At 45.7% G+C, this 57854-nt stretch overlaps 1 protein-coding gene across 1 annotated transcript; it reads right to left on the bottom strand.

The window, feature by feature from the left end:
• Positions 1-2623: 2623 nt before the first annotated feature.
• On the bottom strand, positions 2624-10740 carry LOC124693624 (DExH-box ATP-dependent RNA helicase DExH12-like). The gene is given in 4 exon segments (XM_047227106.1): positions 2624-5979; positions 6090-6479; positions 7652-9901; positions 10012-10740. Coding segments are annotated over 4 exon segments (6549 nt in total). The 3' UTR covers positions 2624-2799.
• Positions 10741-57854: the final 47114 nt, after the last annotated feature.

Here is a 57854-nt window from a genome sequence, read left to right as displayed (position 1 = left end):
TCCTGCACCACATTTGGTTAAGCGCAAAATCAGCTCGTCGTAACAAATACCCCCTTGTTCTCTGAAGAAAGCCGAATTAACAGGGATAGGTCACCTGCGGCATCAATTATATAGCCCCCACCTCCTATGCACTACAGATCTACTTTATCAAAATTAATTTCTCATTTTATTCTCTGGGAACTGTTAGTTGAATATTTTAGAGCTATCAGTACGAAGTTCAGTGATAAATACACGGCTAATAATTTAGCAGTGCACAACAGGGCTTGCCTGGAGCTTGCATTTCAAATTTCAGCACAATACTATTTTGCGAAAGGGTCATAAACATACTAATGGTCAAAATCGAGATGCTTTCATGATGTATACACAGTAGGATGCAAACGAAACATACCATTCCAGCAGGCATTACATCCGGCAGATTCCCAGGCTTCACATTCATGATAAAGACAACACGGCGATTCTTCAAAACTGAAGGGCAAATATTTATAACAGAAAACATCATAATGGATAAGAGAGCAAAATGAACAAGAATCATACAAGTTCCTTCTATAGTTTACTACTTACAACAAGTTCGTCGGGGCTGAAGAATTATCAAGGCGGCATGTCGGTTATCTCTCGGAGAAACAACTAAGATGTCACACACTTTCTTGAGGAGGCCGCAACAGCTTTGATGATCTTGGTCCCGCTCCTTCATCTCCCTGCTGTCTGCCACCGCTCAAAGTCAGCAAGCGGACTGCTGCACACACAAATGTAAAAAAAATCATTACAAAGAAGAGAGATGCATATTCTCATATGGACATGGCTCTTGTTTATTTTCCTCTCATATACATGATTTGATTTTGGTAGTGCTCTAAAAATTAGAGAAGGAACGCTGAGCAGGAGTGGCCTAGTACCAAATAAAGGGGATATTGGCATATAGTGGTCAACGGAGTAGCTGCACTGCTTTTTTAGTGCGCCAATGAAACCCATAAACAAACAAGAAGTTACCTAGCATACCTAGCAACATACCAAACCTGCAAGACCAGGCAAAGAGCAAGCCTATCTCACCAATGGAAAGCGATAAACAAGACAGAATCCTACCTAACAACCCTAGCAACCCAACAAAATTATGTTTTCTCAAGGCCCAGACCTGAACCTGAATCTATCTTGTTTACAAACGAATCCTGACACTAAAACATGAAGTAGAAGCACTCATACAAGATCAGATATAATTAAGCGCAGAGAGAGAGATGAGATTGGGGTGTCTGTGTCTCCCACCACCCTTGACATGGCTGCTGCACGTCCTCCTCCAGAAAGAGAGGGAGTGGGAGGGAAGGAGGGCGCAGGATGGGAATTTACCGGCGGATGAAGCTGCTCGAGCGCAGATCCGGTGGATGGGCCGGAGCAGGAGCAGGCAGCGCAGGGGAACTTTGATTTCTGGGAGAGTACCTTCACAAAATGGCAAATACCTCCACTGACTGCTTGAAGTACTGATTAGGATTTACTTTGGCCTCTCCATATAAAATAAGTACATGTACATATAGTTTACAACAATGGTGCAACAACAACACTACTTTACAGAGGCTAAACTCCACGCCTCCAGCCCATTGTGTACCCTTTTTTTTCTTTCGCTATGTTGCAAGAATGAGTCCCCCCATCGGAAAAATTGATGATAACCCCCCCCCCCCAGTTGGCGCGCCTTTGATCATAACCCCCCCTTGTGTCACTGACATGTGGGTCCCCCCCCCCAGTTGGCGCGCCTTTGATCATAACCCCCCCTTTGTGTCGCTGACATGTGGGGTCCGGACCCACATGTCAGTGACACAAGGGGGGGTTATGATCAAAGGCGCCCCAACTTGGGGGGGGGTTATCATCAAATCTCCCCCACCCATCATAGCAAAGGCTGGAGAGCACTTATAACAAAATAAAAAGCAGGGTGACACACCTGTAGCTACAACCTAGGTAACACATGTCACATGATCTCTTGGGGACTCGCATTTTATATGCAAGTATAATTATATGTCAACATATCTTCCAATTTAAAAAAAGTAAGCTACCAGGACATAAAATCTCATATTACAATTTACACAGAATATAGTTAAGGTAGAAACAAAATAATAAAATGTTTGAATTATCTATAACAATATATGCAACAAAACATATCTTAATAGTTGATCCGTGTGTGCCACTACATGCATATTTACAACTCCATAAGTTACAAGTGAGTGCATGCACACTGAGAGTCCGAGACATTGATAACTGACCTGCACTTCAGATTTATCTTCATGTAATGCTTTCATATCCGGTGCAATTTGTTTCAGCTGCAGAGCATATATTATTATATAACAGAGGTCAAGAAATATGTAGGCAGCTCCACTTATCTGCTAGTTATGAATTGTAGAGTTCAAACCTGTGCTTCAGGTATCATCCTTCTCATTACACTGGAGTGTCTGTCAGCCTTTTTCACCATCAAACTTCTTATGGCTTTTCTCACTGAAAGATCCACATAATCACATGGAAATGTATGTATAAAAACTACCAAATTAAAGCACTCAAACCAGAATAGCAACAGCACAATTTATCCAGCAGTCTGATTTTCTTCGACATGAATGACACTCATCAACAGAAAAAGTAAAACTCAGGCAAATGTCTTAAACGGATGCATACAAAAACACAAGCACGAAGAGCTCATAGTCCGTCAAGCACACGTGCACATCCGTTACATTGAATTAAGCTAAACTTCAGTTATTACACACAGGCAATCGTAAATAGTTTCTGCATCAAGATCAAAACGCTGCAAAGAAAAGTTCCCTGTCTTCAGAATCAATCTGCTCCAGCATCCTTCACGTCAACGGTGAACTCGTACTCCTGGTCGCAGCCCAGGTAGGAGTCGGACATCAGGTAGATCATGTAGTCCTTCCTCCCTGGCTCCGCGGCAGCGGTGAACTCAAGCTTCACACGTGCCCTCTTCTGGAGGGCGACCCTCTTAATCGCCAGCAGCTGCTTGGTGGAGCCAGAGGCGTCGCCGACCACCAGCCACCAGCCTTCCTCCTTGGGCTTCGGGAATCTCGGGGCATGGACCGGGCCAACCTCAGAAGATGGCAGGTTCGACATGTCGCGCTCCAGAGTGACCTGCAAAGTTACGTTGTCACCAGCCCTGATGTCGTCGCCCTCGCGGACCTCATAAGCCATGTCGACGTTGGGGAACCGTTTGAAGAATTCACCGATGTCCTGCAGCTGAGAGTTTGATAGCTGCAGCAGATCCCGCATCTCATCAGCACTCATCTCAGCCAGATCAAAGATGCTCTCGATGGGCTTCTCTTTATTTTCCATGCATCTCCGGGCAAGGTCCTTGGTGAAGTGTGGAAGCTGGAGCAGCACAGAGTCACGATCCCACATGCCTTGGGTAACCATCTGACTCAACTCCATTGCATTCAGAGCAAGAGTGAGCCATCCACTGCTGGAGATAACATCAACCATTGCCTGGAGCAGTCTATGGGCAGAAAGGAGGATCTCCCGCTGGTCAGCTGCCAGGTTCCCTACCACCGTGTGCCTTGCAAAGTGGGATTGCAGTAGAGCGTTGGCCTTCACATGTGGATCACCATACTTGGGCTTGTCAATAGAAAATCTCTGGTGACGAACTAGCCTCTCAATGTATTCTTCTTCACCTGGGCGAGTTGGAAGCTCTGCGTACTCTGATGCAGAAGCTAGAATTTCCAGGAGGCCTTTCATCTTCGTCTTCTGAGTGAGCATCGAACTGAACCGTTCAATAGTCGTGTAGCTAATGTAGTAGTATGCAGCAATGAGACCAAGGTTGAGCGGCTTCAGGTACATATCCTCCTCTACAGATACACACTTGCTTGATTCTAGGTCATTCAACACTGTCTCGATTAGCTCAGAAAGATGATCTGACAGATGCCTGTGACTTACACCCTGCAGATTGTAGTAGTTAGGGTTCTTGTTCAGCCGCCGGTACATGAAAGTCCAGGTAAGATAGTCCACGGCATCTTGCTTGTTTTCTACAACGCCGACAACAACCTCAGCATTCATATGGTCATGCAAGAAATGGTGAAGATGACTCTCCACAGGGAAGGCCTCAAAGAGGAACTTCTTGTAGTATTCCTTCCGAGGTGCATGGCACAATATAACACACTTCCCCGAGCTATCCTGAAGAGGCCTGCTAGCGTGACCCATCATCTGTAGCAGATCAGTGATTGGATAATCGGTATGAGCACTCTCCCTGCCATCATAATATTGGGTTCCCATCACAACAACTAGATGAGCAGGCAACGATCTCCCCCAGCACATTGTGCTACTCGCAACACACACTTGGATCCTCCCACCAAGGAAGAGCTGGGTTACAAGTTCCTGGTCAAGGTCACTAAGGCCCTCATGCAAGTATCCCACACCGCATCTCAGTGTATTTTGAAGTGTTTCTTCATTGACACCTCCAATAAAAGTATCCATCTCATCTGTCGACCCAAGAAGGAATGGCGTTCCACCAGCCTCAGCACTTGAGTATGCGCACAGGTCCAATGCAGTCAACCGTGCATGCTTACGTGTCGGTACAAACACCAGGGCAGGCTTACCACTCTTTGCATGTTGTGTGATAGCAGTGTATGTAGGCTTTGCCATGGCTTGCATTCTTGCCTCGAAATTTGCTATATCCACACCCTGAATGTGTATTTCTAATGGAACTGGCCGCACTGCTGGAGGGAAGTTGAAAAGACCATGAGAGGTGGCGCCGATCCATTCTCCAAGATCTTTAGCATTTCCAAGTGATGCTGAAAGCGCCACAATCCGAATGTTACTGCCAATATGGCTTGAAATACGCCTCATCCGAGAAACAACGACTTCCAGGACATGCCCCTTTTCAGATCCAATTAGATGAAGCTCGTCAACAATAAATAAGCTGACTTGTTGGATGTGCTTTCGCTGCTTCCAACGTCGAGAAAGTGCATCCCACTTCTCAGGAGTACTAATAATGATCTCCCCTTTGTCAAGAAGCTTCAAATCAGCTGCAGTTTCACCAGTTAGCTCCACTACACGGGCAAATTCTCCAAATTTCTTTGACCAGTCCCTGAATCTTTCTTTCGCAAGAGCCTCAATAGGAGCTATATACACAACCCGCATGTTAGTTTCCCCAGATACTGCCTTCTGATGGTTCCTTAGTATAGCAAATTCTGCGCATATTGTCTTGCCACTGCCTGTTGGCGCAGCAACCAACACGCTGTCGTCACTGTTATACAGGACAGTGAACACTTGAGTCTGGATGGGGTTGAAATGTTTAAAAGCACTATAAAGACCTTCATATCGTGCATTCCTCAATGCAGTAACAGGTAGTGGTTGCAGATCAAGCAATTCAGTTGGAGGAGCATATTTTTCTGGAAGAATCAAGTGCCTAAAACAGACAGGAAGAATTGTCTGTGAACCAAGCCACTTGTCAGACACGACACGTATAAAATACTGAGGAGGCAATGGCTCATATATCGGCACTGTAAAGTGAAGTGTGTGATCTTCATCCACATACTGCTTCTTAAGCATGAAGTACTCATGGTGAAGAATGTACTCGCCATCATTGTCCTCAACTATAACCCAAAAGGCCTCAACATATCCATGTACCTTATCATCCCACTGGAAATCAGGTGTTATAGTCAATTCAAAACCCAAAACTGTGCGAGTAATAGGTTGAACATGGGCAGACAGGTTCAACTTTGGTAGCTGGTGGATGCACCTGTGCAGCTGCTTCCCCATCTTTGGGAAACGAATTAGCTCACCGATTTCCTGTGATGATAGGTCATAGTACCTCTCCCAAGCCAATTCTTTTTTCTCCAGTTTCATCAGGATTTCCTTTGGAATACCAGGAAACTGGCGCAAGGGTGTTTGGACACTCCACATCTGCTTATCAATCATCTTACAAAGATTGAGAGCCTTCTCCGCTAATTGAGCCCATCCTCTCTTCAAAACTATCTCAAATAGTGCTCGTAAGAGGCGGCCAGCACTCTGCGACATAGAGAACAAGAACATATAAGGATAAAAAATATATAGGAATACTAGGCAAATAAACAAGCCGTTCAAACATTGTATTAAGCTTTAAATAGAGAATATGTTACCTGTCTGATGTAGACCATATCAGAACCAAGGGAGAGGCCCTCCAATTTCAGCCTAGATATATATGCTTGCAGCAGAACATTAATCTTTGCACTGGGCTCCTCCAGACTCTCTTTTACAGGAATTGGCACACGATCCAAAAGTTTTGCCAGCTCCATTTTCTCATCTTGCCTGACACTAACATACTTGAACTCTTCACTCAGGGAGAACAGGCGACACAGCTCAATATCACCCATTGTGGGCTTCAGATACTCATTATATGTCGAAATAGTCCCATGACTAATATAGTAATAACTGGCAATCCTTCCAAGGTCAGTAACCTGAAAGTATCCTGTTTTCCTGTCATACTTCACCAAATTATTCTTATCCAACAAATTTGCAGCAGAGTGTACCTGCAGCAGCACACAAGAACAAGAATCAGCACCAGAACAGGCACACAACATCAAGAGCGCATCTAAAGAACCATATTAACAATCCAAGCATAAGAAAATTGCCAACTATATTGCTCGGATACTTCTCTAAGATTTTAGACCAGTATCAAGATGCTCAACAAGTTATCAAAATAAATCAATATATGGAACTCATCAAACAAAACGAAAATAGCAGCGAGTTCCTTTCTTTTCATATTACCATAAAACACTCCACATCCCATTAACTGGTAAAAGGATGATACCTCATCCACCTTTAGTTTTTCCAAAACTAATAGCAAGCAGATGCCTGCTGTCAATGGATTATCCATGTTACATTTTTGTATCTATCTAGATGCCTACCCATAACACGCTGTTAAAAATTCCACAAAATAAATTTCCAGCACAAGTGCTACATTGATATGGTTAATGCTGTTACTAAACATTGATAAAAGAGGATGTTTGATTTATGTGAGCATTCTACAAAACGTGCAACTGCACACATATGGCAACAACATTATGCTGCAACGGGACTAACAAAAAATACATAACCATACGAGCAGAGAACAATTTTGCCAGATCTCAAGGTAATCCTCAAATGTTCATTCAAAAATCGATTTTATTACTCCCTCCAATCCATATTAGTTGCAACTAATATAGATGTATCTAGACATATTTTAGTTCTAGCTACATCCATACTAGTGTCAAGCAATATGAATCAGAGGGAGTATTATAATGATATCAGGTCCGCCCTCCAATGAAATTAACTTAAAAGTGTTTTAGTATGTTGTAATGTCCCAATGATGTCATTGCTCATAGTAACATGCCACTTATTCTATTTTCACATTTCATGATGAACATACCAACAGACACCCATAAAATTTAATAATTATTTATTTACGAAAGATTATATGCCCATGAAACTGTAGAACACTAAAGATTCAGAACCCTCCCCCCAATCTATGAAGTTGTGGGAACGGATTAGATGAAACCTAGGAAATATGTTGTTCAACAAACAAATGAGCCTAAGAGAACTTGGTTATAGTCAAGTACAAACAATGAAACAACAGCTAAAGTAATGCTAGAAAGTAAATCACCAGGATGATGGGATTACGTTTCTTCAAAAACAAACAGGCATGGGTATAGAATGTACTTACCAAGTCAGCTCTCCTTTCATCTAGTGTTTTGTCGGTCTCCATGATATCTGCTGGTAAACCATACAGTGTTGGATTCCGAAGCATCCGTATGTAGAGGTAAGTGTAGCCAAGCCACGAGCATGCTTACCGAGCATTCTGAATAGTTCCCAAAACGATCTCTGCATTTAATTGATCTGCCAATTTGGATATGAACTGACTCTCAATAGGCAGCTGTTGGTTCATAAGGGAGAGGTAGTATTGCAATTCACTGTGGCCAGTCAAGATTATTCCCTCTCCATGTGTGTCATACTGAGGTCTACCTGCACGACCAAGCATCTGCATGACATCCAGAGGACTTAATTCTGTCCAAGCACCTTTTTCCGGATTATAAATCTGAGTACCCTTTATAATAACAGTGTGAGCAGGCAAGTTGACACCCCATGCAAGGGTAGCTGTCGAAACAAGGACCTGTATATGCTTATCAGCAAAGAGTTCTTCAACCATTTCACGGTCTACCCTTCCCATCCCAGCATGATGAATAGCAAACCCATACGGCAGAAGGTCTTTAAGATCACTGCTTTTGACAAGCTCTGCCTGACTGCCAAGGATCTCCTGGCTTGCACTCTCGTCCTTCAGAAAGCGAGTCAACGTGTCATTAGCCAAGGCAGTATCTCTGATGGCACGAGCAGTTTTCGCTGTCTCCTTCCTAGAGTGCACAAATATAAGCACTTGATGCTTACCAGCAGCAGCCATTACTTTCTCATAACAAATCTCATTCATCAACTGAAACCTCTGCAGTGGCTTCCTTACAGTGATCCCAATGTACTGCTGCGCAAGAGGACAAGGTCTGTAACTGTTATCAAAATGGAAGAGACCTTCAGAGCGTACACGCAAGAATACAGCAACATCTTCATAGTTAGGGAGGGTTGCAGAGAGACCAACTAAGCGTATATGTTCCTTGGTTGTCTCAATCTGCCGAACTGTTCTAGAAACAATACTCTCCAGGACTGGCCCTCTGTTATCATGAAGTAGATGGATCTCATCAATGATCAGAAGCTTTACCATTTGAGTATAGGTTCGGTCACCCGATTTCCTCGTGACAATATCCCATTTCTCAGGTGTTGTAACAATGACCTGTGTTTCATCAATCTGTTGTTTCGTCAGGTTCTGGTCTCCACTGAGCTCCCTAACAGTAAGACCGAAATCTTGCAGCCGCTTGGACAAATTTCCAACAACTTCGGCAACTAAAGCTTTCATTGGGGCCACATAGACGATTTTGTACTTGGTATTGTCGAACTCACCATCCTTCATATGCAGACCAATTTGGTGAAGGATTGTAAGCACAGCCACATTTGTTTTACCAGCACCAGTTGGAGCGCAGAGAAGGATGTTATCTGGTTTGAAGAGGGCAGTATCATAAACCTTGCTCTGAACCCTGTTTAGTTGTTGCATGCCAGCAAAAGCCGGTTGAGCCCACGCTGGGATATCAGATATCTTCACAATCTTCTCGTTAGTTCCATATGGCCTAGGTTTCAATGCTGGCACATGCACTTCCTCATACCCCTTATGAGGGGTTCTAAACGATCCATCAGGAAGTTCACATTTCTTGTTGGCCATCAGGAGACCACCTTGGTGGAAAGAGAGGTTGTCAAGATCAAGCAACTGTCTCTGGCCCTTCAACCAGCCACTCTCCATATCCCGGTCAACTGCCCGACGCTCCCTAGGACCATCAGCACCAGCACTGTCATTGTTTAGAAGCCTCTTTGCCTCATCCCTGATGCTCTTCTCCAGATTCTTCTGCCTCTCCTTTGCAGAGGCTCTGGTTGCATGTAGCTGCTCCAATATCGGAACTAAGCTTGGGTTACCCATCATCTCTTCCTCTATCTTCTTGCGCTCCTCCTGATCTTCAGCTCTTGCCAGGCGGGTACACCAGACTATCTTGAAGCGGTTGCGTAGTACGAGCTTAATGAGATCGAATTTCTCATAGTCCAACTCCATGACAAGGCGATTCTCGACATCCCTGTCATCACCCTCTGCGATTATCTTCAAGATCTCCTCGGCAAGCTTCTGGCTCTGCTGGGGGTCGATATCAGCATATGCTTGCGTTATCTTTCTCTGAAGCCAGTAAGCATCAATGTCTTGCACGTTTACGTTGAGCCCCTCATTGGAGTTCTGCATATCATCGTCATCCAACTCACCCCCCATTTGCATGCCTCCAGGACGGTTCAACTCAGCGACGTCATCATCATCCTCATCCAACTCGTCTTGCACCTGATAAAGACAAACACTGGGGGTTATACATACGACAACTTCGAGTCAGGCATAGCAAAAGGAACAAAGAGAGCTTATGGACATAGCAAGGTTTGAATACGTGTGCATACCTGATCAAAATCACTTTCCTCGTCGTCGTCATCCTCTTCGAACTCGACAGCAACTCCAATGTCATCGTCCATGGTCGCGTCAACACCGTCACCAGAGGGCGCGGAGGCAGGATCACTGGCATCATGGAAATCCGTGATGAGCTTCCCGATGGAGACGAACTGCTCAAACATCTGGGTGGGGATGGGGTTGAGGAGCTTGTCGATCTCCTTCTTCTTGTCGGGGTTCTTGATCTTGTCGTTCTTGAGGATGGTGAGCACCTCGTCGGCAGCCCCGCCGAGCACGTCCATGGGCTGGCCCCCAAACTGCTGCTGGATGACGCTGAGCATGGCCTCGTAGGCGGCGCGGGTCTCCTTGGTCTGGGGCTTGTAGACGACGTCGTCCGCGAGAGAGAGCACGCTCTCCTCGCGGGCGGCGGCGGAGCGGCGCCTGCGCTTGCGGGGCAGGTTGTCAGCGTCGCCGTCCGCGGCGCCTGGGGCGGAGGCGGAGTCGCGCTCCTTCTTCTTGCGCGACCTGGTGAGCCGCTCCTCGAGCTCGGGGGGCTTGGCCTGCACGGCGCGGTCCCCGAAGGTCTTCTTGTCGATCCTGCCCCAGAGCGTCTCGGGCTCGCCCGTGGGCTCGTGCGTGTCCCGCGGGCGCGAGTCGGTGGTGAGCACCAGGCTCGAGTTCGCGCGGTACTCGTACTGCTTGAACCGCGCGTGCGCCTCCGCGCCCCCTCCGAGGTTCGCCATCGCCGCGCCGCGCGCTGCAGCAAGCAAGGTGAGCACCGAATCGGGTCGGGAGTTGGTCGGGCTCGAATCGAAGCAGACGCAGCAGCAGCAGCAGCTAGGGTTTGAGAAGGGGAGGGAGGGCTCGCTGGTTGGTACCTGCGGTTCAGCGGGTGGGTGGCGCGGCTCGTGGCGCGGCGTCCGCCGCCTCGGGTGGTGGCGGCGCTCCTTCGTTCGCCAAGCGGCGAGTCGTCGACGTCGGAGATTGGGGGGAAGGCGGCGGTGCGAGATTTTTGGAACAAAAGGAGCAGTGGCTAATAATCTAGGTCAGGTCAGGTCGGCTGGAGACGATGAACCGACCATGCTAAGCTTGGGGGCTCGGCCCATGTGTGAGTCGGTATGTATATGTTGCCTGGCCACTATGGTGATATAGGAGCCAGCCCACTATGTACTATACAGTACTTTTTTTAATTCATCTCGAAAATATTTAGCTAAGAAATTCTAAATAATCAGTTTAATCAGTACCAATTTTTCATGAAAAAAACACGAAATAATGTTCATATATAACAATAAAGTTTTTTTTCTAGTGCAAAAAATCATGTGTTCTTAAATAATGTCCGTGTACATTAAAAACAATGGTCATGTTACTCCTTCCATACCGGTTTATTGGGGTATCACGTATTTCCAAAAAAGGCTTTGAATATTAGTTTTTGTTGACAAAATACTCCCTCCTTCCCAAAATAAGATGTCTAAAATATTTTGATAAAGTCAAAAAAAATTAAAGTTTGACCAACTAATATACTCCTTCTGATCATAATTAATTGACTCCATTTTATCCAGATACATATTGATAAAGTCAAATTATAGATCGGAGTGAGTAAAAAAGTGTCAACATTTATAATTCCAAATCAATATTTTTAGAACCGTCATGAAATATATGTTTATGTTATGTGCATTTAAAAATGTACATGTTGCTACTTTTTGTATATAGTTGCTTAAACTTTAAATTGTTTAACTTTGACCAAAAACTACATGCATCCTAATTTGGGAAGGAGGGAGAATAAGATATATATATATAATGAAAATTATATATTGGGAACTTCTTTTGAATATGAATCGAGCGATATGATTTTCGTGGCATATATCTCATATTTTTCTGATCAAATTTGTAGTCAAAGTTCTTTCTCGAAATGTGTAATATCCCTATAAACAGGTATGAAGAAATGTTCACCTATATTGAAATTAATGTTCACGTGGTTTCAAATAAATGTTTATGGCTTCCAGAAAATAGAAAATCAAGGAAAAAACAGAACTATAGTTACTAATAAAACAAAATGATTGAAAGAACAAAGAAAAGAAACCGATAAAATATGACCAGGATGCTACTAGGTCGTCCCGTACATGGTGGGACACGGGCTATAGTTTGCATTGGGCGGCATATAATCCCGGGTTGTTTGGGAGGGTTTGATTGAACAAGGAGCTCATTTCATGCTTGTATAAGATGCTCTACCTCGAGTCCAACTCCTTGGTGGCCCCGAAGAGGAGACCCTTATTGAGTTTACTAGATGATACCCCGCGCGTTGCTGCGGAAACATGTTAAAAAAATACTCCCTCCGTTCCTAAATATAAGCCATATAGTTTTTGGCACGGAAATTAAAGAAAGCATATTGAGAGAAAATTACACCTGGTTTGGGCGGGATTAGCGCTAAACATTTAACATGAGGACTTTTCAAAAAATAATAAAATCAAATCAAATCCCTAAAAAAAATTACATACAAGTGGTGTGTTGCACTAAAGCCTATATTCTGGAATATTTCACGAAAAACTATTTGGCTTGTATTCAGGAACGGAGGGAGTACATAAATAGGAGCTACAAAATGGATATGATAATGCAAATGAAATGTAAGAGTGTTAGGATCTACTCTTCAAAACAGCAAAAATAAAGCATGTAGAAAAAGATGTATAAAATGTGAAAAACTTCTCGATATTTTATTTAACTTCCCTTTCGGATAACTTTTGTCAATGTTGCTAATTCAAGTTAGCACAATTGTACACCCAAGCAATAGTATGAAGACAACATCCAAGAAAAATCAGTGTCCTCATATTGATCTAGTTTCCTTTAACCTATTCTATTGTATTATCAATCTGGTAAGGCATTGCCCCCAAAATGTTCCTCTGAAAAAAGGAGACCCCACGATAAGTGTTAGTATCAATGTAAGCTTGTCTATGAACAATATGAATTACCATTGTAACTTACAAAATCTGCAGTGCATCCATAATCCAAAATATAAGATATGTAACCAATACGTCATAGTCGGGAGACATGTTCCTTTTATGATTAGAAAGTTGATTGCTCTTGCTCAAGCATATATTTAATCTGGAAAAAGGACAGTTATTCTTTCAGAAGTGTTCAGTAAATTTCGGCAAAAGAGTGGACTCAAAATGTATGTACAATAAATCCACCATGAAATGGGATGGAGCACATGGCTATGTTCCAATGATATTTAACTAACCTCTGTTTGCTATCTGCATCCATCAGCTGTGTGAATTCCTGCAGTCGGAAGCAGCACATGGCTATGTTTCAACGGTTAGATTAAGAAGAAGTGACCATAAAGTGAATTAAGGAATTGGGGAACACACATAAACAATACCGAGTACATATCAAATTTTCCAGGATGGCTGCTTCACAATTCTAGCGAAAGGATCCTGCATCTCCTTGCCATCGGCCTAGCGGAATCCAAGAAAGTCTGATGGAAAACTAGAAGGTAGAGAAGATGCAAGGATTACTCGCGGGCCATCAGATTTGAGGTCTCCGGTCATCAGAATTGGGATCACCCCCGCATGGAAGGTAATCTAACTTTCCATGTGGATGTCGGGTGGAGTGGTGGCTCCTAGCAGAGCGAGTCAATTTAAAGGGTGACGATGAGCTGTTTGGCTGCCTCCATCGGTTTCTTCCGCGCAGTTTTCAGCCTCCGTCGGTTTCTTGTGTTTTACTCCGTATTATGGTGGAGGATTATGGAGTTGAGCAGACAGAGAAGACAATGTGGTGGTATATTGTTGGACCAGGGTCCGTCGAGATATTGCTGCTCTCGGGTGGAGACGTGGGATACAATAATCAGTAATCCATCAATGCCTTATGATTATTTGGGTTAGTGAAAGTGGCGAAGATTAATTGTGATAATGAATGGAGAAGATGAAGAACGTGCAATGCCTATATGACTTGCTTGGAAAAAATACTGGATGGAACGGTGGCTGACCTGGCTTCTATTGTAACGTTTCATTAATTTTAGGTGAAATGCATGAAACTGAAGACAGTTTTTCCTTTCCGATGACATGGCATATTTGCTTAGGTGGCAGTCTAGGATTGCTTGGTGGTGATTGATGAGGTGGATAGGTTGCATGTGAAGAGAAATAGGATCACCTATTAAGAATAGAAAGATATACACCAAGGTGTGTGTTCTGCTTATACTTGTTCTCAAAAGATGTTTTATATATCTTTAGACTCGGAAATTATGAAGATATATCATGATACATGCACATACTAATTTACGCACACATACAATGGTTCATAATTTTATATATCAAAAAAATTAGATTAGTCTAGCCGCCCTTCGTTGAGATTAGCGGTGGGGAGAAGGTATGATGAGTAGGAAGGACAAGAGGAGGATGACGAGGGAGGATGTATGTCCTCTATAATGGCAAAAATGAAGCAATGATGATTGCATGTGGTAGACAAACTAGGAGAAGGATTGTAGAATAGCTTGCATGAGAGTTGGGGTGGTGGGGCGCTATATATGTGTGGCTTCTCTATAGGGCGTGCTTGGTTTGGGGACCAAGTAGAATGTACTATCAGGCAGGTTGATTCCATCCTTGTATTTAGTTTGAGACGAACAATAGAATGAGTTGGTTTTATTCATGTGTTTCATTGGAGAGTAGAATGTGGAAGATTCAAGAAATAGAAGATGTGAGCAAGCATGGAATGAGTTTAGCACAAATAGTCACAAGAGAATCAAGGAGGTGTGTGAATATGGAGTGATTTTGGCATAGAGGAACGCATATACCACCAATTTATTGGAATGGATGAATTTCAGATTTATAGGAAATATTATTTTTTGAGTAACCATCTCGTTCCACTCCATTTGTCAGCCAAACGCTAGAATGGACTTTAGGTGTTGAATAGTTCCATTGCATTCCCTTCATGACCTTAATCAACCACACCCTAAGGGACACCACGGTGGTTTCAGGCACAGCATCATGTAGATATCGGAATATCCACACCAAGATGGTTACACGAACACCACTTCATGTCCAAGTGAAAATCAACGAGTTGGCCTTAATTGGGAATATACGAGCAATGTGTTTGATTTCCCTAGTTTAGATAAGGTGGGGTCAGTTCAAGTAATTAAGTGACCATGTTTTTTTAAGTAACCATATGTTTCATTACACGATTTGTTTATAGAGATTACATATATGATCACCACCCAAGACAAACATGCTTGCCAACTAAACTTGCACAAAGAAACCCATAAGAAGTAAAATTAAAATTCCACCCTTGAAGAAACTTGTGCCTCGCCAAACTAACGTCCTCCGTCGCCACCAAGGAAGCTTCGGAAAAAGAGGCGAACAACCTCCATATCTTGATCTAGGAGAGCACATTCGCATACAAGGATGCTTTCCGAGCCGATGAACCAGACCGTCGCAACCGACGAGACCGAGACTTTGTGGCACATCAGCTAGGGATCTTCCTTGTAGGGATCATAGCATAAAAAACAAAAAATTCTACCGCAAGAATGAATAAAACCAAGATCCAATCTATGGAAAAGCCAAGATCCAATCTATGAGATCTATGCAATGAGAGGGATCAGATCTACATACCCTTGAAGATCCAAAATTTTAACGAGATCAGATCTTGTGGTTGATGGAGATGTACACTTGACGAACCCTGGTTCGTGTTGCAGGCCTTACCAGTGTTGCGATTGGGCAGCACATCCGTACTCGGTCACACGTACGGTGTCGATGATGATGCCCTCTCCCCGCAGCGGGGAAGAGGATGTAGTAGATCCTCCTCGAAATCTCAGCAGCACGATGGTGTGGTGGTGGTGGAGGAGGAGGATTAATCCTGCAGGGCTTTGCCAAGCCTACGCAGGAAGAAGGAGGAGGGAGAGAGGTGGTGGAGGATTAATAATACTACTAGGCTTTCTCCATCCCCCCCCCCAAGAACGGGATGAAGTACTCACACATGGAGACAATCAAGAACATCATCATAAATTTGTGTATGGAAAAAGGATAACGGTATGAATCCAAGTACAAACCCACAATAGTAATTGAGATTACAATCCAATGGGGTGGAGAGGATGGGGATGGTGATTCGTTGCGGATGATGATGACGGTGATGATGTCTTGTCCTCCAATGAACCAAGTAGCAGTGTGGATGAGGTCCCTTCTTGATCTCTCTTCAGATCTCTTCTGGGCGGTGTTCTGGTGTTTCTGGTCGCGTACGTGCTTGGATCTCAGATCCGTCTGCGGGAGGTGAAAGTATTTGATGAGGCGGTGCTTCCGACGGGTGGTACGGGCGGACGGTACGAGCAAGTCCCGCCCGCACCGATGCATGTTAAAGCTAATGGAAGTTGTCCTCGCATCGTCCTTCCGCCCAGACGCGTTATTAAGTGCAAAAATGATTTTTATCACCTCAAAATGCCAGGAAATGACATTTTTATTGATATTTTATTATTGACTTATTATTTAGAGATTATGTGTAGACAAGCATAAAAGGGCGCAGTAGCGCGGTGAAATACAAAATCCCTATCACTACTTAATGATAACTTGATGAAATAACAATACAAAAACATGCTAAAAATGCACTCATGAGTGTGTTAGTTCTCTATCTTGATATTATGTGTTGTGCACCATGTAATATTTACCTTGTGATCTCGAGAGGGAATTACCTTTTGAAGTGTGGTAAAGTGAACGACGATAAGTGACATTACCGTATCGGCACTTTAACACATGGATGATGAATGGATCGTAGCGAACAAGAGGGGGGGTGAATGACGCTACGGCAAGTTTTAGTCTTTTTCAATTTTTATGCAACGGAAGGTAAAGGTGTGAGCTTTTAGCAATAGGGGTGATCCTACAATGAATATCGAGCAAGTGCAACAAGTAAAGGAATCAACAAGATAACGAGAGTAAGGAGCGAGACAACCGGGGGGGCGCGAGGCGAGTCGAGGTTTGTTTCCCGCAGTTCCTTCCACTAAAGGAAGTACGTCCGCGTTGAGGAGGTGCTAGTTGACGTGGGCATAACCCTTCGGGTACTCGACATTGCCATACCCGGTGCAAACTATGAAGCTGGACCAACACGTGGACTCGACAAGCTAGACCTGCACGCGCCTCAACTTGGACTACAAGGAAAGAAGACTCCAATATGAATCCTACTAGGACTCTTGTAAACCCTAGCTTGGCTGATATATAAAGCCAGGCAGGGGCACCCCTTAGGGACACACACAATCAAAAACATAAATCATAGAGGCGACACGCCTAGAAACCGCAACCCGCGGATTAGAACTAGACTAGATCCAACAACTCCGTCTATGGCGGCCCCCTGTACACCTATATTCATATACTGGATTGCTAGCAGGACGTAGCGATCCTCCACCGCGGGGACGTGAACCTGGGTACGTCGTGTACCGCCTCGCTCCCGGAACCTCCGTCGTCGCCTTTCTCTAAAACCCAAGCCCCTCATGGTGGGCATTGCCGAGGAACCGCCTCGTCAATTGGCGCCGTCTGTGGGAATCGCGACGCTGGATTTCGTTATCCGGGCGGGATTCGTCAAGTCCATTATCAACAAGATTGATGGTTAGACCTACGTGAATCTTTGAATCTGGCCGCCGTGGCCGATCTGATCGGAAGAGGCATCTACGTGACCAGCGCATTACTCACATGCAATCGTTAATGTCGATTGGAGGAAAACGGATGGGAAAAAGTCAGTCAGCCGACCGAATCCAATTTTAGAGGAGAAGAAAAGAGCCTCGTAAAGTAATCTGCTGAAACCATCAATCGGCTGGGTGACACTTGTGTGGTGTGTCATGGTTGAGCTAGTTCCTAGCGATGGAAGCAGCTGGGCCAAACGAGCAGGCCTGCCGTCTGATCGCACCCCGCGCCGCACTCTCGCAGGCCGCAGCTTCTCCACATCCTCTCAATCAATCAAAGGATTTAAGGAAGATGTGACTCGTAAGGACCCCGATGATCAATCTTGTTCGGGCGGCCGGACGCAGACGTGTTGTTTGGAGAGATGGTTTGATTTTAGTCCGTGACCTTGGATGTCTGGCCGCTGCCGATGTCCAAATTGCCAATCAATTAAGCGCGGTGATGCACACAGGCAAAGCGAACATGGCCGGCCGGTCACTATTCGCAACGGGAGAATCTAAGATGACGGCTCATCAGTATATCCACAAGTCGTCGGGTTACATGGACAAAGAAAAATACTTCGGTTTCATCGTGGCCGCTACGGCGGAACAAGTTTCACCTATTTCGTCCCGTCTATTAATCCTGGCCAGGCGCGGGGCGACTACTTCGGATCCACCTCATCGACTGCTATCCTACATGGATCAAGCCATCCGAGCTCATCAGCAACGGGCGTCCGATACAAAAATATCAGGTGCTATCCTTTCAATTAGTTACTACAGCAAAATTTAATTTCGCCAAATATTTTTTGGCCCGTACTATTATTTGTCCACAGTTTTTTGCGTTGTAATATGACTGCAGATCGGAACAAGCTTCAACTGCTTCACCGTGCACAGTCGCCACGCTTGGGGCTCGCTCGTTGCATCACGGACCCGATATATTCGGGAGATTGCCCGTCGACTGCTCTGCTCGGCTGACCGCGCCCGCCATCGCGCACTCTTCTTACTCGGGGGCTCGCCTGCCGCGGACCCGATATTACGGACCCGATATATTCGGATGCTCACCCACAGCGGATCGGCTATGTCAACCGCGTCCTCTTCATCGGCCACGTCAGCTAGGCGCCGCGTGGTCTATCTTTATCCGCGGAATTATTTCGGCTGCGCCTACCGCATGGACTATCTCTGGCTGCGGAATTATTTTGGCTGCGTTTACCGCATGGACTATCTCTGGTTGCGGAATTATTTCGGCTGCGTCTGCCGCATGGACTATCTCTGGCTGCGGAATTATTTCGGTTGCGACCGCCGCACGGACTATCTTTGGCCGTGCAATTATTTCGATTGCGCCTGCAGAACTAAGTGTTCCTCTTTCTTCCGCCACACCCGATGATCAGGGAGGCGCCATTACATCGTTACCTCCAGTACTCTCGATTACTCGGTGGATTTATTTTCCCCGAATCAGTGGATTTATTTTCTCCATCATCTATGATTACTCGATGGACTTATCTTCTTCGGCTCTGGATATATCTTCTCCCGATGCACTCTCGGGTTGGTGGATTCATCATCTGGAATATTCTATGGATATCATCTTATTTAATATCGACCCGATGCGATCCCATCGGGAGCGCTGGAATTACTCGGGGGCTCCTGGAATATCTTTGAAACTTTGTGGTTACTCCCATCGGGAGCGCTGGTTCGCTGGAACCCGAGAAGACATGAAGACTATTACTCCCACCGGGAGCGCTGGTTCGCTGGAACCCGAGAAGACATGAAGACTATTACTCCCATTGGGAGCGCCGGTTCGCTGGAACCCGAGAAGACATGAAGAATTGCAGTAATTCGGGACACCCGAACTTCATCGTCAGGAACCTTGTTCGTATATTACAACGAACCTCGGGGCTCACAGTCCCTTGAAGATTCGACTGGGCTCACGGTCCCTTGAAGATTCGACTGTGCTCACAGTCCCTTGAAGATTCGACTGGGCTCACGGTCCCCCTCACGGTCCCCTGAAGATTATTTCGAGGACCTTGCTCTTGTCCTTTGCTATAGATGCCTCAAAGAGTGCCGCAGATAGCAAAGATCATGAAGCAACAGGGACCTTGCTCTTTTCCTTTGCTATAGATGCCTCAAAGAGTGCCGCAGATAGCAAGGATAATGAAAAAGCCTCTGAAATTACGAGTGCATTGATGCAAAATCAACGAAGACCTTGCTCTTGTCCTTTGCTATAGATGCCTCAGAGAGTGCCGCAAATAGCAAGGATCATGAAGCAACGGGGACCTTTCTCTTTTTCTTTGCTATAGATGCCTCAAAGAGTGCCGCAGATAGCAAGGATCATGAAACACGTACGAAAACGGCCCACGGTCAAGACTTACAATTGGTTGAAAGCAAAGTTGCGCATACAACAGGTTTAGCAAAACCTGCAACACGAGCTGATCACTCATAATGATTTGCTGACCAACTAGTATACATACGTCTAACGGGCAATTAAGATTTGCTCCTTCAAAATTTGCCAACGGCATTAACACGGTAAAAGTACATATACATGTATCTACCGAACAAAAGGTCTCGACTACGCAATCCAAACACTTGGATGAAGTAGCCAAAATACCTATTTCGACTTGAGTTTATTCACGGTTGCAAGCATCAGTGCCCAGACTCGGGGGCTACTTCCATCGGGAGCGCTGGACGCGCACCCGATAAAAATCATCGGCTCCTCCCGGGTATCATCTGAGATATCGGCTCCTCCTCGGCCATCATCCAAATCATCGGCCCCTCCCGGGTATCATCTGAATTATCGGCTCCTCCCGGGTATCATCTGAATTATCGGCTCCTCCCGGGTATCATCTGAATTATCGGCTCCTATGGGCCATCACCCCAATCATCGGCTCCTCTGGGCTATCATCCAAATCATCAAACTCCTCTATCGATGACATCATCAGAGTCATCAACATCATGTTCTCGGAACTCGAGGACGTGAACGGTATTTGACTTAGCATTTTTTACACCCTATACATAACTATTTCATATTTATCTACAGGCTCGGGGGCTACTCCCATCAGGAGCGCTTTTTGCGCACCCGATAAAAAATATGGCAACTTCGCCAACAAAGAAGAATAAAGTTGACGACATCAGCAATCAAGATCTTCGAGTAGTACAACTTGAGTCTATGCGTGGCTGCAAGCACCCGCCCATAGACTCGGGGGCTACTCCCATCGGGAGCGCTTCGCGCACCCGACAGAAAGCAACTTCGACTCAACGCCAAGCACAAGATTCAACAGATGATCAAGACATTCGGCGAAGACAACTTTAGTCCCTGCCCGAAGCTTCACTTCGGCCAGACACTCGGGGGCTACTGACGTGGGCATAACCCTTCGGGTACTCGACATTGCCATACCCGGTGCAAACTATGAAGCTGGACCAACACGTGGACTCGACAAGCTAGACCTGCACGCGCCTCAACTTGGACTACAAGGAAAGAAGACTCCAATATGAATCCTACTAGGACTCTTGTAAACCCTAGCTTGGTTGATATATAAAGCCAGGCAGGGGCACCCCTTAGGGACACACACAATCAAAAACATAAATCATAGAGGCGACACGCCTAGAAACCGCAACCCGCGGATTAGAACTAGACTAGATCCAACAACTCCGTCTATGGCGGCCCCCTGTACACCTATATTCATATACTGGATTGCTAGCAGGACGTAGCGATCCTCCACCGCGGGGACGTGAACCTAGGTACGTCGTGTACCGCCTCGCTCCCAGAACCTCCGTCGTCGCCTTTCTCTAAAACCCAAGCCCCTCATGGTGGGCATTGCCGAGGAACCGCCTCGTCACTAGTCTCACACAAGAGACTAGGCGGCCACACCACGAAGGAAGGCCTCACCTTCTTCCTCGAGAGAGCTCCACGGGGGTGCTCTCCCTCTTCCACTAAGGCACCGGTCGAGGTGGTGATTCCTTCACAAGGTTGGGGCGAGCTCCACACACAATGATGCTCCCAACACTCTATGGATCTAGTACATCACCAAGCTAGACTCCATAGCTGCACATCTCCAATGCTCCACCATAGGAACCCATCTCCAATGCTCCACCAAAGGAACTCTTCCAATGCTCCACCAAAGGAACTCTTCTCCAATGCCCCACCAAGGAACTCTTCCAATGCTCCACCAAAGGAACTCTTCTCCAATGCTCCACTAAGAAACCCTACCACCAAGATCCACTAAGGAATAGCTAGTATTGGTGAAATCTCTCTTGGTAGAACTATAGATCGGGGTCTCCTCCACCTATCCTCAAAGTTTGGGCAAGATTGGTTGGATGGGGAAGGAGATCCTCAAGAATTAAGCTCAAGCAACAATGGAGGAGAGAGAGGGGAAGAGATAAAATCGTGTTGGGGAAGAAGGAGCCCTTAAATAGGCTCCTCCAAATCCAACCGTTATGTCCAGATTGGCCTAAGCGGTACTACCGCTTCGGGAAGCGGTACTACCGCTCTGAGTTCGAAATCCTCCCAGATCTGGTCAAAGGACGCAGAGCGGTACTACCGCACGAGGTACCGCTTGAGGTACCGCAATAGGGTCCAGAGCTTACTGGATCCGAAGCGGTACCAGAGCGGTACCAGGGCGGTACGACCGTAACTCGGTTACGGTACCTAAGCGGTACCGTGAGCGGTACTACCGCCCCAGGTACTGCAGGGGTACCGCAACGTGTTCTGGGGGACGAAATCAGCGCAGACTCAGAGCGGTACCGAGGGCGGTACCTATAGGGGTAGCGGTACTACCGCTACAGTGCACCGGTAGTACCGGCCCGGCTAAATCCGGTTTTCTTCCCTTTTTCTCTCCAACCATGTCACCTCGCTAAACACACACAAAACCAGAAAACCTATCAACTACGCTTCAGTCTTCCGATCTTGACGCGTCCGGCGAGGTCACCGTGCTCTTGCAAATCTAACAATGATACTCAAGGTACACGGTGAGATTACTCAAGTGTTGTCATCAAACACACAAAACTTGGGGTGTGAATTTTGCTCTTACAATCTCCCCCTTTTTGGTGTTTGATGACAACACAAGAGTTGATAATAACATATGATATTATGATGAGATCATTAGATTTGCAAAAACTCGACGGAGCTCCCCTACACATGTGCATATCATGAATATGTATTTGAATACAAATACACATGTTATAGAGACATCACTCCCCCTAGTTTTTACAAACCAAGCACATATGCAACATAGATAAATGACATGTTCAAGTAGCATATGCACAATATGGAGGCAACATTAGATCATGCACGGAGATTTGGGTGAAGTTATCATACCATAGCCTTGAGAATACCCAAACTCACAATAAGATGCCTCCATAGGGTTGTTGATGTAGCCATAAGACAAGATAAGAAACTAGAACCAAACGGCTACAAACAACAAAAGGTCCCCATCCACCTAGAAACTTCTCCCCCTTTGGCATCGAAACACCAAAAAGGAGGGTAACGAAACTAGAAGGATGGAGAAAAAGAACATACAACCAAGCTTGCAAAAATCACGAGAAAACAAGCTTGAAAGAGGTTCTTCAAAAACAAGAAGAAGAAAGCAAAGAAGAAAGACAAAACAAGGTCACAAAGAACCGAAAACCTCAAAGAGGGGGTGTTGGTGGCCGAAGCCACCGTGTAAGAGTATAGTAGTTGTGAGGTCGCGTAGATGTATCTAGGACTCACGGAGTACAACTCAACATGAAGCTCATAAGTCACTTAACTGACAAATAGCAAATGTTTTGGATTTATTTATGCATTGTGGGGGGAGGGATAGCTCAATGGATTTAAACCGCACTCCCCCTATGTCCATGCGTGCCTGATGGCGTGTATTTCACACGTTCGTTGGGCAACCCCAAGAGGAAGGTATGATGCGCACAGCAGCAAGTTTTCCCTCAGAAAGAAACCAAGGTTTATCGAACCAGGAGGAGCCAAGAAGCACGTTGAAGGTTGATGGCGGCGGGATGTAGTGCGGCGCAACACCGGTGATTCCGGCGCCAACGTGGAACCCGCACAACACAACCAAAGTACTTTGCCCCAACGAAACGAGTGAGGTTGTCAATCTCACCGGATTGCTGTAACAAAGGATTAACCGTATTGTGTGGAAGATGATTGTTTGCGAGAAAACAAGTAGAACAAGTATTGCGATGAGATTGTATTTCGAGTAAAGAGAATTGGACCGGGGTCCACAGTTCACTAGAGGTGTCTCTCCCATAAGACGAACAAGCATGTTGGGTGAACAAATTACGGTTGGGCAATTGACAAATAAAGAGAGCATGACCATGCACATACATATCATGATGAGTATAGTGAGATTTAATTGGGCATTACGACAAAGTACATAGACCGTCATCCAACTGCATCTATGCCTAAAAAGTCCACCTTCAGGTTATCATCCGAACCCCTTCCAGTATTAAGTTGCTAACAACAGACAATTGCATTAAGTATGGTGCGTAATGTAACTAGTGACTACATCCTTGAACATAGCACTAATGTTTTATCCCTAGTGGCAACGAAGACAACACAACCTTAGAACTTTCGTCACTCGTCCCGGTGTCAATGCGAGCATGAACCCACTATCGAGCATAAGTACTCCCTCTTGGAGTTACAAGCATCTACTTGGCCGAGCATCTACTAGTAACGGAGAGCATGCAAGATCATAAACAACACATAGCATAACTTTGGTAATCAACATAACAAGTATTCTCTATTCATCGGATCCCAACAAACGCAACATATAGAATTACAGATAGATGATCTTGATCATGTTAGGCAGCTCACAAGATCCGACAATGATAGCACAATGGGGAGAAGACAACCATCTAGCTACTGCTATGGACCCATAGTCCAGGGGTAGACTACTCACACATCACACCGGAGGCGACCATGGCGGCGTAGAGTCCTCCGGGAGATGATTCCCCTCTCCGGCAGGGTGCCGGAGGCGATCTCCTGGATCCCCCGAGATGGGATCGGCGGCGGCGGCGTCTCTGGAAGGTTTTCCGTATCGTGGTTCTCGCATCGGGGGTTTCGTCACGGAGACTTTTTATAGGCGGAAGGGCAGGTCAAGAGGCGGCACGGGGCCCCACACTACAGGCCGGCGCGGCCAAGGGGGGCCGCGCCGCCCTATGGTGTGGCCCCTCCGTGGCCCCTCTTCGTCTCTCCTTCGGACTTCGGAAGCTTCGTGAGAAAATAGGCCCCTGGGCTTTGATTTCGTCCAATTCCGAGAATATTTCCTTACTAGGATTTCGAAACCAAAAACAACGTAGAACAAAGAATCGGCACTTCGGCATCTTGTTAATAGGTTAGTTCCGGAAAATGCACGAATATGACATAAAGTGTGCATAAAACATGTAGATAACATCAATAATGTGGCATGGAACATAAGAAATTATCGATACGTCGGAGACGTATCAGCATCCCCAAGCTTAGTTCTCGCTCGTCCCGAGCAGGTAAAACGATAACACGAGATAATTTCCGGAGTGACATGCCATCATAATCTTGATCATACTATTTGTAAAGCATATGTAGTGAATGCAGCGATCAAAACAATGTATATGACATGAGTAAACAAGTGAATCATATAGCAAAGACTTTTCATGAATAGCACTTCAAGACAAGCATCAATAAGTCTTGCATAAGAGTTAACTCATAAAGCAATAATTCAAAGTAGAGATATTGAAGCAACACAAAAGAAGATTAAGTTTCAGCGGTTGCTTTCAACTTGTAACATGTATATCTCATGGATATTGTCAACATAGAGTAATATAATAGATGCAATAAGCAAGTATGTAGGAATCAATGCACAGTTCACACAAGTGTTTGCTTCTTGAGGTGGAGAGAAATAGGTGAACCGACTCAACATTGAAAGTAAAAGAATGGTCCTCCATAGAGGAAAAGCATCGATTGCTATATTTGTGCTAGAGCTTTGATTTTGAAAACATGAAACAATTTTGTCAACGGTAGTAATAAAGCATATGCATCATGTAAATTATATCTTATAAGTTGCAAGCCTCATGCATAGCGTACTAATAGTGCCCGCACCTTGTCCTAATTAGCTTGGACTACCGGATCATCACAATGCATTGTTTTTACCAAGTGTCACAAAGGGGTACCTCTATGCCGCTCGTACAAAGGTCTAAGGAGAAAGCTCGCATTGGATTTCTCGCTATTGATTATTCTTCAACTTAGACATCCATACCGGGACAACATAGACAACAGATAATGGACTCCTCTTTTATGCATAAGCATATAACAACAATTAATAATTTTCTCATTTGAGATTTGAGGATTATTGTCCAAAACTGAAACTTCCACCATGGAGCATGGCTTTAGTTAGCGGCCCGATGTTCTTCTCTAACATATGCATGCTTAACCATATGGTGGTAGATCTCTCTTACTTCAGACAAGACGAACATGCATAGCAACTCACATGAAATTCAACAACGAAAAGTTGATGGCGTCCCCAGTGAACATGGTTATCGCACAACAAGCAACTTAATAAGAGATAAAGTGCATAATTACATATTCAATACCACAATAGTTTTTAAGCTATTTGTCCCATGAGCTATATATTGCAAAGGTGAATGATGGAATTTTAAAGGTAGCACTCAAGCAATTTACTTTGGAATGGCGGAAAATACCATGTAGTATAGGTAGGTATGGTGGACACAAATGGCATAGTGGTTGGCTCAAGTATTTTGGATGCATGAGAAGTATTCCCTCTCGATACAAGGTTTAGGCTAGCAAGGCTTATTTGAAACAAACACAAGGATGAACCGGTGCAGCAAAACTCACATAAAAGACATATTGAAAACATTATAAGACTCTACACCGTCTTCCTTGTTGTTCAAACTCAATACTAGAAATTATCTAGACCTTAGAGAAACCAAATATGCAAACCAAATTTTAGCATGCTCTATGTATTTCTTCATTAATGGGTGCAAAGCATATGATGCAAGAGCTTAATCATGAGCACAACAATTGCCAAGTATCACATTACCCAAGACATTTATAGCAATTACTACATGTATCATTTTCCAATTCCAACCATATAACAATTTAACGAAGGAGAAACTTCGCCATGAATACTATGAGTAGAAACCAAGGACATACTTGTCCATATGCTACAGCGGAGCGTGTCTCTCTCCCATAAAGTGAATGCTAGGATCCATTTTATTCAAACAAAACAAAAAACAAAAACAAACCAACGCTCCAAGAAAAAGCACATAAGATGTGATGGAATAAAAATATAGTTTCAGGGAGGAACCTGATAATGTTGTCGATGAAGAAGGGGATGCCTTGGGCATCCCCAAGCTTAGACGCTTGAGTCTTCTTGATATATGCAGGGGTGAACCACCGGGTGCATCCCCAATCTTAGAGCTTTCACTCTCCTTGATCATGTTGCATCATACTCCTCTCTTGATCCTTGAAAACTTCCTCCACACCAAACTCGAAACAACTCATTAGAGGGTTAGTGCACAATATAAATTTGACATATTCAGAGGTGACACAATCATTATTAACACTTCTGGACATTGCATAATGCTACTGGACATTAGTGGATCAAAGAAATTCATCCAACATAGCAAAAGAGGCAATGCGAAATAAAAGGCAGAATCTGTCAAAACAGAACAGTTCATATTGACGAATTTTGAAATGGCACCAGACTTGCTCAAATGAAAATGCTCAAATTGAATGAAAGTTGCGTACATATCTGAGGATCATGCACGTAAATTGGCTTAATTTTCTGAGCTACCTACAGGGAGGTGGACCTAGATTCGTGACAGCAAAGAAATCTGGAACTGTGCAGTAATCCAAATCTAGTACTTACTTTTCTATCAACGGCTTAACTTGGCACAACAAAACACAAAACTAAGATAAGGAGAGGTTGCTACAGTAGTAAACAACTTCCAAGACACAAAATAAAAACAAAGTACTGTAGGTAAAAACATGGGTTGTCTCCCATAAGCGCTTTTCTTTAACGCCTTTCAGCTAGGCGCGTAAAGTGTGTATCAAGTATTATCAAGAGACGAAGTGTCAACATCATAATTTGTTCTCATAATAGAATCAAAATGTACCTTCATTCTCTTTCTAGGGAAGTGTTCCATACCTTTCTTGAGAGGAAATTGATATTTTATATTACCTTCCTTCATATCAATAATAGCACCAACGAGTTCGAAGAAAAGGTCTTCCCAATATAATGGGACAAGATGCATTGCATTCAATATCCAAGACAACAAAATCAACGGGAACAAGGTTATTGTTAACGGTAATGTGAACATTATCAACTTTACCCAAAGGTTTCTTTGTAGAATGATCAGCAAGATTAACATCCAAATAACAATTTTTCAGCGGTGGCAAGTCAAGCATATTATAAATTTTCTTAGGCATAACGGAGATACTTGCACCAAGATCACATAAAGCATTACAATCAAAATCTTTAACCTTCATCTTAATGATGGGCTCCCAACCATCCTCTAGCTTTTTAGGAATAGAGGCTTCGCGCTCTAGTTTCTCTTCTCTAGCTTTTATAAGAGCATTTGTAATATGATGTGTAAAAGCCAAATTTATAGCACTAGCATTAGGACTTTTAGCAAGTTTTTGCAAGAACTTTATAACTTCAGAGATGTGGCAATCATAAAAATTCAAACCATTATAATCTAAAGCAATGGGATCATCATCCCCAATGTTGGAAAAAATTTCAGCGACTTTATCACAAGCGATTTCGACAGCTTTAGCAGTTTGAGCGTTTTTCGCGCTTTGCATTAGAAGTGGAAACATTGCTAACACCAATTCTTTTATTAGTATGAGTAGGAGGTGCAGCAACATGTGTAGCATTAGCATTACTAGTGGTGGTAATAGTCCAAACTTTAGCTATATTCTTTTCTTTAGCTAGTTTTTCATTTTCTTCTCTATCCCACCTAGCACGCAGTTCAGCCATTAATCTTATATTCTCATTAATTCTAACTTGGATGGCATTTGCTGTAGTAGTAATTTTATTATGATGATTCTCATTAGGCAAAACTTTTGATTTCAAAAGATCAACATCAGCAAGCAAGACTATCGACTTTAGAAGCAAGTATATCAATTTTCCCAAGCTTTTCTTCAACGATTTGTTAAAAGCAGTTTGTGTACTAATAAATTCTTTAAGCATGGCTTCAAGTCCAGGGGTGAACTCCTATTATTGTTGTAAGAATTCCCATAAGAATTACCATAGCCGTTGCCATTATTATAAGGATATGGCCTATAGTTGTTACTAGAATTGTTCCGGTAAGCATTGTTGTTGAAATTATTATTTTTAATGAAGTTTACATCAACATGTTCTTCTTGTGCAACCAATGAAGCTAATGGAACATTATTAGGATCAATATTAGTCCTATCATTCACAAGCATAGACATAATAGCATCAATCTTATCACTCAAGGAAGAGGTTTCTTCGACTGAATTTACCTTCTTACCTTGTGGAGCTCTTTCCGTGTGCCATTCAGAGTAGTTGATCATCATATTATCAAGAAGCTTTGTTGCTTCACCAAGAGTGATGGACATAAAGGTACCTCCAGCAGCTGAATCCAATAAATTCCGTGAAGAAAAATTTAGTCCTGCATAGAAGGTTTGGATGATCATCCAAGTAGTCAGTTCATGGGTTGGGCAATTTTTAACCAGAGATTTCATTCTTTCCCAAGCTTGAGCAACATGTTCAGTATCTAATTGTTTAAAATTCATTATGCTACTCCTCAAAGATATAATTTTAGCAGGGGGATAATATCTACCAATAAAAGCATCCTTGCATTTAGTCCATGAATCAATACTATTCTTAGGCGAGAGATAGCAACCAATCTTTAGCTCTTCCTCTTAATGAGAAAGGGAACAATTTTAGTTTAATAATATCACCATCTACATCTTTATATTTTTGCATTTCACATAATTCAACAAAATTATTAAGATGGGCAGCGAGCATCATCGGAACTAACACCTGAAAATTGCTCTCGCATAACAAGATTCGAGTAAAGCAGGTTTAATTTCAAAGAATTCTGCCTGTAGTAGCAGGTGGAGCAATAGGTGTGCATAAGAAATCATTATTATTTGTGGTTGTGAAGTCACACAACTTAGTGTTTTCAGCGTTGGCCATTTTAGCAACAGTAAATAAAACAAACTAGATAAAGTAAATGCAAGTAAACTAATTTTTTTGTATTTTTGATATAGCAAACAAGATAGCAAATAAAGTAAAACTAGCAACTAATTTTTTGTATTTTGATTTAGTGCAGCAAACAAAGTAGTAAATAAAACTAAGCAAGACAAAAACAAAGTAAAGAGATTGAGAAGTGGAGACTCCCCTTGCAGCGTGTCTTGATCTCCCCGGCAACGGCGCCAGAAAAAGTGCTTGATGGCGTGTATTTCACACGTTCGTTGGGCAACCCCAAGAGGAAGGTATGATGCGCACAGCAGCAAGTTTTCCCTCGAAAAGAAACCAAGGTTTATCGAACCAGGAGGAGCCAAGAAGCACGTTGAAGGTTGATGGCGGCGGGATGTAGTGCGGCGCAACACCGGTGATTCCGGCGCCAACGTGGAACCCGCACAACACAACCAAAGTACTTTGCCCCAACGAAACGGTGAGGTTGTCAATCTCACCGGCTTGCTGTAACAAAGGATTAACCGTATTGTGTGGAAGATGATTGTTTACGAGAAAACAGTAGAACAAGTATTGCAAGTAGATTGTATTTCAGTAAAGAGAATTGGACCGGGGTCCACAGTTCACTAGAGGTGTCTCTCCCATAAGACGAACAAGCATGTTGGGTGAACAAATTACAGTTGGGCAATTGACAAATAAAGAGAGCATGACCATGCACATACATATCATGATGAGTATAGTGAGATTTAATTGGGCATTACGACAAAGTACATAGACCGTCATCCAACCGCATCTATGCCTAAAAAGTCCACCTTCAGAGTTATCATCCGAACCCCTTCCAGTATTAAGTTGCTAACAACGGACAATTGCATTAAGTATGGTGCGTAATGTAACTAGTGACTACATCCTTGAACATAGCACTAATGTTTTATCCCTAGTGGCAACAAGCACAACACAACCTTAGAACTTTCCGTCACTCGTCCCGGTGTCAATGCGGGCATGAACCCACTATCGAGCATAAGTACTCCCTCTTGGAGTTACAAGCATCTACTTGGCCGGAGCATCTACTAGTAACGGAGAGCATGCAAGATCATAAACAACACATAGCATAACTTTGATAATCAACATAACAAGTATTCTCTATTCATCGGATCCCAACAAACGCAACATATAGAATTACGGATAGATGATCTTGATCATGTTAGGCAGCTCACAAGATCCGACAATGATAGCACAATGGGGAGAAGACAACCATCTAGCTACTGCTATGGACCCATAGTCCAGGGGTAGACTACTCACACATCACACCGGAGGCGACCATGGCGGCGTAGAGTCCTCCGGGAGATGATTCCCCTCTCCGGCAGGGTGCCGGAGGCGATCTCCTGGATCCCCCGAGATGGGATCGGCGGCGGCGGCGTCTCAGGAAGGTTTTCCGTATCGTGGTTCTCGGATGCGGGGGTTTCGTCACGGAGACTTTTTATAGGCGGAAGGGCAGGTCAAGAGGCGGCACGGGGGCCCCACACTACAGTGCCGGCGCGGCCAAGGGGGCCGCGCCGCCCTATGGTGTGGCCCCTCCGTGGCCCCTCTTCGTCTCTCCTTCGGACTTCTGGAAGCTTCGTGAGAAAATAGGCCCCTGGGCTTTGATTTCGTCCAATTCCGAGAATATTTCCTTACTAGGATTTCTGAAACCAAAAGCACTTCGGCATCTTGTTAATAGGTTAGTTCCAGAAAATGCACGAATATGACATAAAGTGTGCATAAAACATGTAGATAACATCAATAATGTGGCATGGAACATAAGAAATTATCGATACGTCGGAGACGTATCAGTGCCTTTCATCTAGATATAAAGGTTAGGAGTGGTATGTGCGCACGACGGTCAAGCAAAGTTCGATGGATCAATGATATTTAGCTCATGCCTCAACTCAATGAAACGCTTCTCATCCAAGGGCTTCGTGAAGATGTCCGCCAATTGCTCCTTGGTGCCAATATAGGATAGTACAATATCTCCGCGAGCAATGTGGTCCCGGATGAAGTGGTTCCGTATCTCAATGTGCTTCGTCTTACCATGAAGAACCGGATTGTAGGCGATCTTGATTGCGCTCTCATTGTCACACAAAAGAGGCACCTTGCTATACTCGAGTCCATAATCCCGCAAGGTTTGCCTCATCCATAAGATTTGAGCACAACTACTCGCCGCGGCAATATACTCGGCTTCCGCGGTGAAGACGGAGACACAATTTTGCTTCTTCGAGGACCAACACACCAAAGATCTTCCAAGAAAGTGACATGCTCCGGAGGTAGACTTCCTATCAATCTTGTCGCCCGCCCAATCGGAGTCGGTGAAACCAACCAAAGCAAAGTCCGTGTCCCTTGGGTACCATAGTCCGAAGTGTGGGGTATCAACTAAATATCGAAAGATCCTTTTGACCGCCACAAGGTGGCTTTCCTTCGGACTTGCTTGAAACCGTGCACACATACCAACGCTTAATATTATATCCGGGCGAGAGGCACAAAGGTAAAGAAGCGAACCTATCATCGAACGGTAGAGCTTGGTATCCACCGCCTTGCCGGCCTCGTCAAGAGTGAGTTGACACTTGAGTTGCATCGGAGTTCCAATCCCCTTGGCATCCTTCATATCAAAGCGCTTGAGCATGTCTTGGAGGTACTTCACTTGATTTATGAAGGTGCCTTGTCGCATTTGCTTGATCTCGAACCCAAGAAAGTACTTGAGTTCACCCATCATTGACATCTCAAACCTATTTGTCATCAACATAGCAAACTCATCATTGAATTTTGTGTTAGTAGAGCCAAATATGATGTCATCTACATAGAGTTGGCATACGAAAAGCTCCCCATTGACCTTCTTAGTAAAAAGAGTGGGATCGATTTTCCCCACTTCGAAACCACGGTCTTCAAGCAACTCCTTAAGATGCTCATACCAAGCTCTAGGAGCTTGTTTGAGACCATATAGGGCCTTTTTGAGCTTGAAGACATGGTCCGGGAAATGGGGGTCCTCGAACCCCGGGGGTTGCTTCACATATACTTCCTCATGTAGAGGACCATTAAGAAAAGCACTCTTAACATCCATTTGTTGCAACTTAAAGCCATGATGTGAGGCAAAGGCCAAAAGGATACGGATGGACTCAAGCCTTGCAACCGGTGCAAAGGTTTCACCAAAGTCCACGCCTTCGACTTGAGAATAGCCTTGTGCCACCAATCTTGCTTTGTTGCGGATGACCGTCCCACTTTCATCTTGCTTGTTCTTGAAGATCCACTTGGTGCCGCTAACATTGCGGCAATGATCGGGTCGCTTCATGAGAGTCCATACATCATTCCTCTTGAAGTTGTTGAGTTCCTCTTGCATTGCATTCAACCAATCGGGATCCTTGAGAGCATCATCAACTTTAAGTGGTTCCTCCTTAGAGACAAAGGCGTGATGTGCGCAAAAGTTTGCTAGTTGCCTCCGAGTGGTAACATTTCTCTTTAGATCACCAATGATATTTTGCAAGGAATGAGACTTGAGACGCAAGTGTCTTGTAGTAGGATCTTCACGGCGAGTGTCGGCTAGAGGAGATGGTTCTTGTGAGTCTTCTTGGCCTTCATCATGGTTTAGGTCCTCGCCTTGACCTCCATTGTCGTTGAAAGGGGCATCATTGTCATGAGATCCGGACGGCTCGGGGGTATTGGGAATATTATTGTCCATGAAGATTATTCCCGAACCACTCGGAGAATGTCGTTGCCTAATCGACGGTACCTCAGAGGAGGGATCCTCAAGAGGGGGAGAAGAAGTAGGGGCCATAGGGCGGAGTGCACACGGGACGGTGGTACGCGATTTACCCAGCTTCGAAACACCTGCACGATGACAGGGCCTCATCGCTGCTTGTCTGGAATTATCTGGGCGCTTTCGCGTTGTTACAATGAGTTGTGCTTGTGCCTCTAGGGCTCCCAGGATCCGGCTTATAAAGGCGCACGGATCTAGGGTTTACATGGAGAGTCCTAGCCGGATACAGGTTTGCCTAACTACGGTACGATGCCTTGCCGTGCACGTCAAGGATCCACCTTCCTCTGTACGTCGTACCGGATCGGGTTCCTAATGGGCCTCCATGGATCCGGGTTCCTCCTGAGGTCGGTCGGATCCGGCTCCCTTCTCCTGGGCCGGACTTCATCCTTCAGGATCAACAGCAACTGGGCCGTCCGATGGGCCACATGCCTCATCACCATCTGTGGGCCACCCGGGCTTGCCGGATCTTGGCACTGTCGATGGTACACCCATGAAGTATACCCACAATAGTAGCCCCCAGAGTTCTCCGAGTTTCACCTCCTGTTTTCGCCTTGCTGACGCCTCATGGTCTCCGGCAATGTTGGTAACGCGGAGAAACTTGAAGAACTCCAACTTCTCATTTTCTTCTTTCCAACCTTTAGTCGAAAAATATTCTCATCCGGCGGGACTTCATCCATCGACACATCAAGACGTGTCTCCGGGTTACTCCCCGGCTCGTGAACAAGAACTGCCTATCTTCGCGCGATTACCCGGAATCTTTAAAAGACTCAAACGGTTCCGCCAATTCTGGCGCCATTTTCGCGCGATCTGAGCGGTAACTTATCCTTAGCCATTTTTACCGTTTAGGGTTTGGACACGTGTCACGCATCCAACGGCGCGACGCTTGCGTTCCGACCACAGGATGCGGAGCACAAATCTCCTCCCCGCGGCTTATAAATATCCACCGTCAACCCTAATCTTCCCATTCACCCCCTCTTTCACCTCTCTGCGAAGCGCCGCCCGCGAGCTCCTCCTCCGCCGTGCCGGAGTCTGCCGGAAAACTCGCCAGAGTTTCACCGGAGCGATTTCACCACCGCGCAGTTCATCGAGTTCTTAACTTTGGCGAGCCACCGTGCGAAATCCTCGTCGCCGGCGACTCCGACCACCGCGGAATCCATCACGGTGAGTTCTTCGAGCTTCAACTTTTCGCCGTAGCTGGTAGGGACGACCCTTAGGATGATGATGTGGATCCGACTAAGTCATGTTCTCCGCCACTACTTTGTCTTCAGATGTCCTCCGCGACTCCGCCTCCGAGCTCCGATCCAATCATGGCAACGCCCCTCTCCTCCGCCCCTCCTCCCTTCGTCCCAGTCCAACTGGATCCCACTAAGGACTCCGGTAAGGACGCCGAGGGCACTTCAGCCAACCCGGAGAAAACCTCCGGGGCGGAGCAGGCAGAGCAGAAGGCGGAAGAAAACGCCGCCAAGAAATCCAAAGCTCGTCAGCGAGTCTCAGAGGCCAAAGGGAAATGGTGGCCCTGCACTACCACGGAGATGGAACTGAAAAACTTGGAGGCGGAAGGTTTCTTGCAACCCGGAAGCTGGCGGACAGTTCCGAACTCCTTGGCTCCAGCCCCCTGATACGTCTCCGACGTATCGATAATTTCTTATGTTCCATGCCACATTATTGATGATATCTACATGTTTTATGCACACTTTATGTCATATTCATGCATTTTCTGGAACTAACCTATTAACAAGATGCCGAAGTGCCGATTCGTTGTTTCTGCTGTTTTTGGTTTCGAAATCCTAGTAAAGAAATATTCTCGGAATTGGACGAAATCAACGCCCAGGTTCCTATTTTGCCCGGAAGCATCCAGAACACACGAGAACCGCCAGAGAGGGGGCACAGGCCCACCAAACCCTAGGCCGGCGCGGCCAAGGGGGGCCCGCGCCCCCCTATAGTGTCGTCGCCTCGTCGACCTTCTGACGCCGCCTCTTCGCCTATATAAAGCCGCTGGACCTAAAACCTCGATACGAAAAAGCCACGGTACGAGAAACCATCCAGAGCCGCCGCCATCGCGAAGCCAAGATCTGGGGGACAGGAGTCTCTGTTCCGGCACGCCGCCGGGACGGGGAAGTGCCCCCGAAAGGCTCCTCCATCGACACCACCGCCATCTCCATCAACGCTGCTGTCTCCTATGAGGAGGGAGTAGTTCTCCATCGAGGCTCGGGGCTGTACCGGTAGCTATGTGGTTCATCTCTCTCCCATGTACCTCAATACAATAATCTCATGAGCTGCTTTACATGATTGAGATTCATATGAGTTTTGTATCACTATTCATCTATGTGCTACTCTAGTGATGTTATTAAAGTAGTTTTATTCCTCCCGCACGGTGTAATGGTGACAAGTGTGTGCATCCGTGTTAGTACTTGGCGTATGCTATGATTATGATCTCTTGTAGATTATGAAGTTAACTATTGCTATGATAGTATTGATGTGATCTATTCCTCCTACATAGTGTGAAGGTGACAGTGTGCATACTATGTTAGTACTTGGTTTAGTTGTGTTGATCTATCTTACACTCTAAGGTTATTTAAATATGAACATTGAATTGTGGAGCTTGTTAACTCCGGCATTGAGGGTTCGTGTAATCCTACGCAATGTGTTCATCATCCAACAAGAGAGTGTAGAGTATGCATTTATCTATTCTGTTATGTGATCAATGTTGAGAGTGTCCACTAGTGAAAGTATGATCCCTAGGCCTTGTTCCTAAATATCGCTATCGCTGCTTGTTTACTCGTTTTATCTGCGTTACTACTGCTGCGTTACTACTGCTTGTTTACTCGTCCCGGGCAAAGCACTTTTCCGGTGCCGTTGCTACTACTTATTCATACCACCCGTATTTCACTATCTCTTCGCCGAACTAGTGCACCTATTAGGTGTGTTGGGGACACAAGAGACTTCTTGCTTTGTGGTTGCAGGGTTGCATGAGAGGGATATCTTTGACCTCTTCCTCCCCGAGTTCGATAAACCTTGGGTGATCCACTTAAGGGAAACTTGCTGCTGTTCTACAAACCTCTGCTCTTGGAGGCCCAACACTGTCTACAGGAAAAGGAGGGGGGCGTAGACATCAAGCTATTTTCTGGCGCCGTTGCCGGGGAGGAAAGGTAAAAGGTACTCACACTCCGGATCTTGGCTACCAAGCTATTTTTGCTGTTGTAAGTACTCGAAGCTATTTCCTTTAGATCCTGCAATTGCATCTTTTTGTTTCTTGTTTACACTAGTTTGGCATAATGGACAACAATGAGCTTCTTATTCTATTTCCTGATTTAAGACATGGATGGTTTGATCCGAAAATTAAAAAACCCATGGAACATGTTAGCATGAATACTTTGAACACCATTGTTGCTAATGATATGGAAAATTCTAAGCTTGGGGAAGCTGGCTTTGATGAGCATGATCTTTTTAGTCCCCCAAGCATTGAGGAGAAAATTTACTTTGATGATACTTTGCCTCCTATTTATGATGATTATAATGATAGTAGTCTTTTGGTACCACCTGTTATGGAGGATAAATTTGATTATGATTACAATATGCCTCCTATATTTGATGATGAGAATAATAATGATAGCTACTTTGTTGAATTTGCTCCCACTACAACTAATAAAATTGACTATGCTTATGTTGGGAGTAGTAATAATTTTATGCATGAGACTCATGATAAGAATGCTTTATGTGATAGTTATATTGTTGAGTTTGCTCATGTTGCTACTGAAAGTTATTATGAGAGAGGAAAATATGGTTGTAGAAATTTTCATGTTACTAAAACACCTCTCTATGTGCTGAAATTTTTGAAGCTACACTTGTTTTATCTTTCTATGCTTGTTGCATTATGCTTCTTGAACTTGTTTATTTACAAGATTCCTTTTCATAGGAAGCATGTTAGACTTAAATGTGTTTCGAATTTGCCTCTTGATGCTCTCTTTTGCTTCAAATACTATTTCTTGCGAGTGCATCATTAAAACTGCTGAGCCCATCTTAATGGCTATAAAGAAAGAACTTCTTGGGAGATAACCCATGTGTTTATTTTGCTACAGTACTTTATTTTATATTTATGTCTTGAAAGTTGTTTACTACTGTAGCAACATCTCCTTATCTTAGTTTTGTGTTTTGTTGTGCCAAGTGAAGCCTCTAATCGAAGGTTGATACTAGATTTGGATTTCTGCGCAGAAACAGATTTCTATCTGTCACGAATCTGGGCTGTTTTCTCTGTAGGTAACTCAGAAAAATATGCCAATTTACGTGCGTGTTCCTCAGATATGTACGCAACTTTCATTAGTTTTGAGTTTTCTGATCTGAGCAACGGAAGTATTTACTAAAAATTCGTCTTTACGGACTGTTCTCTTTTGACAGATTCTGCCTTTTATTTCGCATTGCTTCTTTCGCTGTGTTGGGTGGATTTCTTTGTTCCATTACCTTCCAGTAGCTTTGAGCAATATCCAGAAGTGTTAAGAATGATTGTGTCACCTCTGAACATGTGAGTTTTTGATTATGTACTAACCCCTCTAATGAAGTTTATGAGAAGTTTGGTGTGAAGGAAGTTTTCAAGGGTCAAGAGAGGAGGATGATATACTATGATCAAGAAGAGTGAAAGCTCTAAGCTTGGGGATGCCCCGGTGGTTCACCCCTGCATATATCAAGAAGACTCAAGTGTCTAAGCTTGGGGATGCCCAAGGCATCCCCTTCTTCATCGACAAATTATCAGGTTCCTTCTCTTGAAACTATATTTTTATTCGGTCACATCTTATGTGCTTTACTTGGAGCGTCTGTATGCTTTTATTTTTGTTTGTGTTTGAATAAATTGGATTACATCATGCTTGTGTGGGAGAGAGACACGCTCCGCTGTAGCATATGGACAAGTATGTCCTTAGGCTTTACTCATAGTATTCATGGCGAAGTTTCTTCTTCGTTAGATTGTTATATGGTTGGAATTGGAAAATGATACATGTAGTAATTGCTAAAATGTCTTGGATAATGTGATACTTGGCAATTGTTGTGCTCATGTTTAAGCTCTTGCATCATATACTTTGCACCCATTAATGAAGAAATACATAGAGCATGCTAAAATTTGGTTTGCATAATTGGTCTCTCTAAGGTCTAGATAATTTCTAGTATTGAGTTTGAACAACAAGGAAGACGGTGTAGAGTCTTATAATGTTTACAATATGTCTTTTATGTGAGTTTTGCTGCACCGCTTCATCCTTGTGTTTGTTTCAAATAGCCTTGCTAGCCTAAACCTTGTATCGAGAGGGAATACTTCTCATGCATCCAAATACTTGAGCCAACCACTATGCCATTTGTGTCCACCATACCTACCTACTACATGGTATTTCTCCGCCATTCCAAAGTAAATTGCTTGAGTGCTACCTTTAAATTTCTATCCTTCACCTTTGCAATATATAGCTCATGGGACAAATAGCCTAAAAACTATTGTGCTATTGAATATGTACTTATGCACTTTATCTCTTATTAAGTTGCTTGTTGTGCGATAACCATGTTCCTGGGGACGCCATCAACTACTCTTTGTTGAATATCATGTGAGTTGCTATGCATGTTCGTCTTGTCTGAAGTAAGAGCGATCTACCACCTTATGGTTAGAGCGTGCATATTGTTAGAGAAGAACATTGGGCCGCTAACTAAAGCCATGATCCATGGTGGAAGTTTCAGTTTTGGACATATATCCTCAATCTCATATGAGAAAAATAATTGTTGCTACATGCTTATGCATAAAAGAGGAGTCCATTATCCGTTGTCTATGTTGTCCCGGTATGGATGTCTAAGTTGAGAATAATCAATAGCGAGAAATCCAATGCGAGCTTTCTCCTTAGACCTTTGTACGAGCGGCATAGAGGTACCCCTTTGTGACACTTGGTTAAAACATGTGCATTGCGATGATCCGGTAGTCCAAGCTAATTAGGACAAGGTGCGGGCACTATTAGTATACTATGCATGAGGCTTGCAACTTATAAGATATAATTTACATGATACATATGCTTTATTACTAACGTTGACAAAATTGTTTCATGTTTTCAAAATCAAAGCTCTAGCACAAATATAGCAATCGATGCTTTTCCTCTATGGAGGACCATTCTTTTACTTTCATTGTTGAGTCAGTTCACCTATCTCTCTCCACCTCAAAAAGCAAACACTTGTGTGAACTGTGCATTGATTCCTACATATTTGCTTATTGCACTTATTATATTACTTTACATTGACAACTATCCATGAGATATACATGTTATAAGTTGAAAGCAACCGCTGAAACTTAATCTTCCTATGTGTTGCTTCAATGCCTTTACTTTGAATTATTGCTTTATGAGTTAACTCTTATGCAAGACTTATTGATGCTTGTCTTGAAGTACTAATCATGAAAAGTCTTTGCTATATGATTCACTTGTTTACTCATGTCATTTACATTGTTTTGATCGCTGCATTCACTACATATGCTTTACAAATAGTATGATCAAGGTTATGATGGCATGTCACTCCGTAAATTATCTTTGTTTATCGTTTACCTGCTCGGGACGAGCGTAAACTAAGCTTGGGGATGCTGATACGTCTCCGATGTATCGATAATTTCTTATGTTCCATGCCACATTATTGATGATATCTACATGTTTTATGCACACTTTATGTCATATTCGTGCATTTTCCGGAACTAACCTATTAACAAGATGCCGAAGTGCCGATTCTTGTTTTCTGCTCGTTTTTGGTTTCGAAATCCTAGTAAAGAAATATTCTCGGAATTGGACGAAATCAACGCCCAGGTTCCTATTTTGCCCGGTAGCATCCAGAACACACGAGAACCGCCAGAGAGGGGGCACAGGCCCACCAAACCCTAGGCCGGCGCGGCCAAGGGGGGGCCCGCGCCCCCCTATAGTGTCGTCGCCTCGTCGACCTTCTGACGCCGCCTCTTCGCCTATATAAAGCCCCTGGACCTAAAACCTCGATACGAAAAAGCCACGGTACGAGAAACCATCCAGAGCCGCCGCCATCGCGAAGCCAAGATCTGGGGGACAGGAGTCTCTGTTCCGGCATGCCGCCGGGACGGGGAAGTGCCCCTGGAAGGCTCCTCCATCGACACCACCGCCATCTCCATCAACGCTGCTGTCTCCCATGAGGAGGGAGTAGTTCTCCATCGAAGCTCGGGGCTGTACCGGTAGCTATGTGGTTCATCTCTCTCCCATGTACCTCAATACAATAATCTCATGAGCTGCTTTACATGATTGAGATTCATATGAGTTTTGTATCACTATTCATCTATGTGCTACTCTAGTGATGTTATTAAAGTAGTTTTATTCCTCCTGCACGGTGTAATGGTGACAGGTGTGTGCATCCGTGTTAGTACTTGGCGTATGCTATGATTATGATCTCTTGTAGATTATGAAGTTAACTATTGCTATGATAGTATTGATGTGATCTATTCCTCCTACATAGTGTGAAGGTGACAGTGTGCATGCTATATTAGTACTTGGTTTAGTTGTGTTGATCTATCTTACACTCTAAGGTTATTTAAATATGAACATTGAATTGTGGAGCTTGTTAACTCCGGCATTGAGGGTTCGTGTAATCCTACGCAATGTGTTCATCATCCAACAAGAGAGTGTAGAGTATGCATTTATCTATTCTCGTTATGTGATCAATGTTGAGAGTGTCCACTAGTGAAAGTATGATCCCTAGGCCTTGTTCCTAAATATCGCTATCGCTGCTTGTTTACTCGTTTCTACTGCGTTACTACTGCTGCGTTACTACCGCTTGTTTACTCGTCCTGGGCAAAGCACTTTTCTGGTGCCGTTGCTACTACTTATTCATACCACCCGTATTTCACTATCTCTTCGCCGAACTAGTGCACCTATTAGGTGTGTTGGGGACACAAGAGACTTCTTGCTTTGTGGTTGCAGGGTTGCATGAGAGGGATATCTTTGACCTCTTCCTCCCCGAGTTCGATAAACCTTGGGTGATCCACTTAAGGGAAACTTGCTGCTGTTCTACAAACCTCTGCTCTTGGAGGCCCAACACTGTCTACAGGAAAAGGAGGGGGGCGTAGACATCACCCCCCAAGATAACGAGATGGTGCTGACTAAAGCGCTAGTGGAGCGAGGCTTCTCGTTTCCGCCTTCGGACTTCTTCTCGGAAATCATGAAGGTACATGGGCTCCAGCCCCACAACATCTCTCCGAACAGCGTGTTAGCGATCAGCAACCACGTCACCCTCTGCGAGGGCCATCTCCGGGTACCTCCCGAACTCTCTCTCTTCCAATACTATTTCTCCGTCAAGAAGGAGAAGATCCGCCAGACCTCCGAGCTGGCGACATGCGGGTCCATCACCTTCATGCTCCGCCCTGGCCGCGTCTACCCACCTACCGACCGCCACGAATCCGCGCGGTATTGGTCAGGGGGCTTCTTTTATTTGAAGGACGTCTCCGACCCGGCGAGCGAAAGGAGGCTACCGCCATTCAAGAACTGCCCCGCCAGCGAAACTCCGGCATGGACGCAATGCCCCCACCTCTCCGAGTCGCCTCAGCTGACCCGTGCTATTAGGCAGATCTGCAAGCTCACGGAGGAGGGGCTGACGGGAAAAGACCTCACCTTTTCTTGGTTCACCAAGCGGATCCAGCCACTCCAGCACACGGACCGCTTGATATTCCACTACACGGGACGTGACGACCCAATGCACGCCACGAAGGACAATCTTTCGGCCGATGCCATCGACAAGAGGATCCGGCTCCTCATCAAGATTCCGCTTGAACTTCACGTTCACGTGTGCAACAAGGATATCCACATCAATGGCTCCGGAACCGCGGTATGTTGTCCTGACCTGACCATGGTTTCCTTTGTATTAAATTTTTTGTCTAAGTGTTGGCCCTGTGACTTAGCTCGAAGCCCTCGAGGAAGGCGAACTCGGAACCCTTGTCCGGGTCCCTTCTATGGGCAACACGGATCCAGAAGCCTCATCGGAGGCGGAAGCTCCTGATGCTCCACGCCCTTCCAAGAGGAAGAGGGATGCTCCCTCCAGCCCTGCAGCCAAACGCGCCCACGAAGTGCTTAGCACTGCGGCTAGTCGGAAAGCAGAGGCGGAGAAGAAGCGCCTCAAACTTATTGACACCAGCAACAGAGGCCAGCCCGACATCTTCAAACCTTCCGGGTGAATGCTCAATTTCCGGAATCCAAATTCTTCTGTTTTCACGAGCAAGCCCTTACTTAGTTGTTATGCTTTTTCATTTACAGAAGTTCCGGAAGCCAGCCCCCAAGGCCCCAAGAGCCCTCAAGAAAAATGTCAAGCCATCTCCGGCTTCCATCCCCGTCACGCCGAAAGTGGAAGTTCCGCCCAAGGCCTCCTCCGCCACCAAGCCGGATCCCAAGGACGTCATCAACATCGATGATCTCCCCGAAGACCCCACTGGCCATGGTGATTCCGGCAAGGGCGCATCCTCCTCTGCGCCTCCGCCTGAGCAACCAAGTGTCGCCTTCGCCGAACCTATGCCAGAACAATATGAGCAGAAGGTGCAGCTTATCCATGCGACTGGCACGCCGCAGACCAATCCTGAGCTGTTTCCGACTCTGAAGAAGGTTCCCCTCGCACAACGTCACGCGGAAGTTTCCGCCATGATGGACCAAGTGTGGGGGCCTGCGAATACAGAAATGCAGGAGCTCTCCGACCTTGAGAGTGATCTCAAGGTCTTCTTCGCCAAGCATAAGAACGTGCGCCAGGTAACACTAGCCCCCAAGCATTGGGTTAGACATTTTTCCGTGTAACATGTGTTAGCCGATGCTTCTCTTTAACATGTACCTTAGGCGGAAATTTAAAATTTTATACCTCCAAGACTTTGAATTCCTCGCCAGCCCCCAGAATTTTAAATATCCGGCTAACTCATGTCTGCTTCTCAGAACACGCGGAAGCTGCACGAAGATCTGCGCATTCACGTGCTTGAGCAAATAACGGAGATAGAGGGGCTGCGCCAGAACGCGGAAAATAGCCAAAAAGCTATCCAACAATTGGAGACCCGCCTTCAGGGTACTAACTTTGAATTGAATTTGTATCTTTGCAATAATCGTGCATGATGCATAACTTTTGTGACTTTCCGCCTGCAGAAGAAACTGCCAAGCATTCCGCCTTCGATGACCTGTCCGCCAAAGTCAAGGTGCTCGAGGTGGAGAACGGATCCCTCAAAACCTTTATCAAAGAATCCTCCGACAAGGAGAATTTGGTGAGGAAAGAGCTCTCCGAGAAGCACGCCCGTGATTTGGCGGAATTGACTGACAAGCTGAAGAAGAGCCAACAGAATGTCAAGACCTTAGTGGCCAAAAGAAAAATCCAAGAAGCGGAGGCGGAAGCCATTGACAAGCTGATCTTCCGTAAGCATTTTTTCCTTGTTGTGATTCCGAGTGCATCACACGTTGCTCTGTCCGTGGAGGAACTGAACCCCATTTTTTCACAGCAAGCCTTGGCTTTGAGTGGACCAAAGAGTCAGCCCTCAAGAGGACGGAAGCATACGATGAAACGCGGAGTTCCATCGACGCGCTATTCGCAGCATGTCGCGGAATCGCCAAGACCCTGTCCTTAAAGAGGGCCAAAACTTCAGTGATTGATACGATGACCAAGCTGATGCAGCAAGTGCCGGAGTTCATCAAGGACTGGCAGGAGTCTTCCGCTCGCGGAGTCGCCTCCCTGGTCTTAGCCACCTGCAAGGCTCACTTCCCTTCACTCAACTTCGTGGATATTGCGCGTGACACTCCCAAGGGTGCCAACATGCGCGCCATCCTCGCGGAAACCAAAGGGTTTGACCAGCTGTTTGTCAGGTGAGTTAACCACTCGTTCTGGTATCACAAGTATGATCTGCCCAAGGGCTTCTTCGACGCGGAAGAGGAGGAAGGCGAGCCAGAGTACTATGCAGAAGGTTCCGGGTCAAGCGTTGAGCTTTCCGGAGAAGGCACCGACGAAGACTCCGATGTTGGCTCCAGCGACGGCTCCGCCTATGAGGAATCTGAAGAGGAGGACTCCGAGTAGAGTTCCTGTGAAACAATGAAACAGTGTTGCATCATTTTGGCCCCGGAGTGGGCTTGTAATATAACTTAAATTCTTAAGTAGCTAGGAACGAAACAACTATGCATGGGCGGAAACACTTATCCTGCTATCCTTTAAGATTATTTGCATGTTTCGTTTTTTGTCGGAAAGCAAGTGATGATTTCGTTGTTTTCCGGCTTGCTCGCTTGACCTTCCGCGAGCCGGAAGACCTTAGACGGAAACACTCGCCAGCGGCGACGAAGCCCAATGGCAATCCGTCAATAACCGCGGAAACAAGCCCCCAGCTTAGGTGCCAGAAATCGCTACTAGGAATCCACGAGTTCGCAACGAAAAACACCTCCATTAGAAAACTTAAGCTTATGTCCTAAAGGACGATTTTTGAAAATCACAACTTTTGTACACGCCTAGGCGGAAATATCCAGCTCTGCGGTTTTAGTCGGAAAACATACACGATCTAAAAATGAACAACTAAAGGAGGTAAAAGACTCAAAGAGTGAACCAAAAGCTTTATTTCATTGATCATGTATAACTATTACAGAGTATGTAACTCGGAAAATTATGCTAAGTGTAGAAAGGACGTAGCTGCGCAATGTTCCAAGGGCGGTTTGTCTCGTCGTAGATGTCATCCGGATCCTCACGCTTGCGTTTCCGGTACCAGTTAGCAGGTCTGTCCTTCAGCTCCCGGAAATCAACAAGGTAGTATGACCCGTTATGAAGCACTTTGCTAACGACAAAGGGTCCTTCCCACGGAGATTGCAGCTTATAGTCTTTCACCTGCTGAAGGCGGAGGACCAGGTCTCCGGCCATGAAAGAGCGGTTCCAAACTCGACGACTATGATAGCGTCGGAGCTTCTGCTGATAAATGGCAGAGCGCTGGTCAGCTAAGTTCCGAGCTTCTTCGATCAGGTCCACAGATAGCTGTCTGGCCTCGTCAGCTGTTTCTTCATCATAGACGGAAACTCGCGGTGAATCGTGGATGATGTCAGAGGGGAGCACGGCTTCGGATCCGTATACCAGGAAGAAAGGGGTAAATCCCGTTGACCTGTTAGGGGTAGTTCGTAAACTCCACAAGACAGCTTCCAACTCGTCAGCCCAAGCTCCAGCTGCTCGTCGCAGTGGTTCTTCCAGGCGCGACTTAATTCCTGATAATATGAGGCCGTTAGCCCTTTCAACCTGACCATTGGATTGTGGATGAGACACAGATGCAAGGTCCAGTCGAATCCCTACTGTCTCACAATAATCCTTTAATTCTCCCTGTGCGAAGTTTGTGCCATTATCTGTGATTATGCTGTGTGGGATGCCGAATCTCATCACGAGGCTGCAGACAAATTTTAGTGCCGTAGCACCGTCGGCTTTTCTCACTGGCTTTGCCTCGATCCACGTACTCGAACTTGTCAACGGCGACCAGGAGGTATTCAAAACCGCCAGGAGATGATCTTTTTAACTTACCAACCATATCGAGCCCCCAGACCGCAAACGGCCAGGTGATAGGTATGGTCTTCAGCTCTTGGGCTGGAGCGTTTGGTTGAGTAGTGTAGTATTGACAACCTCGGCAGGTCTTGACTATTTTATCAGCATCTTCTTTAGCTGTAAGCCAGTAGAAACCTAACCGAAAAGCTTTTGCAACGAGTGATCTGGAGGCGGCATGATGCCCGCAATCTCCTGCATGGATCTCTCTGAGAATTTCAATGCCATCTTGATTAGAGACGCATTTGAGAAACACCCCTGTTGCACTTCGTTTGTAGAGCTGTCCATCAACAATTGTGTAGGATCTTGCTCGTCTGATGATCTGTCGTGCGAGGACCTCGTCCTTAGGCAACTTTTGATCGATGAGATAATCCAGGTAAGGCTGCGTCCAGGCCGGAATGATAGCCATCACTTCTCTAGCTGGAGATACTGCCACCTCTGGGTTTTCCGGGTTAGCGCCCTTCACCGAGGGTATCCGAAGATGCTCTAGGAAAATGCCAGGCGGAATTGATTTCCTGCCGGATCCGAGTTTGGATAGCATGTCTGCCGCTGTATTATCGTCTCTTCTGACTTACTTGACTTCGTATCCGAGAAAGAATTTTGCGATCTCGTCAACTTCGTCTCTGTAAGCCGCCATGATGGAGTTTCTGGCGTTCCAGGTTCCGGCTACCTGCTGTGCCACCAGGTAGGAATCTCCGCAACATATGATGTGCTTGATCCCTATTTCCTTAGCGATGCGCAGTCCGTGTAGTAGAGCCTCATATTCCGCCATATTGTTTGTAGCTTCGAAGTGTATCTGCAGAACGTACTGCAGTTCTTCTCCAGTAGGGGACTTCAGGGTGACTCCGGCTCCTGAGCCTTGATGCTGCTTGGATCCATCGAAGTGCATAACCCATGTCTCTGGTTCCGGCTCCAAATTCATATCCGGAGCTTCTGTCCAATCTGCGACGAAATCTGCCAAGACCTGGGACTTGACCGCAGTCCTGGCTTTGTAGTTGATGTCGAAGGCGGATAATTCAACGCCCCATTTTGCTGTGCGTCCTGTTGCGTCAGCGTTGTTGAGAATCGTTGACAGCGGAGCCTTGCTCACGACTGTTACTGGATGCTCCTGGAAGTAGTGTCTCAGCTTCCTGCTGCCTAGAAAAACTCCATAAGCTAGCTTTTGAAAGTGAGGATAGCGTTGTTTGGACTCCGTAAGCACTTCGCTAATGTAGTAGACTGGCCTTTGGACTCCATACTCGTGACCTTCTTCCTGTCGCTCCACCATGATAACGAAGCTGATGACTCTGTTGGTAGCTGCCAGGTAAAGGAGCATAGGCTCTAACTCTCCTGGAGCCGCTAAGATAGGTGGGGAGGTGAGTATTTCCTTCAACCCTTGAAGTGCTGCATCTGCTGCCTCATCCCAGACAAATTTGTCTGTTTTCTTCAATAGCTTGTACAGGGGTAGCGCCTTCTCGCCAAGACGGCTAACAAACCTGCTGATTGCTGCGTCACAACCAGTTAGTCGTTGCACATCTTTGAGACAAGTTGGCCTTTTTATGCACAGGATTGCCTTGATTTTTTCCGGGTTAACTTCAATGCCCCTGTTAGAGACAATGAAGCCAAGGAGTTTTCCAGCTGGTACGCCAAAGACACACTTCAGCGGATTCAACATCATCTTGTACCATCGGAGATTCTCAAAGGTTTCTGTGAGGTCGCTGATCAAGTTGGATCCTTTCCGGGTCATGACCGCGATGTCGTCGACGTAGGCGTGCACGTTCCGGCCAATTTGGTCCTTCAAGCACCGCTGCATCGTACGTTGGTAGGTGGCACCTGCGTTTTTCAAGCCAAAAGGCATAGTAACATAGCAGTAAGTGCCAAATGAGGTGATGAATGAGGTCGCCTTTTGGTCGGACTCCTTCATCCGGATCTGGTGATACCCGGAATACGCATCAAGAAAACACAGAAGTTCCGCCCCTGCCGTCGAATCAATGACTTGGTCAATGCGAGGCAGGGGAAACGGATCTTTCGGGAAATGTTTGTTCAAGCCAGAGTAATCGAAGCACATTCTTAGTATTTCAGAATTCTTTTTGGGTACAAGGACGGGATTTGCGACCCAATCAGTGTGGATAACTTCTATTACAAAACCTGCCTCTAGTAACTTTGCTAATTCCATTCCTATGGCGCGGCGCTTCTTATCTCCAAAGCGTCGCATAGCTTGCTTCACCGGTTTAGCCCCCGGGTTTATGTTGAGGTAGTGCTCGGCGAGTTCCCTTGGTACTCCGGACATGTCAGAAGGCTGCCACGCGTAGATATCCATGTTAGCGCGGAGGAACTCGACGAGCGCGTCTTCCTATTTGGGGTCCATGTTGGCTCCGACTGAGACCTGCTTGGTGGCGTCACCTTCCTTGAAGTTGACTTTCTTGGTCTCTATCGCGGCCTTGAAGGAATTTTTCTGTTCGGAGATCTGCTTCTTGGTGGTCTGCATTTCTGTCGGATCCACCGCGGCTCTGTAGCCTTTCAGCTCCTCTCCAGATATCACAGACTCTGCGAAGGCGGCTTCGCCCAACTCGCACTCATGAGCCTTTTTGTAGTCTCCGGATACGGTAATCATACCATTGGGACCCGGAATCTTGAGCTTGTTGTAGATGTAGCACGCTCTTGCGTGGAACTTGTGGTAGGTGGGCTGATGTCTACGGGAGCTTCTATTCTTGTAGACAGTGTTGGGCCTCCAAGAGCAGAGGTTTGTAGAACAGCAGCAAGTTACCCTTAAGTGGATCACCCAAGGTTTATCGATCTCAGGGAGGAAGAGGTCAAAGATATCCCTCTCAAGCAACCCTGCAACCACAAAGCAAGAAGTCTCTTGTGTCCCCAACACACCAAATACACTTGTCAGATGTATAGGTGCACTAGTTCGGCGAAGAGATAGTGAGATACAAGTAATATGGACGAGTATGAGTGATAATAGCAATCTGAATAAAATATGGCAGCGAGTAAACATTCAACAAAACAGTAAACAAACAGAGATTCAATGCTTGGAAGCAAGGCCCAGGGATCCTGCTTTCACTAGTGGACACTCTCAACAATGATTACATAATAGGACTACTCTACACCCTCTTGTTGGATGATGAACACCATTGTGTAGGATTACACGAACCCTCAATGCCGGAGTTAACAAGCTCCACAATATTCAATGTTCATATTTAAATAACCTTAGAGTGCAAGATAGATCAACACAACCAAACCAAGTACTAACATAGCATGCACACTTCTACCATCACACTATGAAAGGAGGAATAGATCGCATCAATACCATCATAGTAATAGTTAACTTCATAATCTACAAGAGATCACAATCATAGCATAAACCAAGTACTACACGATGCACACACTGTCCACATTACACCGTGCGGGAGGAATACACTACTTTAATAACATCACTAGAGTAGCACATAGATGATATTCAACTTGATCACAAGAGAGAGAGAGATGAACCACATAGCTACAGCGGAGCCCTCAGCCCCGGGGGTGAATTACTCCCTCCTCATCATGGAGGCAGCGATGGCGGTGAAGATGGCGGTGGAGACAGCGGTGGAGACGACTCCGGGGGCAATTCCCCGTCCCGGCAGGGTGCCGGAACAGAGACTTCTGTCCCCCGAATTGGAGTTTCGCGATGGCGGCGGCTCTGGATGGTTTTCTCTGGTTTCGTCGAACTCCTCGAGGTTTTTAGGTCAGGGACGATTAAATAGGCGGAGAGGCGGAGTCGGAGGGGCCACGGGGTGCCCAGATGATAGGGGGGCACGCCCCCCTGGGCCGCGCCGCCCTGTGGGGTGGGGCCCCCTGGCTCCCCTCTGACTTTTCTCCGGTGCTCTGGAAGCTTCCCGAAATTATAAGATCTCCGGTGTTGATTTCGTCCGATTCCGAAAATATTTCCTTGCTAGGATTTCTGAAACCAAAAACAGCAGAAAACAGCAACTGGCCTTTCGGCATCTCATCAATAGGTTAGTTCCGGAAAACGCATAAATATGACATAAAGTGTGCATAAAACATGTAGATATCATCAATAATGTGGCATGGAACATAAGAAATTATCGATACGTCAGAGACGTATCATGGGCCTGCCGAAGATGACATGGTAGGAGCTCTTGAAGGGCACAACTTCAAACGTGATCCTCTCTTCGCGGAAATTGTGAACATCGCCGAAGGCCACGGGAAGTGTGATGATGTCGAGGGAGTTCGCCTTTTTACCCGGAACCACGCCGTATTACTCAGTGTTGCTGTGTTTGAGCTGTTCCTTGGTAAGGTTCATCCGCTCCAGAGTCTCTAGGTACATAATGTTCAAGCTGGCTCCGCCATCCATTAGGCACTTGGAGAAGTCATACCCGTCTATGCGGGGACTTACAACCAAGGCGTAGCACTCTTTTGGCACAATGGTAGGATGATCCTGCCTATCAAATGTGCACGGGACTTCCGACCACCTGACATACTGCGGCACAGCCGGAACCGTGGCGTTCAGGATCCGGAAAGCTGACTTGGTGGCGCGGACTGTTGGGGTTCCGAGGAAGGTGTGGTACGCTCCCACACTCTTTTTCTCGAAGGGGTTGGATTTACCTGCGGACCCTGCTTTGGGATCCGGCGAGTTATCATCCTCATCCATCGCCTCGGAACGGTCCTCCTCCTTGTCCTTGTTCTTGCCCTTGCCTCCTTTGCCGCGTGGGTGGTGCTTCCGGGCTCGCTTGTATCCTGCTTCCGGGTCGTTTTTCAGATCATTGACCCACTTGCAGTTGCGGTTGGTGTGAGTGGACTTCCCCGTAGCCGGATCCAGGTGGGCCAGGCAGGGCATGTCTCTGTACTCCTCGTAGGTTTGCGGGGCGCAGGATCCGGCAGCTGTGACTTCAGTGCCATGCTACTGGCCCCTGCCGGCTCCGCCTCCACGGCCGCGTCCTCTTTCGCCTCCTGGACCTCCGCATTGGAATGCTATGGCGACCATCTCGGATCCGTCACTCTTCTGGTCATCAGGGGGTTCTTCCGCTTGTGGCCGCTGCTGTTACCGTTATCACGGTTCTTCTTTTGTTGGTGTAGGGGGATTGCTATAGCTGCGAGATCTCCGCCTGCGTCGTCATCGGCGGCAGTATGATCACTGGCAATGGAGATCATGTCATCCAAAGTCAGTTTATTTGCGTTAGCCAAACAAGTGAGCTTATGCCTTAGCAACCCTCCTCTCTGTAGTCCACCAATAAAGGCGTACATAGCGGTGGTGTGGTCGACATTTTCGCACTCGTTCTTGCATGCCAACCATCGTGTGAGGAAGTGTCTTGAGGATTCTCCCTTCTTCTGAATACATGCTTGTAAGTCGCATGTTGTGGCAGGTCTTTTGTAGGTGCTCCTGAAGTGTTTCTCGAAGGCAGTCTTCAGGTCAAACCAGCAAAAGATGGAGTTCTTCTCGAGGTCGCTGAGCCAGATCCGGGCTGGACCTACAAGGTACAACTGAAGCATGCGGCATGCGATATTAGGGGTTCCTCCGGTGAAGGTTACTGCATTGTAGTAATCCTCTATCCAGGTATCCGGCCTTTCGGTGCCATCATAATGTTTCAGGTTTCCGGGTAGCTTGAGGTTCATCCTTGGCTTTGTTTCCTCTCGAATCATCCTGCCGAAGCACTTCAGACCGATGTAGTCAGTTCTTTATTCGTTGAGGCGTTCCCGCGCGTCACGCGAGCCATGGCGGGGAGATTGTGAGCGCGAGCGAGATCTCCGGCCGCCGCCTCCGCCTCCACCTCCGCCTCCATCGCTAGGTGGTGGTGAGGGAGACCTGCGAGGGGGCCGATCCGACTTTTTGCTTCCGCCATCAGATTCTCCTCGCCCCTCCCGATGCTGGCTCCGGCTTCTGTGGCTGCCTTCACCTTGGCGCTGGCTGCCATGACCGTTCCGGCTTTGAAGAGGCTCCGGATCGCGGTCTTCGTTCCGACTCCTCCTGGGCTCGGGCTCGCGATCGTTGATCTGGCTCCGGCGGGGTTCCGGCTTGCGCTCCATGTTCCTGTTTCTTGAGGGCAGCACGTTGTCGTGGATGTTGATTCCGCCAGGCCCATGGGGCCTGGTGTTTCCGGCTAGACTACGGCGGCGAGGGGGACGCGGGTATCCGTTGGGCGGAGGAGAGGGGTTGCGGTACTTGTCCCTACCAGAGTACATTGCATCCTTTCCCTTTCTTGGATCTGACGGAGGCATCTTTGATGGTTCCGGGATTGGATTTGGGTGTTCTCTGATTTTCCTTCTGCGTTTCGAGGATCCGGTTCGCGATTCATCATCTCGATGGCGATTGTCGTAGGCGTCCTTCTGCGCAGTGGAGACGCAATGCTCTGGGTTAGATTCCAATTTGCGCGAAGTGTCTGCCTTGCTCTGCTGCCTCATTGCTGAAGTGACGAGCGTACGTACGTAGTTGATGTCGATCTCCTCGTCCTTTTTCTTCAAGATCTCCGCAGCCTTCTTCATATTGTCCTTCGGAGTGGCGTATGGCTGCTGCTCGGTCGGAGTTGCGAAGGTGATCTTACGGGGAGCTATCAATTCTCGCCGGATTTTTTCGACCTCCTGATGAGCCTCAACGATCTTATCCTCCCAATGCTTCCGGAGTTCCTTGACCTTCGCCAATCCTTCGTCTACCTCCTGCTCGCGCTGGATGAAGCCTTCCACAAAAACTGCGGCGTGCTTCCTTTCATCAAGCATTGCAGCTGCGGTGTCGGCGAACTTCTTGGCTGTGGCCAGCATCTCCAGTCTCTTGGCTTCTAGCGCTTCTGCGTCTTCGGGAGTGATGGGTTTGTTGAGAATATCCGAGTGATAAATTGCATCCATGCCTGCTTGTTCAACCATCTCCTCAGGCGACAGGAATTCCTCATGCGGTCGTTCCCGCGACATTGGAGATCCTTGACGGGATGGCTGGGGGTCGGATTGGGTGTTTGCATCTTCTGATTCACGTTGTTCCAGCGCCGCCAAGGTCGCAAGTACCTGCTTAGGCTGGTCAGATTCAACTTCAGGCTGATCACCGTATCCGTATTCCCCTAGCTTGCGGTTGAACTCTTCAGTATCCATGGAGGGGGTATCCCCGGAAATTGGGCTTAGGTTCCCCAAAATTGACTCTTCGGCCGGAGTTCCGCTTTCTCCGACAGGCTCGCCCTGATCCGGAGCAGCGTTGTTTTCCGATGCCTCCACCTGCTCGGGACCAGCTCCGACTTCTTGAGGGGCGGTTCCGGCGGTATGGGCCAAGAAGTGTACGAAGTGGCACCTCTGCTTTTCTAACACTTGGGAGACCCAGGCGGATCTGCATTGGTCTTCCACCGTTATTTCCTGCTCATGGGCAGATTGGGTGGGTTTTGAAATTTCCAGATCCAAGGCGGAACCTTCCTTAGGAAGCTCCTGCATCTCAGATCGGATCTTCGCGACTGCGTCCTGCTCAGCGGCTGTCGTGTCAGCGCTACTTACCAGTGGGTTTCTGTCGGAATCGACGGTTTCCCCGATGAAGATGTGTATGCCGCCAACTGGGACGACGGAGAGCTTGACGGGGTTTGTGTTAGCCGGAATCCAGCACTCATCCGGAGGGACTAACGGCAGATTTCAGGCGTAAAGGACGCGCCCCACAGTGATGCGTGTAGTTGACACGTCCGTTGGGAACCCCAAGAGGAAGGTGTGATGCGCACAGCGGCAAGTTTCCCTCAGTAAGAAACCAAGGTTTAATCGAACCAGTAGGAGTCAAGAAGCACGTTGAAGGTTGATGGCGGCGGGATGTAGTGCGGCGCAACACCGGAGATTCCGGCGCCAACGTGGAACCTGCACAACACAACCAAAGTACTTTGCCCCAACGAAACAGCGAGGTTGTCAATCTCACCGGCTTGCTGTAACAATGGATTAGATGTATAGTGTGGATGATGATTGTTTGCGGAAAACGAGTAGAACAAGTATTGCAGTAGATTGTATTTCAGTATAGAGAATTGGACCGGGGTCCACAGTTCACTAGAGGTGTCTCTCCCATAAGATAAACAGCATGTTGGGTGAACAAATTACAGTTGGGCAATTGACAAATAAAGAGGGCATGACCATGGACATACATATTATGATGAGTATAGTGAGATTTAATTGGGCATTACGACAAAGTACATAGACCGCTATCCAGCATGCATCTATGCCTAAAAAGTCCACCTTCGAGTTATCATCCGAACCCCTTCCAAGTATTAAGTTGCTAACAACAGACAATTGCATTAAGTATTGCGCGTAATGTAATCGGTGACTACATCCTTGAACATAGCACCAATGTTTTATCCCTAGTGGCAACAAGACATCCATAACCTTAGAGGTTCTTGTCACCCCTCCAGATTCACGGAGACATGAACCCACTATCGAGCATAAATACTCCCTCTTGGAGTTACTAGCATCAACTTGGCCGAGCATCTACTAATAACGGAGAGCATGCAAGATCATAAACAACACATAGACATAACTTTGATAATCAACATAACAAGTATTCTCTATTCATCGGATCCCAACAAACGCAACATATAGAATTATAGATAGATGATCTTGATCATGTTAGGCAGCTCACAAGATCCGACAATTAAGCACAATGGGGAGAAGACAACCATCTAGCTACCGCTATGGACCCATAGTCCAGGGGTAGACTACTCACACATCACTCCGGAGGTGACCATGGCGGCGTAGAGTCCTCCGGGAGATGATTCCCCTCTCCGACAGGGGTGCCGGAGGCGATCTCCTGAATCCCCGAGATGGGATTGGCGGCGGCGGCGTCTCGGGAAGGTTTTCCGTATCGTGGCTCCCGGTACTGGGGGTTTCGCGACGGAGGCTTTAAGTAGGCGGAAGGGCAGGTCAGGAGGCGGCACGAGGGGCCCACACCATAGGGCCGCGCGGCCAAGGGGGGGGCCGCGCCGCCCTAGGGTGTGGCCACCTCGTGGCCCCACTTCGTCTCCTCTTCGGTCTTCTGGAAGCTTCGTGGCAAAATAGGACCCTGGGCGTTGATTTCGTCCAATTCCGAGAATATTTCGTTACTAGGATTTCGAAACCAAAAACAGTAGAAAACAAAGAATCGGCACTTCGGCATCTTGTTAATAGGTTAGTTCCGTAAAATGCACGAATATGACATAAAGTGTGCATAAAACATGTAGATAACATCAATAATGTGGCATGGAACATAAGAAATTATCGATACGTTGGAGACGTATCGCATCCCCAAGCTTAGTTCTGCTCGTCCCGAGCAGGTAAAACGATAACAAAGATAATTTCTGGAGTGACATGCCATCATAACCTTGATCATACTGTTTGTAAAGCATATGTAGTGAATGCAGCGATCAAAACAATGTATATGACATGAGTAAACAAGTGAATCATAAAGCAAAGACTTTTCATGAATAGTACTTCAAGACAAGCATCAATAAGTCTTGCATAAGAGTTAACTCATAAAGCAATAATTCAAAGTAAAAGCATTGAAGCAACACAAAGGAAGATTAAGTTTCAGCGGTTGCTTTCAACTTGTAACATGTATATCTCATGGATATTGTCAACATAGAGTAATATAATAAGTGCAATATGCAAGTATGTAGGAATCAATGCACGAGTTCACACAAGTGTTTGCTTCTTGAGGTGGAGAGAAATAGGTGAACCGACTCAACAATGAAAGTAAAAGAATGGTCCTCCATAGAGGAAAAGCATCGATTGCTATATTTGTGCTAGAGCTTTGATTTTGAAAACATGAAACAATTTTGTCAACGGTAGTAATAAAGCATATGTATCATGTAAATTATATCTTATAAGTTGCAAGCCTCATGCATAGTATACTAATAGTGCCCGCACCTTGTCCTAATTAGCTTGGACTACCGGATCATCACAATGCACATGTTTTAACCAAGTGTCACAAAGGGGTACCTCTATGCCGCTCGTACAAAGGTCTAAGGAGAAAGCTCGCATTGGATTTCTCGCTATTGATTATTCTCAACTTAGACATCCATACCGGGACAACATAGACAACAGATAATGGACTCCTCTTTTATGCATAAGCATGTAACAACAATTAATAATTTTCTCATATGAGATTGAGGATATATGTCCAAAACTGAAACTTCCACCATGGATCATGGCTTTAGTTAGCGGCCCAATGTTCTTCTCTAACAATATGCATGCTTAACCATAAGGTGGTAGATCTCTCTTACTTCGGACAAGACGAACATGCATAGCAACTCACATGAAATTCAACAAAGAGTAGTTGATGGCGTCCCCGGTGAACATGGTTATCGCACAACAAGCAACTTAATAAGAGATAAAGTGCATAAGTACATATTCAATACCACAATAGTTTTTAAGCTATTTGTCCCATGAGCTATATATTGCAAAGGTGAATGATGGAATTTTAAAGATAGCACTCAAGCAATTTACTTTGGAATGGCGGAAAATACCATGTAGTAGGTAGGTATGGTGGACACAAATGGCATAGTGGTTGGCTCAAGTATTTTGGATGCATGAGAGGTAATCCCTCTCGATACAAGGTTTAGGCTAGCAAGGCTTATTTGAAACAAACACAAGGATGAACCGGTGCAGCAAAACTCACATAAAAGACATATTGAAAACATTATAAGACTCTACACCGTCTTCCTTGTTGTTCAAACTCAATACTAGAAATTATCTAGACCTTAGAGAAACCAAATAGGCAAACCAAATTTTAGCATGCTCTATGTATTTCTTCATTAATGGGTGCAAAGTATTTGATGCAAGAGCTTAAACATGAGCACAACAATTGCCAAGTATCACATTACCCAAGACATTTTTAGCAATTACTACATGTATCATTTTCCAATTCCAACCATATAACAATTTAACGAAGAAGAAACTTCGCCATGAATACTATGAGTAGAAACTAAGGACATACTTGTCCATATGCTACAGCGGAGCGTGTCTCTCTCCCACAAAGTGAATGCTAGGATCCATTTTATTCAAACAAAACAAAAACAAAAACAAACCGACGCTCCAAGCAAAACACATAAGATGTGATGGAATAAAAATATAGTTTCAGTGGAGGAACCTGATAATGTTGTCGATGAAGAAGGGGATGCCTTGGGCATCCCCAAGCTTAGACGCTTGAGTCTTCTTAGAATATGCAGGGGTGAACCACCGGGGCATCCCCAAGCTTAGAGCTTTCACTCTCCTTGATCATGTTGCATCATACTCCTCTCTTGATCCTTGAAAACTTCCTCCACACCAAACTTAGAACAACTCATTAGAGGGTTAGCGACAATAAAAATTAACATGTTCAGAGGTGACATAATCATTCTTAACACTTCTGGGCATTGCATAAAGCTACTGGACATTAATGGATCAAAGAAATTCATCCAACATAGCAAAAGAGGCAATGCGAAATAAAAGGCAGAATCTGTCAAAACAGAACAGTTCGTATTGACGAATTTTATAGAGGCACCAGACTTGCTCAAATGAAAATGCTCAAATTGAATGAAAGTTGCGTACATATCTGAGGATCACTCACGTAAATTGGCATAATTTTCTGAGTTACCTACAGAGAAAACAGCCCAGATTCGTGACAGCAAAGAAATCTGTTTCTGCGCAGTAATCCAAATCTAGTATGAACTTTTCTATCAACGACTTTACTTGGCACAACAAAACACTAAACTAAGATAAGGAGAGGTTGCTACAGTAGTAAACAACTTCCAAGACACAAAATAAAAACAAAGTACTGTAGGTAAAAACCATGGGTTGTCTCCCATAAGTGCTTTTCTTTAACGCCTTTAAGCTAGG

This window comes from Lolium rigidum, chromosome 2, assembly GCF_022539505.1.
Source record: "Lolium rigidum isolate FL_2022 chromosome 2, APGP_CSIRO_Lrig_0.1, whole genome shotgun sequence".
Classification (NCBI taxonomy): domain Eukaryota; kingdom Viridiplantae; phylum Streptophyta; class Magnoliopsida; order Poales; family Poaceae; genus Lolium; species Lolium rigidum.
The sequence above is the reverse complement of the archived record's forward strand: the minus strand, read 5'-3'. Positions and strand labels throughout refer to the sequence as shown.